Source organism: Bubalus kerabau, chromosome 4, assembly GCF_029407905.1.
Source record: "Bubalus kerabau isolate K-KA32 ecotype Philippines breed swamp buffalo chromosome 4, PCC_UOA_SB_1v2, whole genome shotgun sequence".
NCBI lineage: Eukaryota > Metazoa > Chordata > Mammalia > Artiodactyla > Bovidae > Bubalus > Bubalus kerabau.
This window is the reverse complement of record NC_073627.1, coordinates 161,627,667-161,699,755: the sequence shown is the minus strand read 5'-3', so window position 1 is coordinate 161,699,755 and position 72,089 is coordinate 161,627,667. Positions and strand designations below refer to the sequence as shown.

General features: G+C 38.2%; 2 protein-coding genes and 1 pseudogene across 2 annotated transcripts; 1 reads left to right on the top strand and 2 right to left on the bottom strand.

Annotated features, from left to right (window-relative positions):
* Positions 1–22,694: 22,694 nt before the first annotated feature.
* Positions 22,695–23,648, bottom strand: LOC129651717 (olfactory receptor 13D1-like). The gene has a single exon (XM_055580320.1). The coding sequence runs from the start codon at positions 23,646–23,648 to the stop codon at positions 22,695–22,697; it is 954 nt and encodes a 317-aa protein (XP_055436295.1).
* An 8,421-nt stretch (positions 23,649–32,069) lies between these two features.
* LOC129651022 (olfactory receptor 13F1-like) lies at positions 32,070–53,672 on the top strand (annotated as a pseudogene).
* Positions 53,673–68,455: 14,783 nt separating this feature from the next.
* On the bottom strand, positions 68,456–69,409 carry LOC129651716 (olfactory receptor 13D1-like). The gene has a single exon (XM_055580319.1). It carries the CDS (start codon positions 69,407–69,409, stop codon positions 68,456–68,458), a length of 954 nt encoding a protein of 317 aa, XP_055436294.1.
* Positions 69,410–72,089: the final 2,680 nt, after the last annotated feature.

Below are 72,089 nucleotides of genomic sequence, written 5' to 3'. Positions count from 1 at the left end.
TTGCAGACAGGAGTGATGGTCATCACCATAGTGTTTACTCTGGTGACAACCTGCCCTGGGCACCACATAAGACAGCAGACCTGATGCTCTTCCTCTGCCCCCACACCATTCACTCATGAAGGCAGCTCAGGCGCTATCGTGCCCTGCCTGCCTGTCTGGCTCGTCCATGAGCTGTGACCACCTCCAGGGAAGGACTCTGCCTTCTCTTCTCTCTGCACCATGAACCTGCACACAGGGGGCCTTCAGAACCTCAGGAGATTCACCACACCCCAAGTATAGCCAGAACCCTCCCCAGGCATTAAAACGGCTGTGGAGTCACTTTGGCCCAAGCCCTGGTTACGGATCCCTGGAACCTACTACAGCCTCTACAGTGTGAATAATCAGGTCCTTTATGCACAGATTCCCGGCTGTGAGATCTGAGCTTTGGATTCATTGTCAGCTCTGTCCCTCCTGTGGCAGCCAGGTGGGCCGTGATATAAACAAAGGAGCTCATGAGCTGAGTTTCAAGGGAGGCATTGAAAGGACAGCGATGGATGGAACCTGTTACAAACTGAGGGAGGGGCCCTACATGTCTCAGAAGAGGCCTCTGGTGTGCAGGTGTGGAGGAGGGCCCCCACACTGCAAAGGAAAGAGAGGTACTCAGGGGCAAAGGCTCGTGGCCTCTCCTGTAGCAGCTCCAGTTGGTAGCTCGTGCACAGTCGACAGCCAATGTGGTCACATGAGTGTGACTCTTATTCCCTCACAAAGCAAGAGAAAGGGGGCAGGGTGTGGGAGTACCTGGAGGGTGTGGTGGGGTGGATGAAGGGAGGTGTCCTTCCTCTCTTCAGTGCAAATTGCTTTTGTGAGTCTCAGAGCTGCCAGAAGGCAGTCAGCAAATCAGGTCCCCACAGTATCCAGGGTGGGCTGGGTGCCTTAGCCCCTGTCAAGCCACACCATATGGCTTCCCTGAGTTCTAACAGCAGGATCTGGGGATTTTGTCTAGGTACACACTTCCTTGCTGTAGCTGTGTTACCTGTTACCCCCTTCTTTGAGCCCCAGTTTTGTCCTCTAGAAAAAAGACATCGATTGCTACCTTAGCAGGTTGCTACCTTAATCCTGTGAAGACTAATTAGGGTAATCCTACAATTAATAGCTCGCCTTAAGAGATATCAGTGAATAGCTGGCCTTAAGAGATACTGGGCTTCCCTGATAGCTCAGCTGGTAAAGACTCCTCCTGCCATGCAGGAGTCCCCGGTCTGATTCCTGGGTTGGGAATCCTGATCCACTGCAGAAGGGACAGGCTACCCACTCCCGTATTCTGGCTTTTCTTGTGGCTCAGCTGGTAAAGAATCTGCCTGCAATGTGGGAGACCTGGGTTCAATCCCTGCACTGGGAAGATCCCCTGGAGAAGGGAAAGGCTACCCACGCCAGTATTCTGGCCTGGAGAATTCCATGAACTCTATAGCCTATGGGGTCACAAGAATCTTCCACGAATGAGGGACTTGCACTTCACTTTCAAGACATATGACCTGAATCCAATTAAACTGGAGTCTCCAAGTGTCATCTGGCATTTCTTCTCTGAAGCCAGCCAAAACCCACACAGTTGCATTTCCAGGGTCTCCACTTAGCCAGCTGGACAGAAAACCCAGCGTGGTTCAAACAAGCTGACAGACAAGCAGGAGAAGACTCACAGGCAGAAGGCTTCCCTCCGGTTTCAGGTGGAGCTCCGGGACCACAGCAGGAACCGGCGCTCTCAACCGCTGGGCTCAGCAGCGGCCTCATTCTCAGGCCAGCAGCTCTACCCTGAGGGGCTCAGGAAGGCCACCAACCGCCCCAGGCTGACCTCACGCCCCTCCCGCTGCTGTAGCCTGACCTCACCCAGCCCCACCCCTTCTGGCAGAAGGCCAGCTCCTCTTCCCTTGATTCCAGCGTGAGGCCCGGCCCTGGGCCCCGATTGGTCATCGCACCAGTCCTGAGCCAATCACGGTGGCCAGGGGGGAGAGAACACACCGATTGGCCAGGGCCAGGTCATGGGCCCATACTCTCCAGGACACGTGTGAGGTGCTGCCCCTGTGTCCGCGGTGGAGACAATGCGATACCCCCAGAGCAGAGCTGAGAGTCCAGTCACTGTGTCCATGTGCTCAGTGTCCTGGGACGTGCCTGCTCATCCTCTCTCCACACCACTTTGTCCTCTGCAGGCACAATATTCATGACACACCTCTAACCTTCCCAAGTGCTGTTTCACGCACCCACATTCAAGGGAGCAGGTTCTCCTGTTGGAAGATAGGTTTGGAGATCCTCTCTTAACCTCTGGCCTTGTTTCTTCTGTCATGGTAGAATAATTTATTCATTCTAAAAACCCCCACAAGCACCACCACAGGCTGCTTTGCGTATTCAGGATTCTTAGCTGTTGTGAGTGGAGGACATGGCCCACGGGCCTCCCAAAGGGAATGAATTTTGTCCAAGGAAGCACCTGAGAGGCTAAATCAGTGAATCACTTTGCTGTACACCTTAAACAAACAAATTATTGTAAATCAACAATATCTCAACTTAAAGAAAAGATATTCCTTCATCAAAAATTGTTCAAAATTTTGTAAAATTTTTCTTTCAATTGTTGGTTCTTCAGTTCAGTTCAGTCACCCAGTCGTGTCCGACTCTTTGCGACCCCATGAATCACAGCACGCCAGGCCTCCCTGTCCATCACCATCTCCCGGAGTTCACTCAAACTCACATCCATCGAGTCCATGATGCCATCCAGCCATCTCATCCTCTGTCATCCCATTCTCTTCCTGCCCCCAATCCCTCCCAGCATCAGGGTCTTTTCTAATGCGTCAACTCTTTGCATGAGGTGGCCAAAGTACTGGAGTTTCAGCTTTAGCATCATTCCTTCCAAAGAAATCCCAGGGCTGATCTCCTTTCGAATGGACTGGTTGGATCTCCTTGCAGTCCAAGGGACTCTCAAGAGTCTTCTCCAACACCACAGTTCAAAAGCATCAATTCTTCGGCGCTCAACTTTCTTTCCAGTCCAACTCTCACATCCATACATGACCACTAGAAAAACCATAGCCTTGACTAGACGAACTTTGTTGGCTAAGTAACGTCTCTGCTTTTCAATATGCTATCTGCTGCTGCTGCTGCTAAGTCGCTTCAGTCGTGTCCGACTCTGTGCAACCCCATAGATGGCAGCCCACCAGGCTCCCCAGTTCCTGGGATTCTCCAGGCAAGAACACTGGAGTGGGTTGCCATTTCTTTCTCCAATGCATGAACGTGAAAAGTGAAAGTGAATTCGCTCAGTCATGTCCAACTCTTAGCAACCCCAAGGACTGCAGCCTACCAGGCTCCTCCATCCATGGGATTTTCCAGGCAAGAGTACTGGAGTTGGGTGCCATTGCCTTCTCCAATATACTATCTAGGTTGGTCATAACTTTTCTTCCAAGGAGTAAGCGTCTTTTAATTTCATGGCTGCAATCACCATCTGCAGTGATTTTGGAGCCCCCAAAAATAAAGTCTGACAGTGTTTCCCCATCTATTTCCCATCAAGTAATGGGACCAGATGCCATGTTGGTTCTTAGTATGTGTCTAATTGGTTTGGTGGTGTTTTGTGAGGTAGGGATCCAACTTACTTTTCCATATGGATACCAAATTGTCCCAATGGGACGATTCCTTTGTCCTTTCTCCTGGAAATGTCCTTTCTGGGTTTACATATTAAGAAGCTTTTTTTTAAATGCCAAGTATCAAGAACTTCAGAATTTTTTTAATTTGTAGAGCACCCCAGAGGCATGTTTCCATTTCTGTGTCTTCTCTTTGCATTTCACCATTGCCAGTTTCTAGTATACACAAGTACCCTCAGAGGGTTCTCTGTAGTGAACCGTGTATGTTTCTGTGAGAACAGAGGATGTGAGCATGGAGGAGGGTCTGAGTCCATAGTGACCATGTAACTAGGCTCAGCAACCCCAATATTAAGTCTGGCTGAGACTTCCTAAGGCAAGGTCTGTGTTTCTTCCTCTCGGTGTCTGGATACGGAAAATGATGTTGGTGGATTGGGACTTGGGTCTCTGGGTCCAGCAGTGTAGAGATATACGCATAGCCTGCTTTTCCATTATATTTTCCTCCTGTGGGCTCTGCTGAGATGGTGTGGAGATATTTCTGCTAAAGGCTTGAGAGGTAGTCAATCCTTCTGCTTCTCATCCCCTGCCTCATCTGTACTTCTGTCATTTTTTTTTTATATAGCTAATTTTCAATGTTGTTAGTCCTTGTGTCATTCTGACACTCAGGCACCTGTAGTTTAATAGACCTCCAGCTCCTGAGAGCTTTTTGCCTGGTGGAGACATGGAGAACTCAGGGAGCAGCACCACATCACACTGGAGCCTGGACCAGAGAGAAGGTTCTTGCCAGGAAGGCTCCATCCCTGCTGTGGGGGGTTCGGAGTTATCACTTCTGATTGTGCATCCACCGGGCCCTCGGTGCAGGCCCCACTCTGAGATCTGGAAAGGAGGTGGCTTCCCTCATTGACACAGAACTAGTACTTTTTGTCCTCGTCCTTGTCCAGTCCCATTTGGTTCCCAGGCTCTACCCTTAACCCTCACCCACCGGATCAGGAGAGCCCCATTCTAGAGGAGTTTCATACAAGGAGAGACTCCTGGAGACACTCTAACCCCCAGGCCTAAATAAGCATCTCCTTGGAGTTTCACAGCCCTGGAAGGAGATACTGGGTTTGTGTCCATTTTACAGTTGAATATGTTGAGCCTCAGATCATGGTGCAGTTTGCCCTGGGTCACTCTGCAGGTCAGTAGGTGAGCTGGGATTTGAACCCAGACTCTATGTCTTGGAGCCCATAACTGTACAGGTGTTTCTGCCCCTCGGTTAAATTTATTTCAGGTTTTTTTTTTTTTTTTTTGGATGCATTTGTATATGGGACTGTTTTGTTCTCTCTCTGATGGTTCATATCTTGCTATATTGCTGAGTTTACTAGTTTTAATAGTTGTTACTGGTGGAGTTTTTAGGGTTTCATATAAATCCTGTCGTAATCGAATAGTGACAGTGTAACTTCATCTGCTCCAATGGGGATGCCTTTAATTTCCTTTTCTCGACTAGTTACTCTGGGTAGGACACTTCCACTACTATGTTGAACAAGACTGGGGAGGGTGGACATCCTTGTTCTTTCCTAATCTTTTAGGAAAATCCCTGTTGGCTCAGATGGTAAAGCGTCTGCCTACAATGTGGGAGACCCAGGTTCGATCCCTGGGTTGGGAAGATCCCCTGGAGAAGGAAGTGGCAACCCACTCCAGTACTCTTGCCTGGAAAATCCCTGGTAGGGGGGTCGCCAAGAGTCGGGCACAACCGACGGACTTCACTTTCACTTTTCACCTCTTTGCCACTGAGCTGGATGTTAGCTGTGGGCTTGTCTTATATACCCTTTAGTATGTTCCATGTATAACCACTGTATTGAGAGATTGTATCAAAATTGATGTTACCCTTTGTCGAAAGCTTTTTCTGCAATTATTGCGAAGATCATGTGATTTTATTCTTAATTTTGCTCATATTGTGTATCACAGTGATTGATGTACAGATAATAAATCATGCTTGAAGGCACGGAATGACTTACATTTGATCATAGTGTATGATTCTTTTAATATATTCATCAATTTGGTTTGCTAATATTCTTTTGAGGATTTTTACATCCATGTCCACCAGGGTCAGGGTTCTCTGGTGGTTCATATAGTAAAGAATCTGCCTGCAATCCAGGAGACCTGGATTTGACCCCTAGGCCAGGAAGATCCCCTCAAGAAAGGAATGGCTACCCACTCCAATATTCTTGCCTGGAAAATTCTCTGGACAGTGGACCTGGTGGGCTACAGTCCATGGGTCACAAATAACTGGACATGACTGAGTGATTCACACTTACAAGACTGCTTCTTGACATTCTTAATATCTAAATTTAAGATTTTATCTCAGTCAAAAATTACAGTCAAAGGCAAAATGTCAAAAGTCCAAGAGTCCTTAGAAATAAATGACAATAAGGCATAACAGATGAAAGCAAGAAGGACTCCACATAATTTACTTTTCATAAGAATTTTAGATCTTCAGAGGAATTCTCATTAAGCTGAATTAAAATGCAAGCTTTAGTTTACAATGGAAACCTTTTTTGGTATTACATTTCTGTGTGGAGACTGAAATTTCATTATTTATGTATGATATCTTAAACAATACTTTGTGGCTATTAAAATCATATTTTCAAAACCTTTAATGACATTTCTAAGCACTTATAGTGGAAAAATAACTAGGAATAGAAGATGATCCCATATAGCTTTAGATGACAGTACAGATGTGTTGAATGATAGTTTTCAGATTGTATTTATTTTTAATCAAAGAATAACTACTTTACAATGTTGGTTGGTTTTCCTCATACAACAACACAAATAAGCCATAAGGATATTATCCACTCTTTGGTGAGCCTGCCTCCCACTTCCCGCTATCCCACCCTCTAGATCGTCACAGAGCTCCATGCTGGGCTCCCTGTATTATATAGCAACTTCCCACTAGCTAGCTATTTTGCATATGGTAGTGCCTATGTTTCAATGCTACTCTCTCAATTCGTCCCACCCTCTCCTTCTCCAGCTGAGTTCACGAGTCCTTCCTCTACATCTGTGTATCTATTCAGTTCAGTTGAGTTCATTTCACTGGCTCAGTGGTGTCTGACTCTATGCAACCCCATGAACCACAGCACGCCAGACCTCCCTGTCCATCACTAACTCCGGGAGTTTACCCAAACTCATGTCCATTGAGTTGGTGATGCCATCTAACCATCTCATCCCCTGTCATCCCCTTCTCCTACCTTTAATCTTTCCCAACATCAGGGTCTTTTCAAATGAGTCATTTCTTCGAATCACATGGCCAAAATATTGGAGTTTCAGTTTCAACATCAGTCCTTCACACCCAGGACTGATTTCCTTTAGGATGGACTGGTTGGATCTCTTGCAGTTCAAGGGACTCTCAAGAGTCTTCTCCAACACCACAGTTCAAAAGCATCAATTCTGTGCTCAGCTTCTTTTTATAGTCCGACTCTTACATTCATACATGACTACTAGAAAAACCATAGCCTTGACTAGACAGACCTTTGTTGACAAAGGAATGTCTCTGCTTTTTTAATATGCTGTCTAGGTTGGTCATAACTTTCCTTCCAAGGAGTAAGCGTCTTTTAATTTCATTCCTGCAATCATCATCTGCAAGGAAAGATATAAGCATCTGAATGCAGAGTTCCAAAGAATAGCAAGGAGAGAATCACTGAACGTCTAAGTAATATCAATGTATCATACATAAGTTTATCTGATCTTAAACAAATAGTCTCATGATGACAAATTTTAATTTTTATTTGGGGTTATAGGGTTAAATATAATTATTTTGTTTGGCTTAGTGATATTTTTATTTCTTTCTAAAATTTTTAAAAATTGAAATATATTGATTAATATTTTTTCAAGTCTATAACAAAATAATTCAGTTATGTGTGTGTGTGTATTCTTTTTCAGATTCTTTTCCAAAGTAGGTTATGATAAGATATTGAATATATTTCCCCATGTTTATAGTAAGTCCTATTTATTTATCTGTTTTGTATGTAGTATTAGGTAATTGGGTATCTATTAACCTCAGGCTTCTCTGGTGGCTCAATGGTGAAGAATTTGCCTGACAATGCAGGAGGCACAGGTTCTATCACTGGGTTGAGAAGATCCCCTAGAAAAGGAAATGGCAACTCATTCCAGTATTATTGCCAGGGAAATCCTACAGACAGAGGAGTCTGGGGGGCTATATAGTCTATGGGGTTGCAAAAGAGTCAGACACAACTTAGTAACTAAACAACAAGGGCAATCAATTAGTCTCAAATTCTCAATTTATCCGTCATCCTCCTTTCTTTTTTGGTAATGAGAAGCTTGTTTTCTGTATCTGTGAGTCTATTTTGTAAATAAATTCATTTTTATCATTTTTTGTAGACTCCACAAATTGATAGTATCATCTATTTGTCTTTCTCTAATTTACTTCACCTAGTATAATTATTTCTAGGCCCAGCCTAGCAATAATTGCCTAGAAATAAATAAGCTGCAAATTACATTGTTTTATCCTTTTTATAGTTGAGTAACACTACAGTGTATATGTATTCCACATCTTCTTTATTCATTCATCTCTCAGTGGACACTTAGGCTGCTTCCATGTCTTGCCTGTTGTAAATATTGCTGTTATGAACGTTGGGGTGCATGTATTTTTTTGAATTAGCATTTTCTCTGTATATATGCCCAGGAGTAGATTTCAGTATTCTATGGCAACTCTATTATTAGTTTTTTAAAGAACGTCCATACTGTTTCCATTGTGGTTGTACCAATCTGCATCTTCACAATGTAGGAGAGTTCATTTTTCTCCACACCTTCTCCAGCATTTATTATTTGTAGACCTATTGATGATGGCCATTCTGATCAGTGTGAGGTGGTACTTCAGTGTAAATATAACTTAAACACTAAATTAGCATACTGGTGAGTATTCAAAATTATGTACTGCAATATACAAATGGATGTGAAGAGTCGGATATAAAGAAGGCTGAGCACTGAAGAGTTGATGCTTTTGAACTGTGGTGTTAGAGAAGACTCTTGAGAGTCCCTTGGACTGCAAGGAGATCAAACCAATCAATCCTAAAGGAAATTAATCATGAATATTCGTTGGAAGGACTGATGCTGAGGCTGAAACTCCAATACTTTGGCCACTCAATGCAAAGACCAACTCATTAGGAAAGACCCTGAGGCGGGGAAAGATTGACGGCAGAAGGAGAAGGGGATGACCATGGATGAGATGGTTGGATGGCAACACTGACTCAATGGATGGCATTACTCAATAGTGTGCTGCAGTCCATGGGGTCGCAAACAGTTGAACACGACTGAGCAACTGAATAACAACAACTGATATAACAACAACAACAATATGCAAATGTAATTACTTTACTAGATTTTTTAGCTAATTTATTATTAGCCTCTGTGTAACGCTGAGTTGTGTCCCTTCAAAACTCTCATGTTGAAGGGACCTAGCCTAGCCACCCATCCCCTACTCCCACACATACCTAGTACCTAAGAATGCATCTATATTTGAAGATATGACCTTTAAAAGATGGTTAAATTGAAATGAAGCTGTTATTGTAGGCCCTTATACAATCTGATTTGTGTCATTATAAGAAAAGAAAATTTGAATGCACATAGTGAGAAGGTGACGCTCTAGAAGCCAAGCAGAGGCCTCAGAGGACTTTAAACCTGCTAACATCCTAATCTTGGACTTCTAGCTTCCAAAATTATGACCTGATAAATTTATGTTGTTTAAGCCACCCAGTCCCTGATGTTTCATTATGGCAGAGTTAGCAAAGTAGTATGAACTTTTTTTTAGCATAACTAAATGGAATAGAAATAATTACATATTCTCTAAATGTGTGGCTGTGTTTTAAATGTGTGGATATGTTTCTGTATGCAGATATATGTGTGTGTGTAATGTGAACATTTATATACAGATATAAAATATCTGCAGATATATATCCTGACTAGAAGTAGAGTGGGTGAGTTCCAGTCAAGAAAAAAAATAGAGAGTTTAGTGGGCATGTTGTTAGTCTTCAGATGCTGACATCTTTTTTTTTTTTTTTTGGTAAATTCACAAGAAGATAAAAGGTGTTTCAGTGAAACTACTAGCTGTTGCTGTTGTTGTTCAGTTGCCCAGTAGTGTCTGACTCTTGTGACCCCATGGACTGCTGCACACCAGGCTCCCCTGTGCTTCAGTATCTCCTGAGCTTGTTCAAACTCATGTCCATCGAGTCAGTGATGCCATCCAACCATCTAATCCTCTGTCGTTCCCTTCTCCTCCTGCCTTCAATCTTTCCCAACATCAGGGTCTTTTCTAATGAGTCTACTCTTCGCATCAGGTGGCCAAAATATTGGAGCTTCAGCATCAGCCCTTCCAATGAATATTCAAAAACTATTAGTACTCTGTTTAATCCTGTTATTCCAGACACCTGGTATAAATACAATGGTATAAATGAACTCATTAGCACTTAGAGAGAAAAAAAAAGACATGAAATCTGTGCTATAAATGTTACAATAATGAAAGCCTATTAAATGGGTGTAAAGTATTGAAATATGTGAAATATCTTATTATATAAACCACAATATACAAAGAATTAAAATGTATACTTAGAAATTTTCATAGCATTTGTAATCCCTCTCTGGACCAGATAGCTAAATGTACAAAACTTATTTGTTTTTTGTCATGGAATCATTAATGATATCTGTAGGTTTTTTTAATGGCTTGGACTCAAGTTGAGGACTGCCCATTGGTAAAGAAGAAAGAGATAGAAGATGCACTGGGATTAATTTTAGGACATGTTAGCAAATTATAACAAAGATTTATCTAGTTTGTCCAAAGAGCAACAACCTCAGGTAGTTAGATTGGAGTCAATGGACTGATCAATAAGTATCTGATAATAATACTTGAAAGCAATGATTTATGACTATTGGAGCAATAATAGAAAGGTGAAAGAATGGAGGTATCAGAAGTATATATAAATAAAAGCTAACACAGTGATGAGGCTTAAGTTAATGACTAATTCCAACTTGTCATATTCACTCATCTGGCTTCCTTCAAAGACTAAACTTTCACTGTCTTCACAAGGTCAGAGAGAATCTGATCTATGGATGAGGAAGTAGAACTTAACCAAGCCCCTAAAACTCTATTTCTATATGGAGCCTTCCTAAAGTAAAGTTTGCATTCCTTTTAAAATTTTCTGTTATCTGGCCTTGGGTTTATTATCTCCAGTAAGTACTTTTCTGAAACTGACTTCACCAGACATCTTTAAGCCTATGATTATAACTTCACTTTGTGAAGACCTCTTAAGTCTTCTGATACCATTATAGGTATCCCTATAATGTATAGGTATCACTATAAAATCACCTGATTTTAATCAACTTCCATAGTACACATACTAGATAATGGTGGATTGCTCGTTATTTTATTGCCTATGACTTGTCATTCAGTTGCTAAGTCATATCCGACTCTTTGAGACCCCATGGGCTGCAGTACACCATGCTTCCCTGTCCTTCACCATATCCTGAAATTTGCTCAAACTCGTCCATTGAGTCAGTGATGCCATCCAACCATCTCATCCTCTGACGTCCCCTTCTCCTCCTGCCCCCAATCTTTCCCAGCATTAGGGTTTTCCAATGAGCTGGCTCTTCACATCTAGTGGTGAAAGTATTAGACCTTCAGCTTCAGCGTCAGTTCTTCCAATGAATATTCAGTATTAATTTCCTTTAGGATTGACTGGTTTGATCTCCTTGCTGTCCAAGGGACTCTCAAGAATCTTCTCCAGCATCACAATTGGACAGCATCAACTTTTTGATGCTTACCCTTCTTTATTGTCCAAGTCTTACATAATGACTACTAGGAAAAAAAAAACCCATAACTTTGACCATATAGACCATGGTCGGCAAAATAATTTCTCTGTTTTTAATATATTGTCTAGGTTTCATAACTTTTCTTCCAAGAAGTAAGAATCTTTTAATTTCATGGCTGCAGTCACTATCCATTGTGATTTTGGAGCCCAAGAAAATAAAATCTGTCAGTTTCCAGTTTTTCCTCATCTACTTGCCATGAATTGACGGGACCAAATGCCCGATCTTAGTTTTTTGGATATTGAGTTCTAAGCCAAATTTTTCCTATGACTAGTATTTCATAGCTGGTTATTTTAAACATTATTTTAATACATATTTAATACATTTAATATTAGGATGGTGTTACCATTATTTATTTCTCTTTAAATACAATAAAAAGAGGAAATTGGAAGTCAAGGCTAATGGTTTCTTCCATATAAGAACATGACCTCTCTGTGCTTTGGAAGATGGACACTAAATATCTACATTATGAAGCTGTGACAATCAGATGAGAAAATAAAAACCAGCAACCAATTGCTAGTAATTTTTATTATCAAAGGCAAGGGAAGAAAGAGAGCCTCTCAGGACTTTAATGAGCATTTGTTTAAGAGATGAAGGTAAAATGGTTTGATGAAGATTGTTTGTCAAAAATCTTATCATACTGGGCTTTTTTCTGAAGAAAGAGCAGGTCAGTGAATATTTTCTCATACTCTTGTGAGGTGATCAGGCTAAGATGTTAGGTTTAGAAAGACTGGTCTTTCGACAGTATAGAGGATCAATTGAGAATGGGGCAAATGAGTTAGAGGACCATGGGGACAGTGTACATAGAGGCAGTGAAAAGATAGGATGAATATGGGAATCTCATGGTTACAGTATTGGATTTGAGGATCTTTCAGGCAATGGCACCCCACTCCAGTACTCTTGCCTGGAAAATCCCATGGAAGGAGGAGCCTGGTAGGCTGCAGTCCATGGGGTCGCTAAGAGTCAGACAGGACTGAGTGACTTCACTTTCACTTTTCACTTTCCTGCATTGGAGATGGAAATGGCACCCCACTCCAGTGTTCTTGCCTGGAGAATCCCAGGGTCGGGGGAGCCTCGTGGGCTGCCGTCTCTGGCATCGCACAGAGTCGGACATGACTGAAACGACTTAGCAGCAGCAGCAGCAGCATGTATGGATAGTCATCAACAATGATTCTACTAGTATAAGTAAAGAACCCCATGAACCGCAGTACGCCAGGCCTTCCTATCCACCACCAACTCCCAGAGTCCACCCAAACCCATGTCTATTGTGTCTGTGATGCTATCCAACCATTTCATCCTCCGTTGTCCCCTTCTCCACCCACCTTCAATCTTTCCCAGCATGAGAGTCTTTTCAAATGAGTCAACTCTCTGCATCAGGTGGCCAAAGTATTGGAGTTTCAGCTTCAACATCAGTCCCTCCAATGATCACCCAGGACTGATATCCTTTATCATGGACTGGTTGGATCTCCTTGCAGTCCAAGGGACTCTCAACAGTCTTCTCCAACACCACAGTTCAAAAACATCAATTCTTCTAGATTCTGAATAAAACTGATATCATACAGTATTTGTCCTTCTCTGTCTGGCTTACTTTACTTAGTATAACAATCTATATGTCCATCCATGTTGCTGCACATGTAGTTATTCTATTCTTTTTAAGAGCTGAGTAATATTCCTTTCTGTATGTATATCACCTCTTTATCCACTCACCTGTCAATGAACACTTAGGTTGCTTCCATGTCTTGGCTACATAGTCAGTTTTTGATCTTTATTCTGGCTAGATTCTAAATTCAGCTCCTTTGAATTTACTTGTGATTTCAATTAGATTGAGCAGCACCTGTTACTTTATTTCATGTCTATGCCTTTCACTCTGGCAGCTCTAGGAATATTAGCATAAAATATCCCCAAATCTTTCCTCCTCTCTTTGCTGTCTGTCTCTCTCCACTCTATCTCTCTCCTCTTTGTCTCTCTCTATTTACCTTTCTTTCTCAGCTTTACTCCATTGCAACCCATTCTAGAATATACTGAAATATTTGTTTAATATTTCATTAATTAAGCCGGCATCACCAACTTGATGGACATGAGTTTGAGCAAGCTCTGGGAGTTGGTAGTGGACAGAGAAGCCCGGTGTGCTGCAGTCCATGGGGGTTGCAAAGAGTCAGACACGACTGAGTGACTGAACTGAAGTGATTTGTTTTCTGATGGGGAAAACAGAAAGGTGGGGAGGATTAGATTTCTGCTTCTGACCAAGAAGAAACAGGGACTGCATTTTGCCCTTCTACCTGAAGCAATAAAAATAAAACAGAAATAAGTGTGAAAAATAACTTTTAAGATATTGTACATCAAACAACATAGGACAGTGATCCCTGAGACATGAGGAACAAATGAAGTGAACCCTTTAATTTTCCCAACTTACTTCCCTGAATGATGAATTTCCAGGTAATAAGACAGGGAGAGGGAACCCATCGGGAAAGGATTTGAGGATGGAATTGAGAGGCCAGGGAGAACAAGGCAGCTAGTTTTCAAGTCCAAATCCAGAGAGGAGGAAGCTACAGAAAAAAGAGCTAGAGCTCTAAAGGGACACCGCTCTGCTTTCAGCTGAGTTCTGATCAGTGAAGGTGTATGAAGAAACTAAGCAGGACCTGGGAAAGGATCATCCAGGAGAACTGGAGGGAATGATTTTCAAGCTCACACAAGGCTGAGAATAAAATCAACACATTGCACACTGTAAAATTCACCTTGTATAACCTAAATGGACACACCTTTTAGTTGTTAATAATATTTTAATAAAACAACATGAAAGAAAGAAAGTAGGTTTTTAAAGCGGCAAACAGGACACTGATAGAATTACTAGACATGACATTAAGAAGTTATTCTGACTGTATTTAATATAGTCAAGAAGGCTGAGAAAAAATCATGTCATTTGAGATACAGAAAATTATATTTAGAGATATATATTTATAAATAAATATATGTATTTATAAGTATAAAATTATATTTAGAGATATTTTAAAAATACAAATTCTAAGACCTAGTAATGAAGTGTATCTAATATGAATCTATCTAGTATACTTTGGATGGAATTAAAAGTAATTGGACCCTGCAGAAGGAAAGATTAGTGAACAAGGAATCAGAGAAATAGTAACACTTTAAAATAAAACAAAGAGAAAAGGAATGAAAATGAGTGAACAGACCATTAACTGTGTGAGACAGCTTTAAGTGATATGGTATACATATAACTGGAGTCCAAGAAAGAAAAAGCAGTAGTAAATGCAAAATGCATTGAAATAAAATGTATTTTAAGTTAATACAAAATGCAAAATAAAAATAATATTTAAATAATGGATAGAAACTTTCTAAACTTGATGAAAACAATAAATACACAGACAAAAGAATCTCAGTAGCCAAAATAATGAGAAACAGAAAGAAAACCACACCGAGGTTCAGCAACAAACTGCTTAAAAATCAGAAAAGAGGTACCTTATTTTCATAAGAGAGAGGTTTGTTTTCACTGCAAGCCTGAGATAATAAAGAAACCACAACATTAAAGTACTGAAAGAAAAAGAGTCACTATAGTATTCTATAAACCAGTAGAAAGAGAAGCAATGCCAAGGAATGTTCGAATACCACAGAATTGCATTCATTTCACAAGCTAGCAAAGTAATACTCAAAATTCGCCAAGCTAGGCTTTAACAGTCCATGAACTGAGAACTTCCAGATGATCAAGTTGGATTTAGAAAAGGTAGAGGTACCAGAGATAAAATTGTCAACAATCCGTTGGCTCACAGAAAAAGCAAGAGAATTCCAGAAAAACAAAAAACAAAAAAGCCATCTACTTCTGCTTTATTGACTATGCCAAAGCCTTTGACTGTGTGGATCACAACAAACTATGGAAAATTCTTAACAAGTTGGGAATACCAGACCACCTAACGTGCCTCCTGAGAAATCTGTATGCAGGTTAAGAAGGAACAGGTAGAACTGGATTTGGAACTACAGACTTGTTCCAAATTGGGAAAGGAATACATCAAGGCTGTATATTGTCACCCTGCTTATTAAACTTAAATGAAGAGTACATCATGAGAAACGCTGGCTGGAGGAAGCACAAGCTGGAATCAAGATTGCCAGGAGAAATATCAATAACCTCAGATATGCAGGTGACACTACCCTTGTGGCATAAAATGAAGAGGAGCTAAAGAACCTCTTGATGAAAGTGAAAGAGGAGAGTGAAAGGCAGGCTTAAAACCCAACATTCCAAAAATTAAGATCATGGCAGGTAATCCCTTCACTTCATGACAAATAGATAGGGAAACAATAGAAACAGAGACAGACTTTACATTCTTGGGCTCCAAAATCACTGCAGATGGTGACTGTAGCCATGAAATTAAATACACTTGCTCCTTGGAAGAAAAGCAATGACCAATCTAGATAGCATATTAAAAAGCAGAGACATTACTTTCCCAACAATGGTCTGTCTAGTCAAAGCTTATGGATTTTCCGGTAGTTATGTATGGATGTGAAAGTTGGACCATAAGGAAAGCTGAGCGCTGAAGAATTGATGCTTTTGAACTGTGGTGTTGAAGACTCTTGAGACTTCCTTGGACAGCAGGGAGAACCAACCAGTCAATCCTAAATGAGATCAGTCCTGAATATTCACTGGATGGACTGATGCTGAAGCTGAAACTCCAATACATTGGTCACTTGATTTGGCACCTTTTTCTTTGGAAAAGACCATGATGCTGGGAAAGATTGAAGGCAAGAAGAGAAGGGGACAACAGAGGATGATACGGTTGGATGGCATCCCCGACTCAATGGACACCGGTTTGGGTGGACTCCGGGAGTTGGTAATGGACAGGGAAACCTGGTGTGCCACCGTCCATGGGCTTGCAAAGATCGGACATGCACTGACTGAACTGAACTGATAGTATTCTATACCCAATGTACATAGATTTCAAAGTTAACATTTTTTCATTTATCATTCTTAGAATCAGCACTGGTTCCATTTTAGTGGAAAACTGAATTTAGTAATCAAGGTCTGGCAATAGATTTACGATTACTATTAGCATATCACTGCTCCCAGGTGTTCTCAGTGGTCACAAGTGGGGAATAAATGTGCTTTTATATGCACCTATGTACATGTAAATATACACACTTTTACAAATATTTGCATCCGTATTTTGCTGTTGTTCAGTCGCTCAGTCATGTCTGACTCTTTGCAACCCAATGGACTGTGGCCCACCAGGCTTTCCTGTGTTTCACTAACTCCAGGAGTTTGCTCAAACTCAGGTCCATTGAGTTGAGGATGCCATCCAATCATCTCATCCTCTGCCACCCTCTTCTCCTCCTGCTCTAAATATTTCCCAGCATCAGGGTCTTTTCCAGTGAGTCGGTTCTTTGCATCAGGTGACCATAGTATTGGAGCTCCAGCTTCAGCATCAATTCTTCCAATGAATAGTCAGGGTTGGTTTCCTTTAGGATTGACTGATTTGATCTCCTTGCTGTCCAAGGAACTCTCAAGAGTCTTCTTCAGCACCACAATTTGAAAGCATCAGCTCTTTGGTGCTCAGCCTTTTTTATGGTCCAACTTTCACATCTGTATGTGACTACTGGAAAAACCACAGCTTTGACTATCTGGCCTTTCTTGGCAAAGTGATGTTTCTGCTTTTCAATATGCTGTCTAGGAGCTGACTGTGGCTTGGATCATGAACTCCTTATCGCCAAATTCATACTGAAATTGAAGAAAGTGGAGAAAACCACTAGACCATTCAGGTATGACCTAAATCAAATCCCATGACTATACAGTGGAAGTAAGAAATAAATTTAAGGGACTAGATCTGTTCAACAGAGTGCCTGATGAACTATGAATGGAGGTTTGTGACACTGTACAGGAGACAGGAATCAAGACTCTCCCCAAGAAAAAGAAATGCAAAAAAGCAAAATGGCTGTCTGGGGAGGCCTTACAAATAGCTGTGAAAGAAGAGAAGCCAAAAGCAAAGGAGAAAAGGAAAGATATACCCATTTGAATGCAGAGTTTCAATGAATAGCAATGAGAGATACGAAATCCTTCCCCAGTGATCAATGCAAAGAAATAGAGGAAAACAACAGAATGGGAAAGACTAGAGATCACTTTAAGAACATTAGAGATACCAAGGGAACATTTCATGCAAAGATGGGCTCAGTAAAGGACAGAAATGGTAGTGACCTAAGTGAAGAAGAAGATATTAAGAAAAGGTGGCAAGAATAAACAGAATAACTGTACAAAAAAACTTCATGACAATGATCACACAATGGTGTGATCACTCACCTAGAGCCAGACATCCTGGAATGTGAAGTGAAGTGGGCATTAGGAAGCATCACTACGAACAAAGCTAGTGGAGGGGATGGAATTCAGGCTAAGCTTTTTCAAATCCTGAAAGATGATGCTGTGAAAGTGCTGCACTCAATATGCCAGCAAATTTGGAAAACTCAGCAGTGGCCACAGGACTGGAAAAGGTTAGTTTTCATTCTAATCCCAAAGAAAGGCAATTCCAAAGAATGCTCAAACTACTACACACAATTGTACTCATCTCACATGCTATTGAAGTAATGCTTAAAATTCTCCAAGCCAGGCTTCAGCAGAACGTGAACCGTGAACTTTTAGATGTTCTAGCTGGTTTTAGAAAAGGCAGAGGAACCAGAGATCAAATGGCCAACATCCATTGGATCATGGAAAAAGCAAGAGAGTTCCAGAAAAACATCTATTTCTGCTTTATTGACTATGCCAAAGCCTTTGACTGTGTGGATCACAATAAACTGTGGAAAATTCTGAAAGAGATGGGAATACCAGACCACGTGACCTGCCTCTTGAGAAACCTATATGCAGGTCAGGAAGCAACAGTTAGAATTGGACAAGGAACAACAGACTGGTTCCATATAGGAAAAGGAGTATGTCAAGGTTGTATATTGTCACCCTGTTTATTTAACTTATATGCAGAGTACATCATGAGAAATGCTGGGCTGGAGGAAGCACAAGCTGGAATCAAGATTGCTGGGAGAAATATCAATAACCTTAGACATGCAGATGACAGGACCCTTATGTCAGAAAGTGAAGAACTAAAGAGCCTCTTGATGAAAGTGAAAGAGGAGAGTGAAAAAGTTGGCTTAAAGCTCAACATTCAGAAAACTAAGATCATGGCATCCAGTCCCATCACTTCATGGCAGATAGATGGAGAAACAGTGGAAACAGTGGCTGCCTTCATTTTTCTGGGCTCCAAAGTCACTGCAGATGGTGATTGCGGCCATGAAATTAAAAGACGCTTACTCCTTGGAAGGAAAGTTATGACCAACCTAGACAGCATATTAAAAATCAGAGACATTACTTTGCCAACACACGTCTGTCTAGTCAAGGCTATGTTTATTCCAGTGGTCATATATGGATGAGAGAGTTGAACTATAAAGAAAGTGGAGCACAAAAGAATTGATGCTTTTGCACTGTGGTGTTGGAGAAGACTCTTGAGAGTCCCTTGGACTGCAAGGAGATCCAACCAGTCCATCCTAAAGGAGATCAGTCCTGGGTGTTCATTGGAAGGACTGATATTGAAGCTGAAACTCCAGCACTTTGGCCACCTGATGCAAAGAGCTGACTCATTTGAAAAGACCCTAATAGTGGAAAGATTGAGGGCAGGAAGAGAAGGGAACGACAGAGGATGAGATGGTTGGATGGCATCACTGACTCGATGGACATGGGTTTGGGTGGACTCCGGGAGTTGCTGATGAACAGGGAGGCCTGGTGTGCTGTGATTCATGGGGTTGCAAAGAGTTGGATGACTGAGCAACTGAACTGAACCAAAGTACGTTTGTTATAGCTTTTCTTCCACGGAACAATCGTCATTTAATTTCATGGCTCCAGTCATCATCAACAGTGATTTTGGAGCCCAATAATATAAAGTGTCTCATTGTTTCCATTTCCACCCCCCATCTATTTGCCATGAAGTGATGGGGCTGAATGCCAGGATCTTAGTTTTTTGAATGTTGTGTTTTAAGCTAGCTTTTGCACTCTCCTGTTTCATCCTCATCAAGAGGATCTCTAGTTCCTCTTTGCTCTCATTAGGCTGGTGTCATTTGCTTATCGGAGGTTATTGATATCTTTCCCAGCAATCTTGATTCCAGCCTGTGCATCATGCAGCTCATAATTTCTCATGGTGTACTCTGCATAGTAATTCAATAAGCAAGGTGAAAGTATCCAACCTGATGTACATCTTTCCCAATTTGGAACCAGTTCGTTGTCCTATGTCCAGTTCTAACTGTTCCTTCTTGACCTGCATACAGGTTCTCAAGAGGCAGGTCAGGCAGTCTGGTATTCCCACCTCTTTTAAGAATTTTCTACCATTTGGTGTTATCCACAAGGTCAAAGGCTTTAGCATAGTCCATAAAACAGAAGTAGATATTTTTTCTGGAATTCCCTTGCTTTTTCTATGATCCAATAGATGTTGGCAAATTGATCTCTGGTTCCTCTGATGTTCTAAATCAAGCTTTTACATCTACAAGGTCTTGGTTCATGTACTGCTGAAGCCTAGCTTGAAGGATTTTGAGCATTATCTTGCTATTTGATATTATCTTGTTAACATGTGAAATGAGTGCAATTGTGCGGTAGTTTGAATATTTTGTGGTAGTTTGAACATTTGTGTAATCCATATTAATTTCTATATATATGCATCAGTTCAGTTCAGTTCAGTTGCTCAGTCTTTTCTGACTCTTTGCAACCCCATGAATTTCAGCACGCCAGGCCTCCATGTCCATCACCAACTCCCGGAGTTCACCCAGACTCACGTCCATCGAGTCGGTGATGCCATCCAGCCATCTCATCCTCTGTCATCCCCTTATCTCATCCTCTGTCATCCCCTTCTCCTCCTGGCCCGAATCCCTCCCAGCATCAGAGTCTTTTCCAATGAGTCAAATCTTCGCATGAGGTGGCCAAAGTACTGGAGTTTCAGCTTCAGTATCATTCCCTCCAAAGAAATCCCAGGGCTGATCTCCTTCAGAATGGACTGGTTGGATCTCCTTGCAGTCCAAGGGACCCTCAAGAGTCTTCTCCAACACCACAGTTCAAAAGCATCAATTCTTTGGCGCTCAGCTTTCTTCACAGTCCAGCTCTCACATCCATACATGACCACAGGAATAACCATAGCCTTGACTAGACGGTCCTTTGTTGGCAAAGTAATGTCTCTCCTTTTGAATATGCTATCTAGGTTAGTCATAACTTTCCTTCCAAAGAGTAAGCGTCTTTTAATTTCATGGCTGAAGTCACCATCTGCAGTGATTTTGGAGCCCAAAAAAATAAAGTCTGACACTGTTCCCATATTTATATCTCTATTTTTCTGTATGCATATTGCTATATATATATATATATACTGAAAGCAGTGAATTCACACTATCTTCTTAGCCTGTATCTCATGGTTTATTCTAGTTTTTCCTCTTTCTGTGTGTGTAACTCTTCTCTCAGTGGTAAGCAGGCTCTCACTATACCTCATATGTTTACTTATCTCTTGTGTCATGTCCTGTATATAATTGAGCTGCCATTTGTTTTGATTCACTTTACCTCTATCTCTCCACAGTTCCCACACTAACATCCTTTTCTTCTTATAATATGATAATGATCACAAGTGGAATTTTAATTTTAATACTTGTCCTCACAGCCAATAAATTTTAATATACAGAACTGCAAGCAAAATGTATGTGGTAAGTTTTCTGAAAATACATTTTGAAAAAAGTTATAGGTTATAAAAAGAGATTAATGGTAGAAACATTGTCCTTCATTATTCGCACCTTTCAGAATACATGCACCTGAAAATTCTTATGTTAAATAGATGAAGGATGCATCCTTATTTCCTTATGTTTAATTTTTACTTCTTTTCTATTGAAATAGAGTTGATTTACAATATTGTATTTGTTTCAGTTATACAGCATGGTGATTTACTATTTTTATAGATTGTACTCCATTTAAAGTATTAATAGACAATAATGGATATATTTCCTCTTCTGGAAAGGAAATCTTGTTGCTTCTTTATACATAATAGTTTGTGTCTCTTCATTCCATACCTTGGCTCATCCTCCCCATTTCCCTCTCCTCACTAATGACCACTAGCTTGTTCTCGATATCTGTGAGTCTGTTACTGTTTGTTAACATAAATTCATTTGTTTTATTTTTTAGATTTCACATAAAAGTAATAGCATAGAGTATTTGTCATTCTCTGACTCATTTCACTAAGTGTAATATATTCTAGGTATATCTATGTTGCTTTAGGTGGCAGAATTTCATTCTTTCTTTGTGGCTGAGTAATATTCTATTGGGGCTTCCCTGATGGTTCAATGGTAAAGATGCCCCTGCCAATTCAGGACACACAGATTCGATCTCTGGGTCAGGAAGATCCCCAGGAGAAGGAAATGGCAACCCACTCCAGTATTCTTGCCTGAGAAATCTCTTAGAGAAGCCGGCAGGGGACAGTCTATGGGTTCCCAAAAGTTTTGGACATAGCAAGTAAACAAGAACGATATTCACACACATATATATACACAGACACATTACATCTTCTTTATCCATTCATCAGCTGATGGACACTTAGGATGCTTCCATATCTTGGCAATTGTAAACAGTGTTATCACTGTGGGTAAATTTGGAAGGATTTTTCAGAAGATAAAACATTTAAATTTTCTTTAATTAGATGCCTGAGTTGTCACCATAGGAGAAATATGATAATGGGGATGAAGTGACATATACTATTGTCCCTAAGTGTGAAAGAACAGATTATATTTGGATAACTACATGGTGCATGCAATATAGTGTAGCAGACTGGGTAGAAGAAACTCAGCAAGGGAAAGAAGAAGGAATATATATATACTAGAAAAATGAGGTTGGGGCCGATCAAGTCCCTGAGTAAAACAAAAATGAGTAATAAAGAGAAAAAACATGAACTCAAGTAGTTCTCTCAAAAAGGGGAATGAGAAATACATATTTTTAATTGTGAAAAATTAAACCTGGATATTTCTGGAAAAGTTTAATTTCAATTTTTTTCTTGTTTCTGAAAGTTTGTTCTCACTTCATGGACTACATGTCCCTACATTTTAATGCTATTTTCATAAATAATGAAGTTAGATTATTACCCTGAAATTCCTTCCCAACTCTTAAACTCTGTGATTTTATGTATAGCCTTTATTTCCTTTGTTCTGCTTATACTGAAAACCTTGCATCCAATATATGAGCTTATTCTGTGCATAAATTCAAAGATGCAAATTTCTCCTTCTTTCCTCCAGAACCAGTCTAGCTGTCAATTTTCTCATAGCACCATGCACTTCTGTATTCCTCAGGCTATAGATGATAGGATTGAGCATCGGTGTGACGACTCCATAGGACAGGGCAATCAATTTGTCAAAAGCAGCGTCTTTGGACTTTGGCTTCATATACATGAAGAGGATTGTCCCATAAAACACAGTCACCACCATTATGTGGGCTGAGCAGGTGGAAAAAGCATTTTTTCTTCCTTCAGCTGAATTGATTCTTAGGACAGTGGAAAGGATGAAAATGTAGGAGATACAAATCAACAGTAATGGAACAAATAAAAATAGTACATTGCCCAACATGATAGTAATCTCATTCAAGGATATATCTGTGCAAGCTAGCTTGACAAAAGCCAATATTTCACAAACAAAATGATTGACGACATTTTTTCCACAGAAGGGCAACTGCACTGCAAGAATTGTTTCTGTCAATGAGTTGAGAAAGCCCAGTCCCCAGGAGAGAGCTGCCATCTGAATACAAAGCGCCTTGCTCATGATGATGGGGTATCTCAGAGGGTTGCAGATGGCTATGGAACGGTCATATGCCATCACTGCTAGAAGCACACACTCTGTCGACCCCATAGTGTAAGAGACAGACATCTGAACAACACACCTAGTGAAGGAGATAGTTTTTTTCTCGGATAGAAAGTGTATCAGCACTGAGGGGATAAAGGAGGATGTGTACCAAATGTCAAGGAAGGAAAGATTACAGAGGAAGAAGTACATAAGGGTGTGAAGGTGGGAATCCAGGAGAGTGAGGATGATCAAAGTGCTGTTCCCCAGGAGAATCACCAGGTACATCAACAAACACATCGCAAAAAGGAGTTTTTCTGCTCTTGGATACTCAGAAAGTCCCTGTAGAATGAACTCAATGTCTGTCCAATTGGTCCTTTCCATTTCACATTTTCATACCTGGAGTAATCCAGAAGAGATACGGGTTTAGGACTCTATACAGTATTATAATACAAAGTAAGAGAATATTGGAGAAAGGGCAACAGGTCAGTATTAGCTGGCTGGGTTTACAGTTGTGAGTTTAGATTTTCAAATTTTTCTTTTACCTCATGTGTCAGGGAATAGATGAAAGACAATAATTATGTTGGTAGTTTATTAAAAATACAAACTTAATATTCCATTTCTGACATTATGATGCACAAATTCTGAGTCAGGGAAGACCTATTTAATAAATACTTGTTAACCTGATTCAGACTTACTTTGAATATCATCATTTTGGAAATAACATGCTTAATTTCTTTAAAATATTGATTTATGATTTTATATCATGCCAGTCATTAACAATAACACTGGTTTAGGGTTTTACAATTTATGAAAATTTTCATCATACTTATTTTATCATCACTTTAATACTCTGAGGGAGATAAAGTTCATAACGGTAAGAAGTATTTTAAAACACAGTAGGTAAACAAACTACTATTCAGTTCTACATTTTCTGACTTTACATCCCCCTTTTTAAATTACTTGGTTATTGCTCTCAAAATTATACAAGTTGTCTGAGTGGGAGTGTCTAAGGCATCTTTTAGAATAATGCTCTCCAGATGATTCTATTGTGTAGCTGAGGAAGAAAACACCCATCCAGATCTTAGTATACAGATGAATTACTTGGGAAATTTTTGTAAAAGACTCTCAATCAGTGGATCTGAAGTAGGTTTTAAGATCTAAGTTCTGTCTAGACAAAGCTATTGTTTTTCCAGTAGTCATGTATGGATATGAGAGTTGGACTATAAAGAAAGCTGAGTGCTGAAGAATTGATGCTTTTGAACTGTGGTGTTGGAAAGATTCTTGCTCCTTCCCTTGGACAGGAAGGAGACCAAACCAGTCCATCCTAAAGGAAATCAGTTCTGAATATTCATTGGAAGGACTGATGCTGAAGCTGAAACTCCAATAGTTTGGCCACCTGATGCAAAGAACTGACTCAATTGAAAAGACCCTGATTCTGGGAAAGATTGAATGCAGGAGCAGAATGGGATGAGATAGTTGGATGGCATCATGAATTCAATAGGCATGAGTTTGAGCAAGCTCTGGGAGATGGTGAAGGACAGGAAAGCCTGGTGTGTTACCATCCATGGTGCTCCAAAGAGTCGGACATGACTGAGAGACTGAACTGAACTGAAGAAGATCAGAGTTGTGTGCTATAGAACGTAGAGAAAATGACTTTAATTTGAAAAAATCTAAAGAGCAGGTATTAGTATATGATATTCTTCCCTAAAACAACTAAGTAAAACTGAGTATAATTTTGAAAACACTTCTTCATTCTCAAGATATTCTACCTAGATTAAAAAATATTCCCAAAGAAAAAAAGTTGATCAAATAGATGGGTTTTTACTTAGGGTTTTCAAAAAGTACTTATGTTTCTAGTATAGGACTAGCTATTTCTGTGATAGTCATTTGCCAATGAGTTACACTGCTTTCTAGGAAAACTCTATTTCACAATGGTGAGACAATTCATTCAAAATAATAGAATATTTATATATTTATTGATTATAGAAAGGAGATTGTTGTTGTTTAGTCTCCAAGTCTTATCTGACTCTTTCGTGGCCTCAAGGACTATGGCCCAGCCAGCTCCTCTGTCCATAGAAAGGAGGACACTCACTTAATTCAGGCTGCACCCTACTTTGTAGGCATACATTTCAAAAAGGGTAGCAAGTGTTGGGTAGGCCAGGATATACCTTTACTTGGTATTAAGATTGGCACTTGATTGACTATAGGTACACATATCAAATGACTTTGAGAATAAAATTCTGATAGCAGAACTTCAGTCATCTGAGATCTGAATGTACTGCAGTTTCGGGAGGACAGATGTGAGTCAGGTCAAAAACCTTCTCTTTTGAGGAACATCTTATAAACCTGATTTGTATTTCGAAATTACTTATAGTAAATAAATGTAGTGTACATGAGGTATCCTAACAGCCCTTTGATAATTTCTGCAAAAAAAATTTTTACTTGCAGATTTTTTAAAGAGAGACCACCAATCTGCTTTAAGGTTTTCAAATGGAGGTGGAGAGGAAGGATAACAGATAATATAAAGGAGACGATTCTCATTACTCTTGCAATGCTAGAGTACCTTTTAAGAAACAGTTAACAAATACTCTGTTGAATTGCATTGTGCCTGAAATGCTTTCCCCATTTAACTTTACTTCTCTATCTAAAATGAATTTATAGAATCTGGGAACAAGGAAATGAAGATTTTAAAAGATTCTTGGTAATTTATAATACAATCACTTTCCATGGTATCTATATATTGGAAGTGATCTTTTAAAACAGGTTTTCATTCTTGTCTAATGTGAGGAGAATTGTTAAATAATCATAGCACACTCATATTGGGTCATTATTCACCTTTTAATATGACATTTGTGATAAATTTGCACTAACCCCAAAATTACATTTAAAGTATTTTAGAATGACTAAGTGATAACAAGACAATTATAAGATTATTTGAAAGATCGAAATCTAAACCAAGATAACCTAGACAGAATTGAAAGACTGAAAAGAAATATCAAAACATTAATGGATATCTTAGATACTTTTTTCCTACTTTTCTGAATTACCCATTTTCTCAAATAAATGTGCAAAAGGAAAAGTATAATGAAAAAGAGAAAGACATTGAAGTAGGTGTCAAATTATATTAGGAAGATTAACTCAGAGTAAAATATGCTAAAACAATTTAAACATTACAGTGGTTGTCTCATGTGTCTAGATACTAAACATTAAGACTGAGGTGTACTGGTGCATCTTGTCTAGTTATCCATGGGAAGCTACTATTTCTGGTAGACATGGAGCATTTATGATCCCTACTCTCTAAATCTTGCAGGTTAACAGTGTTATTTTTGGAGTGAACCAAGATAAAGAATTTGAGTTCTTAGTCATATTAATATAATCTCAAAAGAGATTTCCGATCCATGGTCCCTAGAATAGAATTGTCACTAGACGATGATATTCTTATTTGTTGAGGCTTTGAACTGACCTAAATCCTGGCTGTCCTCTAATCCTTCTCAACCAACTCCTGGTCTTTTAGAGTAATCACTCTGTGGTTCCATGCTGTGAGGTTTCATTCAGGTACTCTTTTACTGTTGTAACAGACCTAAAGAAAAGTCTGTGACTTTTTTTATTCAAGACAGAAGTTAAGCTCTCTAATTTTCTAGAAAGATCCCTAACTTTCTAGAATGTTTTTTCACTTTTATTGACTTGCTTACTTGAAGGTCTAATATTTAAAGTTCTAAGATTTTTCATTGAAAAGCAAATGCCATCTATACTCTAAATTCTCACTAGAGGATATAATTCTGTTATCCTCTCCAGTTCTTCTAAATATATCAATTAAGACAATTGATATTGTGAAAAAATAAGTAGAGTTACCAACTTTTATGCTGTAGATTTTATAAACTCTGATCTTCAATTAACATACCACATGGAAAGGTGTATTATTTTAGCTCACCAAGAGAAGAGTAATTGACAACATGTGAGGTCCTAGTCTGTATTTGGCACTTCAAATAATTTTTAACATTTATCTTTCAGAATAATTCAAAATTATTATCGATATTTTAACAGTGAAGAAATTAATTTGATATTTCAAAATTCAAGTACAATTTCAATGTCTTATAGTTGGTAAATACCAGAATTATTATTTGAACCCTTATCTTTATTTTTTAAATAGGTATTTCATTTACTTTATATGAAAAAATTTTCAGACTACTATTTTTGTGCTGTTTTTCAAGGTAGAAAGTGTTCCAGTTATGCAGTTTTTTCCATACAAAATGAACCAGGAACCCAACATCAAAATGCAGTTTTAATTAATTTTAAATCGATACCTTTATGGTCCCCAAACCCCTATTTTTATTGCTATGTCAAAATGCTTACATAAGTATGAATTTTTAAATAAAAGCACAATTTAAAATGATGCACTCAAGTTTTTTCAAGGACCCATATGATAAATACACACATAAAATGTATATTTGCCTCTGAAAACATTGAAGACATTCATCATCTTCCACTTATGAAGACATTATTCTAATAATGAATTCATATGAAAAAATATTGAAAATTTCTCTCAGGTTTTGTGTAGAGAATTAAGGTCTCAGTAGTGGAATTTGATTAATTATATAAATGAAAACTCAAAAACTTTTAATACTTTTTGTTTTGCTTTGGCCTTCTGAGGATCAGACTAACCCTCATGTTTATTTCTTCCCTTTGTTACTTTTTTTTTTGGTTTCTAATCCTGTTTTTCTTACAAACATCTTTAATTACATGTATCCTCAAGCTTTTATCGAACATAGTTTATGTGTGAATAATATATAAATCATGAGGCGTTCTTTCTCCAGATACTTTTTACTTAAAATTTTAGTGAGCTCAATACTTCTCAATACTCAAATGATATAGCCACTGAAAGCAAAAGTGTTAGTTGCTCAGTCCTATTTGATTTTGCAGCCCCACAAACTAGCCCACCAAGCTCCTCTGTCCATGGGATTCTCCAAGCAAGAATACTGCAGGAATCATTTCCTTCTCTAAGAGATCTTCCCAACGTAGGGATTGAACCTGGGTCTCCTGCATTGCAGGCAGATTCTTTACCACCTGAGCCATCAGGGAAGCCTAAGTCTATGATTTATGAGGCTCTTTTGCATTGCAAACTACTTTCTTTTCCTCACAGTCTCTCCCATGGAAAAATTTGAGATAAAAAAATTTAGTTGTATCGGTCTTGGAGATGATGCCTGGTGGGTTTTTATATATTTTTCCTTTCACATAAATAAATATATACATATTTTCAAAACCTCTGAGCAATGGTCACCTCAGCTCAATATTTGTATATTTATTGATGGGATGTTTTTCTTTTGAAAAATTTAAATAAAATTTCTCTCTTTATCTTACCTTCTGACTGGGTTTTAGTCATACATACCATTCCATTGTATTACCTGAAAGAATTCTCATTTTTGAATTTCATTTGCATTTTATTAATAAGGCCAGAAGATGCTAAACTTCAGTTGCTCTTTCCTAAAAAGAAATGGGAGAAAGAGCGCCATGATTAGGCAATCTGTCTGTGCATGAATAATCTTAAGAGGCATGAAGGAAATGAAACATGTTAAAAAGAAGATGTGATGCAACTCTAGTGTCCCATGATTTGTCTTAAAGTTGACACTTACTCAAGAGACTCAGCTTCTTTTGGAAGCTAATTTAGCACTCATTTTCATAAACTTCTTTAGTCCCTAAGGTTGTGAGTCAGAAACGTAGAATTCTCTAGAGAAGTCCCCACTTCTGTTCATTCCAAAAACCCAATTAACCTGACTTAACAAAAACCTTCCCTAGCCATATATTTCTTGGAATTTTCTTTGAACACATCTATTTGATGACCGCAGCAAAGTTCTCAAAACACTTAAACTTTCCCTAAGAATTTGTTTTTCTTTGGCTTCCACAGATCATGCTAGATCAGTGCTAATGAAATCCTAGTAAAAGAGGAAGTCATTCTACTTCTTTAAATTATTTTTATCATCCATATCCTTGTTAACTCAAAACTACATGGAAATAATTTTTCTTTATACCAGTATGGATAAAATTTAATTAGCATATTGCATTTTAAATCAATAATTTTCTGTGACTTTGCAGTCTTTATAACCTTTCTCTCTAATATTTGAAGAATAATCTAGCCTTAATTTTAATACTGTTGGATATTGTAATTTTAATATTTTGAGTTTTTGATATAATGATCATTGATATCTTTGTCATCTGCTTTCCTTCTACTAGAAATAACATAAGGTTAACCTCTAGTGATGTGATTATAGAATGGAAAGATATGAATTGAGAGAATTCTTGATTCATTTGCAAAATTATTTTTCCAAAGCTTAACATTTCACTGTGCTACTGCAGTATTTGCACAGACTATTTTTTTGCATATTTTCTAGAACCAAAAATGGTATCTACTTATATAAACCATTACTTTGTTTTACTTTTTATTCCTATGATTGCACATGAAATTGAATATTACATCTATGTTTATTTATTACTTTTCTTTACCTTTTTATTATTCTTGTCTCTTGGTATTTTGATAGTTTTCCTCTTAAATTGTATGAACTCTTAATTAACACTTTTGTCTCTGTAAATACCTTTCCAGTTTGTAGTTTTCCTTCTTATTTTTGACATGCAGTTTAAATTTTCATTAAGATTTTCATTTTATCCCTGAAAATTATGAATGAAATTTCACCTATGGTTTTATTTAGTTTTGTTTCATCCATATGAAAACTATGTTGTTTTCTCTAAAGTTGGGTTGATGTTCATTTTACTTCTGTTCCCAGCCCAGTGATGGTTAGAGCACTGTATGAGGCCATTCAGGTTATTTTGGGAGAATTCTTCTTATTAGAAAGCTCTTTACATTTAACTTTACATATATGCAACCCTCATTTTTCCTTGTGTAACAACAAATATATATGCTCGTTTTTTCATGACAGCTTTTCAGGTACTTCCAGATTGCTGTTTCGGTTTCTTTCTTGTACCAGGCTACACTTTTGTTGTTCCTTCAGCCATTCCCCATGTGTTTTGTTAAAACATTTAAGAACATACATTGCCAAAGAAAATATTTTAGGATTGTGAGATTCTCTGTGATACAAAAGGACTTTGGCTCTGCAATATATTTCTGGTATTGATTTTGCTAATTCTACAGGAACAAACTGTTTTCTGTCATTTTGGAGGCAGAAGAGTGAGATGATTGAGAACATTGGACTCTGAAGTTAGTCCAGTTTTGTCAAGCACTACCTCTATGACCTCAGTGAGGTCACTGAAACTCTCTAAGCCTTGATTTCCGTGTCTGTAACATGAGGAACTTAAAAATACCTAATATTGTTTTGAGAATTAATGAGGCAATACATATGAAGAATGTAATGTGGTTATGAATGCATAGTAGTTATCAATAATGGTGCTTACTAATCTAATTACACTGATGATTTAAGATACACACCTTACCTTGCAGTTATAAAAAGAGATGGCTTTAGAATTGGATACTCTGAATTCCAATTTCCTGACTTGTCGTTTGGTGATCTTGGGGAAGATATTTAAGTTGCAATTGAGTATTATATCTACCTTGTAGTGTTGGTATATGATATAGTGCCGGGGTCCAGCCCCGGCTGATCCAGGGTATTCGAAGGAGAGACAGCGTAGGCTAGGATCAGGATACAATAGCTTCAATTAGATATTAATTAGAGATATAATGAGTAATAGAATGAGGATAGCTCAGTAGGAAAATTCAGTGAAGAAAAGAGGCTGAAATAAGGATAGCTCAGTGAGGAAATTCAGTGGAGAAAAGAGGCTGAATAATTCAGCCAGAAGGTGAGAGAAAGAACGACATGGGGAGACCAAGTTTTGGTGAACAAGGCCCACACTTTATTTTCCAAAGTAGTTTTTATACCTTAAGTTATGCATAGAGGATAATGGGGGAAGGGATAGAGTCATGCAGTAAGCCAGGCTTTCTTCCTGCAAACTTATCATATGCAAAAGTTTAGGTGATTTGCATCATCTTCTGGCCCAGAGGCCTGTTAACATTTTAAGATCCTTTCTTCAGAAAACTTATTTTTCTCTAAAGGTGATTAGGCAGGCGCCACCCTCCAAAAGCATTAAAGTTGCATTCCTATAGGGCAAAGGTGTGGTGGACTACAACAAAAAAAGAATTAACTCAAGGGTCCAAGGTTACAAACATTAAAGCTACTACTTACACCAATTATATTAATCAATACACTGCCAGGGACACAGCAGGTAAGGGATATGGAGACTTAGCAGCAAACATTGGCCCAACAAGTGAAAAACCCTTCACCAATACAATTTCTAATCAATCTTTTAACTACTCAAAGGAATCTGTATTTAGACAGTTTAGAACATCTCATGCCTCTCACAGTTGGGAGGCTCTGAGCAATCACATGTGGCCGGAAAAACCTATTCAGGCAGGCTAGAGGACTTCCAAAGGAGTTTGTAGGTTGAAACACGGTCACACCCAGGAATTATTAACTGGGGCTGTAAGTTAACTCTTTTTTCAGAGAGAGGTAGTGGGGGACAGCCCCCCCAACCCCCCGTAAAGTCAGAGGTGTAGGTGAAAGCACAAAGCAGAAAGTAGGCAGACTCTGGTTTTGGGGGTAGATGCTTGAGAATTTCCAGGGGGATTCCTGAGGCTCGATCCTGCCTTTGCGTATGCCGAGCCTCCTTCCTTCTGACCTTTGCCATGGGCGGAGTTCCTCACCCTGGCTCCTGGCAGTGATAGACTTCCAGTTGAGCTATTCCAGATCCTGAAAGATTATGCTGTGAAAGTGCTGCACTCAATATGCAATATGCCAGGAGATGGCTCCCCGCAATATAGCACTTAGGTTTCTCGGTATTTAATAGGCACTCCATAAAAGACAGTTAACGTTGTTATACTTGATTACTGGTTAGTTAGTTTGAGCGGAGAAGGCGATGGCACCCCACTCCAGTATTCTTGCCTGGGAAATCCCATGGACGGAGGAGCCTGGTAGGCTGCAGTCCATGGGGTCATGAAGAGTCAGACAGGACTGAGCGACTTCACTTTCACTTTTCACTTTCATGAATTGGAGAAGGAAATGGCAACCCACTCCAGTGGTCTTGCCTGGAGAATCCCAAGGACGGGGGAGTCTGGTGGGCTGCTGTCTATGGGGTCGCACAGAGTCAGACACGACTGAAGCGACTTAGCAGCAGCAGCAGCAGCAGCAACAGCATATCTCAATAGCACACCAAGTCATCATTTTTTGTTGCAGCATTAGGTAAGTGTAAGCTTCCTAATGGGAGGGACTGGCAATGGGAAAAACTGGGTCTTGCCCTGATGAGCAGGGCCTTACTCAATAAAACTTTAATCCAGTTATTTGCTGATGAGTGGCACTGCATTCCCTCCCTGGTAGTTATTAGGCCTAGGGCCAACTTCAAGGCCAGATTCCCTGGAGATTCCTGAGATGGGAACCTGAGTTCTTATTTCTGGAGCTGAACTTCACGAACAGAACATGCAAACACTCACAGTTGCATGCAAGTGAATAGGATTTATTTTAAAAGAGAAAAAAGTACAAAGCTCTCAGCACAGACACTCAGTCAGTTCAGTTCAGTTGCTCAGTCATGTCCAACTCTTTGCAACCCCATAGAATGCAGCATGTTGGGCTTCCCTGTCCATCACCAACTCTTGGAGCTTGTTCAAACTCATGTCCTTTGAGTCAGTGATGCCATCCAACCATCTCATTCTCTGCCATCCCCTTCTCCTCCTGCCCTCAATCTTTCCCAGCATCAGGGTCTTTTCCAAGGAATCAGTTCTTTACATCAGGTGGTCAAAGTGTTGGCGTTTCATCTTCAGCGTCAGTCCTTCCAATGAATATTCATGAGTGATTTGCTTTAGGATTGACTGTGGCTTGATCTCCTTGCATAGACAGCATAAACACTGAGAGGGGGTAAATAGTCCCCCAGAAAGACAGGACTTACTGGCACTGATCTGTGCATTTTTGGTTGGCTCCTGTCCTTAAAATCTGTCATTTTTAACCAATCAGTTTAAAGATCACACTTTAACTTAACATCTTTATGGCCCTTGGATAGCAAGAAGATCAAACCAATCTATCTTAAAGGAAATCAGTCCTGAATATTCATTGGAAGGATGGATGCTGAAACTGAAGCTCCAATACTTTGGCCACCTGATGTGAAGAACTGACTCATTAGAAAATACTCTGATGCTAGGAAAGATTGAAAGCAGTAGAAGGGGATGACAGAGAATGAGATGGTTGGATGGCATCACCATCTCAATGGAGTTTGAGCAAGCTCCAGGAGTTGGTGATGGACAGGGAAGCCTGGCATACTGCAGTCCATGGTGTGGCAAAGAGTCACTACTGAGCAACTGAACTGAATGGTTTATATTGATCCTTAGATTACATTGCCACCCTTTATCGTGCCCCCTAGCCATTTAAAAGTAGACCAGATGTAAGGGCTAAAGATGAATGGATCACCAGTTGTTTTTCCCTCAAGCTTATGGAACAGATGTTAATTACTGACCTTTCCTGGATCTGAGTGCTGATAATTTATCAAACAAAGGACACATTTTAGGAATTCGGGACAAAATGTATAGTTTTAGGTTAATGGGGCGAGATGTTTATTGAAAACAGGACCGAGGTCTCAGAGTCCTACCCTGACTACCTAGCAATTTCTACCTCATTCCCAGTCCCTTTGTTGGATCCTCAGGAGGGGAAGCCTGACGTGGGTTTCAGAACTTTCACAACAGTGGGAGAACTTATTGGGTATTTTTGTTCACCAGTTTGTGGGGCACCCACCTGGCAGTATGGGATTTGATTTTATCACGCTGCTACTATCTCGCTGCAGCTTTGTCTTTGTGCAGCTTCTTCTTGTCTTTGGATATGGTGTATCTTTTTTGGTGGGTTCCAGAGTCCTCCTCTGACGGTTATTGAACAACTAGTTTAATTTTGGTGTTCTCTCAGGTGGAGATAAGTACATGTCCTTCTATTCTGCCATCTTAAACCAGAAGTCTCAATTTATTTTCATTTTGTTCTTTACATCTCTGTGTGTGTATTGCCTAATACTTTCTTTCCTTGCCTAACTTTCTCTTCCTTCTTTTCTTTCTTTAATTTTTTTAAATTTTTATTTTACACTATGTCTCAGCTTTAGAAATTTATATTATGTTTATTCAAAAAGTCAGCATTTATATAAGCTAAATATATAAAGTGAATGCCTATAAAATCTATAGTTTCCAAAAAAAATCTATAAAGAAATTGTGTACTGTAAATAACCATTTATACTACAAAAATGGTTTAAATGTATTAGTGTGTTAATATGAGTATATGTGTAAGAGAGAGCCAGGGGAGAGATAGACAGAGATACAGAGAGACAGAAAGACAGAGAGAGAATTTAACTGAGGAAACTTTGATAACATTGTACAAGACTCCTCCTGATTCTGTGTGAAGCAGAGTAATAGGCTTCCTATAATTAGGTCTTCAGGGCTTTATTTCTAGAGTCTCATAAGTTTTTACATATTTCATCTATGAAGCAATTTAAAATTTTGCACATAGGTTTAGAAACATCCTTTAGAACATTTAAATTGTGCCCCAAAGCCTGAAGCATGTTCTTCAGGTATTTGTGGATCTCCAAAATGGGGTCGTATTTCAGCCTGGGCTTCAGGGGCAAGTTGTCCTAATCCTAAAATTTATTACTAAATATTAATTTTCTTTCTATTTTGAAACTAGAGGAATCTAACAATTCTTTATTTGAACTAGAGGAATTTATCCTAGTTATCATACCTGCAACCTGCATATTTCTATAGATGTCGACAAATCAGTGAATTTCCATGGCAAAATGATTACTCATCAGTAGCTGCCTCTTTAGAGGTTCATGAAATGAGGAGTCATGAAAATTGGCTACATGTAAAAAATAAAGATAAAAATATTTATTGTTGCTCCAAACTAGAAAGAGAGTCAGAACCTGGTTTGAAGGTAAGTTATTGTAAAGACAAGAACCCAATCTTATCAACTACAAGCAAGAGTTAGACTGATGGGTTAAATGTGTCAAGTTTGAAATTAAGATGTTTTTCTCACTGAAGAGAGACTAAATATTGGAAATGGAATTTAAAGGTCTAGTCACTGAGAAGTAGTAGGGAAAAATAAAGACTTTTGAGATCACAAGAGCAGTTTAATATGCAAAGGCATTGAGCAAGGAACAGAATGGAATTTGCCCAGTAGTTATGAATTCCTTTGTGTCAGTGTGTAGCTTTTTAGAGTAGCACACAGTATTTGAATACTCTGTTATCATTTTTAGCTCATTAAGGCTCACTGCACAGTAGAGATGGAGAAGGAAATGGCAACTCACTCCAGTATTCTTGCCTGGAGCATCCCATGGACAGAGGAGCCTGGCGGGCTACAGTCCATGGGGTCACAAAGAGTCGGACATGACTGAGCAACTTCACTCACTCACTCACACAGTAGAGAGGGAACTCTGTGTTTTGTAGCATGAAATTCATAACAAAGAAGTCTTTCCTGGTCCCCTAGCAGCAACTCTGATACCTTTGGCTCAATCAACTGAGAACAAGATGAACTACATGCCAGATACTGTGCTAGGGACTCTTTGTGCAGAGAAAACATGTGAGGAGGAAAACTATGACCAATTTGCTTAAGGAAACCTCATATGTGATGATTTACCAAAGCAGTGAATAGCCAGAAAGAGACCTGACTGAGCATTATCCTGGTGTGTTTGCATGCACTCTTGGTGACTATTTTTAATATTTGTTTTTCTCTTATTAGGTTATAATTGTAAAAATGAGTGAATTTTCTATTTATTTTTTATGTTATAGGCTTGCTAAAAATTTTAACACAGTCTCAGTTAAAAAAAAAAAATCAGCCATCTTTTTAAGAGAAGGAAGATACTAATGCCTTCCTAAAATCCTATTTTTTTATGGAGTGAATTGAACCTTATGAATGATTTTTCCTATTTGCCACTCAATTTGCTGACATCCAAAGGTTCAGAGTGTGATAAAGGACTGGAGTGTTATATACTGTGATGAAGTGTATTAGAATTTTATGGTAAGATGAACATAATACCCTTTGCCAGAACACTGTGTGTGACATGATTAAACTTTTCAGCTGTATATACCTGGCCATGGAAAAGACGATGACTGGTTCCAAGATATAAAAAGACTCTAACAAAAGGACGAACCATGAAAGAGTGGCATAAAGGAAACTAACAGTGGAAACCATTATTGTGGTAATTGTATAATATATACTATCTCATTTAATCTTATCAACAAATATATGGTTCAGGTGCTATCTTTATTTTCATGCTATAGCTGGGGAAGGTGATGATCAGAAATATGCCCAGGCCACCCTGCTTAGTAAGGGGCAGAGATACCATTTAAACTAAGCCTACCTGCAAGGCCTGTGTTCCTAAGAATATCATGGAATATGTTTGGTAGAATATCATGTAGCATGGAGGCAGCTCATGGAACAAGGGTTTTTGTAGAGATGATTTTTACAGGTGTAGGTATAACCTCCATTATTCAATGAACTTCACGTGTATCTAATGCTCTTTGGGGTCTCAAGTAGTTTACACAGTAACCCAGAAAATCTGAAAAATTCTAACAAAATGTAAATTTTATAAAAAGCTACAAAATGTTAAGAGCTGGGGATAGGAGATGAGTTTATAATGGAGAAATGAAGTTGAGTTTGGAGTGATTCTGAGGTGATTAATTATGTCCAGAAATTGGGAAGGTAGACCTGAGATTCAGAGCAAAGTACCTTTTAAAGATAGATGGACAAAGAATTCTGAAGAGGGACAGCTCTTTGGACTTGTGAATGAAACAAGAATAATAGCTAACATTTATTGAGCTGTAATTTTGTTCCAGGAGTCTTACTAGCTCCTAAAGGTAGTAGCCCATTTAATGGAAAGGAAATGACTGGGGTAGAAGTATAGATTCTAAACCAGATCAGAGGATAGCTTGCAGTTTGATGGAGGGACAGGAGATCCATATGGGCCTGAAAATCCTAATGATACTACTGAAAGTATCTTGAATATTAAATTATGACCATATTTAAAGGACTTGTTAGTCTTTATTAATTCCCATTTAAGGTGTGATACTGAATAAGAAGAGTTTTTAACTGTATGTAGTTGTATCCCATGGCAGTGGATGGTTTGATGTAGTGTGCCATCAGAAAAGTGAAAGGAGAAAGGTTATACATCTCAAAGACAAGAACTCTTTAGTTTAAATGTAATTTATTTTATGGTAGGTATTATAGTCACAAGATTCAAAATGTTTAAAAGGTACTGAATAGCATACAGTAAACAGCCTCCCTTCCATTTCTGTTAATGAACTATTCATTTCCTTTCCTAGGGATAACAAGCTATTCCTGTTTATTTTTCTATAGGTATTCTACATAGGGGCAAAAAAATGTTGGTATGTGTGTGTGTGCACGTTTGTGTGTGTGTGTGTGTGTACAGACACATATAGTGACTCAGACGGTAAAGAGTCTGCCTGCAGTGCAAGGAGACCCAGGTTCAATCTCTGGGTCAAGAAGGTCCCCTGGAGAAGGGAATGGCAACCCACTCCAATATTCTTTTCTGGAAAACCCCATGGACAGAGGAGTCTGGCAGGCTTCAATCCATGGGGTCACAAAGAGTCAGACACATGAGCTACTAACACACATATATTTAAAATATTTATACACAAATGTTACTGTGCCTTATATACTGTTCTGAACATTTGTATGGCTGTCTAGTAATTAAACCATGTCCTGCTGCTGCTGCTGCTTCTGCTGCTGCTAGTCGCTTCAGTCGTGTCCGACTCTGTGCGACCCCATAGAAGGCAGCCCACCAGGCTCCCCCATCCCTGGGATTCTCCAGGCAAGAACACTGGAGTGGGTTGCCATTTCCTTCTCCAATGCATGAAAGTGAAAAGTGAAAGTGAAGTCGCTGAGTCTTGTCCGACTCTGCGACCCCGTGGACCGCAGCCTACCAGACTCCTTCGTCCATGGGATTTTCCAGGCAAGAGTACTGGAGTGGGTTACCATTGCCTCCTCCGAACCATGTTCTGCTGCTATTGTTGCTAAGTCGCTTCGGTCGTGTCCGACTCTGTGCGACCCCATAGACGGCAGCCCACCAGGCTCCCCCGTCTCTGGGATTCTCCAGGCAATAATACGTGACTCTTCGGCAACTCCGTGGACCATAGCCCAGCAGGCTCCTCTGTCCTTGGGATTTCCCAGGGAAGAATATTGAAGTGGGTTGCCATTTATTTCTCCAGGGGTTCTTGTCGACGACCACTGAGCCACCAGGGAAGTCAGTTCTGAATATTACTTTTCCACTTAATAGTTCCTGACAATCTTTCCATATCAATGCACAAAAAGTCTCTTAAACTTTTTAACAGCAGACCGGTATTTCATTATTTCTATGTCCCCTTCTCATAGCAATTTAATTTGCTTCCACATCTGCTATTACAAATGGTACTTTAATGAATCAGTTTTTAAATAAATTACTTTACATATGCACAGGCATAATTGTGTGGTAATTACCTAGCGGTAAATTCTGTAGTCAAAGGTTATATGCATGCCTTTATGATTCTGTTTAACACTGCCAATTTGTCCTCCACAGAGGATGCACCAATTTATGTGTTCACTGAGAATGTATAAGAGTGCCTGTCTCCTTACCTTTAGAAGGCAAGGTCATTAGAAATGAAACCATGGCTCGTCCCTGTAAGACATCAGTGCAGTGCTACCTAGAGGATAAGTCACAGTGAGCAATATTATTTCTCTGAGCAGAAGTTCTTTAGGAATTTGGTCACTAAGTTTCTTAAACATTCCTTTCAACATATATGGGACTTCCCTGGTGGCTCAGACAATAAAGCGCCTGCCTACAATGCGGGAAACCTGGGTTCAATCCCTGGGTCGGGAAGATCTCCTGGAGAAGGAAATGGCAACCCACTCCAGTATTCTTGCCTGGAAAATCCCATGGATGGAGAAGCCTGGTGGGCTACAGTCCACAGGGTTGCAGAGAGTTGGACAATTTTCTATACATATACATATATATATATATATATATATATAATATATCTCACCCGAAGAGAATTCATATTTTTTGTTGACATTTGCGACATGGATCAAGTAAATAGAACCAAAAATATATAACTTTAGAATTACAGGTCACATTTTTTTATCATAAAAAATGAATTAGATATAATAAAATGGAATAAAAATATCTGATCACTAGGTATACATATCTAGATAACATTTGGATTAAAGACAGAAGGAGAAAAAAATTATCTGGAAACCAGTAACAAGAACCTTTCATAGCAAAATCCAAGTCTATAGTAAAACAAAGTGTTTTAAATGACTCAGAGCTAGAAAGAGGATAAAGATAAAATATTAAGAAATATTTTTTCTTATTTCATGCAATTATAAAATGCCAAATAAGCCTAAAGAAATTTACAAACACAAAAACATACATTAATGAAACAAAATGGAAAGGACAGATCTCTCCAAAAACATTAAAATTTTTTTTTTGGAGAAAACTTATAATATGGGAAAACCTCTTGTGAAACTCATGAAAAGAAAAATCAATTAAAAATCACAATTAAAAAGTAGATAGAACTACTCATAAGGGGAGACTACAGAATTATGAAGAATTGTAAACTAATAGATATACTTTTGTCACAGAAATGAATAATTTCCCTTCAAAATATAAAGAATTAAAGTGCTCTCAAATCACCATATTAAACCTATTTTGGTCTGATGTTTCTTTTGAAATATGAGTGTTGTCTATTAAATTACAAGATACTCTAGACTGTGAGTCAAGTTCTCTGCAAATAAACAATTAAGTTTGAACTCCACAGCCATACGGCTTGGATTCAAGTTCTGGCTCAACCACTTATTTAGCTATGACCTTGACCTTGACCTTAAGCAAATTACTTATTTTCTTCCTTTTTTATAATGAAAATGACTATGCTAATAATAGGAATAATTGCCTAATAGGGTTGCTTCTCAGACTAAATGAGGTAATGTACAAATAAAATAATTAGTAGAGTAAGAAATATTAGTCATTTGGTCCTTGGCTGTATTCATTTATTCAACAAATATTTCTGAACCTCTTATCTCTTTTTGTCTGTTATATTGTAGGTACTGGTATTGTAGAATTAAATAAGAAAAAGTCCCTGCCTTAATGAATTTTTCATGCTAATGGACAAGTCAGATAATAAGCATAGCAGTATAACATGGAACAGTGACAAGATCATTAATCTATTGTGTGGGGGTTTGTTGTTGTTTAGTCACTAAGTTATGTCCAACTCTTTGTGACTCCATGGACTGTAGCCCACCAGGCTCTTCTGTCCATGAGATTTTCCAGGCAAGAAGATTGGAGTGAGTTGCCCTTTCCTTCTCCAGTGGTGGTTTGTAGCCAATAAAAATAGTTTATTTTTCATTTACACATAATGCAATAATCGAATTTACTTTAAACTCTAGTTAACTTGTGGTAACAAACATGACCAAAAGCTCAGGCTTCAGCAAGGAAGACTTGGGTTTGAATCTTACCTCTGCTCTAAATTTACCTTTAATTAAGTTTACTTAATATTTTTGCTTTGATTTATTTATTGTAAAATGTGGATGATGATACCTCTCTCTCAGAACCTTGATGAGATTCAATAAATTACATGGCATATTGCTTGTAGCTTGAAATACGTTCTTTTCTCTTCCCTTCCCCCTCTCTATTCTATTTGGCCCACTTTATTTCTTTTCTTCTTTCTTTGGTCTATTCCTTTTTATATGTTCTTTTCTTCCTATGAGTATATGGTACTTCTACATTGGTTCATAGTTGAATATAACCATAGTAGAATACATATTTTATCTTAACACATTCTAATGTATTACAGGTGAAAAAGAAACCATACAATGGAATGGGAAAACCAAACCATTCTGGTGGAATTTTTTCTGAAGGGGCTTTCTGGTTATCCAAGGCTTGAGCTACTCTTTTTTGTGGTAGTCTTAATAATGTATGTGGTCATCCTTCTGGGAAATGGTACCCTTATTCTCATCAGCATCTTAGACTCCCACCTTCACACCCCTATGTACTTCTTCCTGGGGAACCTCTCCTTCCTGGACATCTGCTACACCACTGTCTCCATTCCCCCCATGCTGGTGAGCTTCCTCTCAGAAAAAAAGACCATCTCCTTCCCTGGCTGTGCTGTGCAGATGTTCCTTGGCTTGGCTCCTCTGTTTGTAACCTTCAATCTGTAAAAAAATCACCTTTGTCATTTTATTTCTTCCTTTTATTTAAAATATTGATTTATTTGGGTCTGTTGGATCTTAGTTGCAGCATGTGGGATATTGCAGCACATGAACTTTCTAGTTATGGCATGTGGACTCCAGAGCTCACAGTCTCAATAGTTGTAGCACTCAGGCTTACTGGGCTTGGTTGTCCCAGGTATGTGGGATTTTAGTTCCCCAACCAGAGATTGAACCCATGTCCCTTTCACTGCAAGTCAGATTACCAACCATAAAGGAAGTCCCTCTTTCTTCTTGATCTGAGTTGCACACTTCAGATTTTCATCTTAGACTTTAATGTTTATTTTAATATTACATCTCTTTTCTCTGTAACTGCTATCATATTAGCCTCTGAATTTTAAATTTTATTTAGTTTTGATTATGTTTATTTTAGAATTAAAAAACTTTGACATACTAAGTTACTTGGTTTTATTTCTCTTTGATTGCTTTAGCTTTCTAATGCTAACAAAAATCCCATAATAGTTAATTGTTCATTTTTATTTAGATTTTAAAATATTCTTGTTTTTCTATCTTTCCTTTAATTTTTTTTAATCTTGTATTTATTTTCACTATAAGGAAGGCATAAATTTCTCCCCTTATATTTCACAAATGAGGCAGTGAGGACCATTATACAGACTGCTGCTGCTGTTGCTGCTAAGTCGCTTCAGTCTTGTCCGACTCTGTCCAACCACATAGAAGGCAGCCCACCAGGCTCCTCTGTCCATGGGATTCTCCAGGCAAGAACACTGGAGTGGGTTGCCATTTCCTCCTCCAATGCATGAAAGTGAAAAGTCAAAGTGAAGTCGCTCAATCGTGTCCAACTCTTAGTGACCCCTTGGACTGCAGCCTACCAGGCTCCTCTGTCCTTGGGATTTTCCAGGCAAGAGTACTGGAGTGGGGTGCCATTGACTTCTCCAATTATACAGACTACCATAACACAAAGAGAGAAATTGACTCTATTTCTCTTGAGTCCTTTCTATTTCTATCTCTATCTCCTTGAAATGTTGTTTTAACTCTATTAGTAATTTTTTGAGAATGTTCTTTAAGAAATGTGAGTTAACCATTAGTTAATCACTCCCAGATCCTACATATAACTAAAAAAAGGAAAAAAAAAAAGACCTAACTGACTTCCTCTTGGAATGGTATGCTTTCTGAAACTGTACAGGGAATAAAATGAGCTCCTGGGAGTTTCTTTTCTGAAAAGTTTATATATATATATATATTATTTTTTGTGTTATTCTTTTACATTTACTTTCTTCATCATGATGGTCAATGAGAAGCTGCCCCCAAAGATTTTTTTTTGAAAAATGAGATCATGGTTTTTTCACTGGTTTTCAGGTTTTTCAATAGTTGGATTGAATGTTGGTCATTATGCACCCTCCCAGAAAGTGGAAACACCATATGGAAGATTGGTCTTTCTTTGGGAACAGAGACTAGCAATTTTTAAATTTTATTTGACTTTATTAGGACAGAAAAATGTGCCATTCAGAGGGAGATAGAATACAGAAGTATGAGGGAATAGTTGTTTTTAGAAACTTCTGGTTGTGGCTAATCATTTCTTATTCCTGATCACTATTTAGGCTTCATTGCTAGTCATTTGTGCCTGTTCTTCAGTGTCATCAATGTTGATGTGGTTCTTTTTTCCAGTTTGTTTTATGCCATGTGTGGATTATTTTCCCTTTGTTCCCTGAGCTATAGCTGGCTCTGGACTTCTTTTTACTAAGTGAAAATTTGAGGAAAAGTTGACTCATTGGAAAAGACTCTGATGCTGTGAGGGATTGGGGGCAGGAGGAAAAGGGGACGACAGAGGATGAGACGGCTGGATGGCATCACTGACTCGATGGATGTGAGTTTGAGTGAACTCCGGGAGTTGGTGTTGGACAGGGAGACCTGGCGTGCTGCAATTCATGGGGTCGCAAAGAATCAGACACGACTGAGCGACTGAACTGAACTCATAAGGAAATATCAATGCAGAAAAGGAAACAAGAAAACCTTAATTAGACATCTCTTTCTTCCTAACCTCAACCATAAGGAAGACTTTTTATCATCTAACTCTCTTCTTATCCCTGGTCTCCTATTATATTAATAGAGTTCACTGTGCCTCAGATTAGAATATCTTAAGTGTATTATCACCCTGAGTTCCAAGGGTATAAGATATTGTCAGAGATTGATTGTTTTCCTAGCTTGACTACATGGACTTAGATCTGGTCATTGGAAGTGATCAGGTGTAACCCAAAGTAGTTTCCATCAGCCATGGCCAAACAGTACTGTTTTAGGGTGCTGGTAGCGAAATATGATGCCAATATTTTGTGTGTGAAACATCCTGTGGTCTTGGAACGTGATGACCCTAATGGAAACAACCTTGGAATGGTGGCCATATCTTATGATTTGCTCAGAACTAGTCTAATTAATACCAGCTGCTACAGTGTAATTAGTAATTACTCATTTCATGTCAAAAGTGTCCTAGTTTCGATCATCTAATTTATGGGCACATTAAACAGTAGGGCCTATTTGAGACAATGTAAGAATCAGTGTCAGACTTTATTTTTTTGGGCTCCAAAATCACTGCAGATGGTGACTGCAGGCATGATATTAAAGGATGCTTACTTCTTGGAAGAAAAGTTATGACCAACCTAGATAGCATATTCAAAAGCAGAGACATTACTTTGCCAACAAAGGTCTGGCTAGTAAAGGCTATGGTTTTTTCAGTGGTCATGTATGGATGTGAGACTTGGACTATGAAGAAAGCTGAGCACTGAAGAATTGATGCTTTTGAACTTGGTGTTGGAGAAGACTCTTGAGAGTCCCTTGGACTGCAAGGAGATCCAACCAGTCCATTCTGAAGGAGATCAGCCCTGGGATTTCTTTGGAAGGAATGATGCTGCAGCTAAAACTCCAGTACTTTGCCTACCTCATGCGAAGAGTTGACTCATTGGAAAAGACTCTGATGCTGGGAGGGATTGGGGGCAGGAGGAGAAGGGGACGATAGAGGATGAGATGGCTGGATGGCATCACTGACTCGATGGACATGAGTCTGAGTGAACTCCAGGAGTTGGTGATGGACAGGGAGGCCTGGCATGCTGCGATTCATGGGGTCACAAACAATCGGACACACTGAGCGACTGAACTGAACTGAACTGAAGAATCAGATTCCAGGGGAGTGATAGGCATAGCAGATCATAATACTGTGATAGCAGTATCCTGAGGGGAAGGAGGTGGACATATATTCAGCACATGTGAGATACTCCCAGGGACTCTTCAAGTTAATTGGGAAAGTCATTCATCACATTTGGAGATAGTCCACTAGAAAACATGCTACAAAATAGATTTTGAGTTGTCACTGAAAATTATGTAATGCCTATCCATAATAATAACTTTATGGATCTATGAACATTCAGGCAGTAATTCACTAGAATAGACATTATTTCTTGCAGCTACTCATTAGGATACTAATACTGTGTCATCTGTTTGTTTAAAAAGTGTTATTTTCTTCATTATAGAGGGACTGATAACCAACTCATCTAAAATGATATGTAAGCATTAAATAACAAGTAAAAAATATGAGTCCAAAACAAAGAAACTTTGTTTTCCCACTGAAAATGTTAGTTTTTCATCAGAAAATCACTTTAAAAAATAATTAAAATATTTAAAAATACAATTTAAAAGGTTATATAATATTTAGTTATTACTAAATATTGGCTATATTTTCCATGTTGTAAATACATATTTCTAGCCTATGTTATACTCAGTAGTTTCTATCTCCCACTTCCGTGCCCATATATCCTGCCCCACTCACTACCACTGGTAAGCCCTCATTTGTTCTGTTTGTTGTTGTTCAGCTGAGAAGTCACATCCAACTCTTTGTGACCCCATGAACTGCAGCACGTCAGGCTTCCTTGTCCTTCACTATCTCCTAGAGTTTGATCAAACTCATGTCCACTGAGCTGGTGATTCCATCCAACCATCTCATCATCTGTTGCCCCATTTTCCTTCCATCCTCAATCTTTCCCAACATCAGGGTAGAGGGGAGATCTAGATCTGTGAGTCTGCTTCTTTTCTGTTACATTTACTACTTTGCTGTATTTTTTAGGTTCGATGTATAAGTGATATCATGTCACTTTTCTTTCTTTTTCTGACTTGTTTCACTTAGCATAATGCCCTCTGAGTCCATCCATATTGCTGCAAAAGGCAAATCTTTTATCTAAGTGTAAGGCCAGATACTACACAAATCCTAGAGGAAAACATAGGCAGAACACTCTTTGACATAAATTGCAGCAATAATTTTTTTGGATGTGTATCTTAAAGTAAAGGAAATAAAAGCAGAAATAAAAAAATGGGGCCTACTTAAACATAAAGGCTTTTGCACAGTGAAGGAAACCATCAGCAAAATGAAAAGACTGCTTAGTGAATAGGGGAAGATATTTGTAAATCATATGACTGATAAAGGATTAATATCCAAAATATATAAATGAATCATACAGCTCAACCTCAAAAAAGAAAACAACCTAATTTAAAAATGAGCAGAAGAACTGAATAGATATTCTTCAAGAGAGGAAATGCAGATGGCCAACAGGTACATGAAGAGATACTCAACCTAGCTAATTATCAGGGAAATTCAAATCAAAATCATAATGAGATATCACCTCCCACATGTCAGAATGGCTACCATCAAAAAGAACATAAATAACAAATGTTGATGAGAATGTAGAGAAAAGGGAACCCTTGTACACTGTTAGTGGCAATATAAATTTGTGCAGCCACCATGGAAGACAATATGGAAATTTCTCAAAAAACTAAAAATAGAACTACCATATGAGCTAGCAATTCTACTCCTGGATATACATCCAGAAAACACAAAAACTCTAATTCAAAAAAGATATGTGCACCCCAATGTACATAGTGGCACTATTTGCCAAAGCCAAGACTGTATATTGTCATCCTGCTTATTTAACTTATATGCAGAGTACATCACGTTAAATGCTGGGCTGGATGAATCAAAAGCTGGAACAAAGATGCTGGTAGAAATATCAACAACCTTAGATATGCAGATGTTACCACTTTAATGGCAGAAAGCAAAGAGAAACTAAAGAGCTTCCTGATGAAGGTGAAAGACGAGAGTGAAAAAGCTGGCTTAAAACTCAGTATTCAAAAATGAAGATCATGGCATCTGGTCCCATCACTTCATGGCAAAGAGATGGGGAAAAGTGGAAATAGTGATAGATTTTATTTTCTTGGGCTCCAAAATCATTGCAGATGGTGACTGCAGCCATGAAATTAAAAGGTGCTTGCTCCTTTGAAGAAAAGTTATGACAAACCTAGACAAGTATAATTATTTTTTAACAAATTAGATTGCTTCTGAATGAGTCAGGATATGAGGAGCTAAGGTTCTAGAGAGAGTTAAACCTACCAAGACATTCTATTTTGAACTGATGGGATGCCAAGTTTCTGAATTAAGGAAGTTAAATGATCTCAACAGGTATAATTCATTTGCCACATGAAGCACTTGCTAATTTTTAGTCTTCCCAGAGTGAGAGTGCTGGCAATTGTGCAAAAGGAGGTTAAATGTGTTCGGATAGGTTTTACTGAGAAGCCTGGTAGGCTACAGTCCATGGGGTCGCAGAGTCAGACACGACTGAGCAACTTTGCTTTCACTTAGGTTTTATCAGTCCCACAGTGGGTATGAGATAAAAATTGAAGTCCATTGACTCTTGAAAGGGAAATCTCCCTTGTACAAACTCCAAGTTCTCAGTTTGGAACCTAGAGGGATAAATCTAAAGTAGGAGGTGAAACAGATTTTTGGCCAACTTCTACAAAACCTGAAATCCATCTCTACCTTGTCTCAGTGACTCTTTGGATTAAAGCAGTCTTTCTCAATCTAGGCTTGTATCAAAGGATAAAGGAAATTCTCTTTGTATAAATTAAACATCATCCAGGGATTATATGTTTTTTATGTATGAAAACTGGTAAGATATACGATCAAAAGATGAAAACAGATGATTGAAAGTCTCTCAGGATGATCCAAATATAGAAGTTACCAGACCTATTTGAAAATAACCAGTGTTAACATGTACCTTTACATACATTACAAGATGACGAGTTCACTAGAGCATTTGATATTATATTAAAACATCAAGTAGATATTATGGAGCTGAAAAAATACAGCCAGAATGAGGAACTAGAGATGGATTTACCACACTTAGACACAATTGAAGAAAGGCTTAGCAAATTGAAAGGTTAATCAGTAGAAATATCCAGACTGATGTATGGAGAAAAAAAGAATGGAAAATACAGAAAGGACTGTAAGAGCTTGTATGGGTCATGTTGGAAAAGACTAGTATGTATAGCTGAACACTGAGGGGGAGAGGAAAAAGGGGAAATGGGGTAGAAAAGAAATTGGCTAATGAATTTCTCATGATTTTCTCAAACTTATGGAAGACATCAAGCCTTAAACTCAAGAAGATCTATAATGTTAAGAAGGGTAAATAAAAAGAAAGCCACATTTAAGAATCTCTTTGTAAAATTTTAGAAAACCAATAATACAAATGAATATAAAATTCATTCAAAGTAAATAATAGACATTTTTCCTCAAAGAAGTAGAGCCCAAGAAAACAATCTAGAGCCAAAATCTCACCTTGTGGCCATTTAAAAGTGGAATAAGAATGTTTTATCTTCTATTACTCTGATAACTGAGATAATTGTAGAGATTGCTGAAAATGAATGGGTCACATTACAAGCTCAGAGGCTATTTGGGATGGCATCTCTACAGTTCTATTAATTGGAATGTTTGCTATATAGTTCAAGGGCCATCGGCAGAGGAATGGAATAGGCAAATAGTGCCCTCTAGTTCTGCTTGCACAGATATTTCTCAAGAATCAGGCCTTTTACTTAGCCAAGTGCCTTGAAATAATCACAAAAATTTTACTATTGTTTTTTTTTAGCCTGAATTTCTTAATTGAACTTGGAGAATTATACCCAGGAGAAATGGAAACTTTCTTAACTTCTTTAGGTTTCAGAATGACAAAGTTAAATTGTTAAGGGAGTTGGAAGGTCCCTAAAAGCAGTAGGAGACTTCAGTAGTGAAGTTCTAGGGATTGCCCTTTGGAAGATTTTTGGAGAAAATCATAGGGTATGATTTCGGCAGAACAAATCTTCATATCATTATTTATCTTAAGAAATTATTAAACAGTTTTTAATTAACATGAGCTATGTATGTGACACAGTGAGTCAGGCAAGATTTGGGTTGATTTTTTTTGCAAACTAGGAACATCCATGTCCTTTTCTAGTGCAATCTTCTGAGTAAAAATACCTCTGCACAACCTGCTTTAATACAGTTTTCATAGAATACTATCAAAATTGCAAGTTTTAGAATCTTTTACTCTTTTGAGCACTACACTAGATCTCAAGAAAGACTTTGCTGAAGATCACCTTTAAATATTGAAGCACACTAACCAAAAGTGAAGATGTGCATTCTGTGTGCTGAGGTAAATGGGAACAGGCATTTGCCATCTCCTTCTGTAATCTCAGATTTTCAAAATTTATTAATAGGTCTTATCTATGGCAGGAAACCAGAATAAAGATATTTACTTTTAAAAGAAACACTAGTTGGTAGGAAAAATATTGAGATGAAGAAATGAGTTTTGAAGGTGGGATAAAACTTTTGACTATGTGTGTTCCAGAGTTTCTCATTTGCCTAGACAAGTCCATTGAACTCCCTCAAGTATATGTCAACTATTTTTTTGCATTTAAAATTTTTTATTGATGTATAGTTGATTTACAATATGTGTCAGTGTCTAGTGTATGGCAAAGTGATTCAGTCAAATATATCCACATATTCTTTTTCATTATGGTTTATTATAGGATTTACATATATTATAGTTCCCTGAATTATCTGTCAATTTTAAAATGAGAAGGTTGGGTTAGGAGTTTAGAGTCTATTCTGGCTCTGACATTTAGAAAGAAAGAGAGGGATTTGTTGAAAAAAAGTTTAATTATCTTAGCATTGTAATCAGAAATCATTTTAGAGAAAGAGAAAATATGAAGTGACTTGGAGTAGGTGAGACCCTGACAAAGATCTCAGATAAGAATGAGGGAATGAGTGGGACTCCATCTGGATGAGAAAAGGAGAAGACTTCATTGTTTTGTTTCTAAAAGTAGACAGAAGAGCAGGTGAAGGGAGAGGGAACACGAGGGCCCAGAGCCAGAAAAAGAAAACTGAGTGCTGGGTGGGGAAAACCCAATGGAGAAACCCTCAGTGGAGTGGAGGTATATTCCGACCAAAGTGGATGTTAGAGACCAGACGTGTCTAACTTTTGCCTTTCTGGAAATGATTGGTAAAGTGTTTCATTTTCATACATGGATTGGAGGTTGAAATGTTAATAAATTTTGAAAAATGTGCTATGTTTTACAAATCTGAGCCAATGGGCCAGCACTGCAGCAGCATAGAGGCAATTATGCTTCAGGAGAGCAGGGAGAACATGAAATCATAAACCACTATTGTGATTCTGAGAAACATTAAAGCGATCATGGAATTGGGGTTATGGAGGGAGAAGTCAAAGCAAGTTAATCTAGATCTTGCAAATCTGCACAAGATAGAAGCTATTACCCTTCAGTTGTGTCCAATTCTTTGTGACCCCATGGATCGTAGCCCATGAGACTCCTCTGTTCATGGCATTTTCTTGACAAGCATACTGGTGGGGTTTGCCATACACTCCTCCAGGCTTTCTTCTTTTCCCATGAATCAAACTTGTGTCTCTTGGATCTCTTGCATCACTAGCAGATTCTTTACTGCTGAGCCACCAGAGAGCCAGTAAAATCATGTTTCAAAGAAGTCAAGGGATTTGCTAAATTTTGCATGCCAGTAAATAGCATGGTTGGTTTCAGAGCTTAAAATCTCACACTCTGAGGACAGTGCTTTAATTCCTTACAGAAGATGACTTTTTGGAAAGTATTTCTTCCTCTTCTAAGAGCACAAGTGATCATTGTCCTTTTCACATCTCACTGTATATCAAATACTTAAAACTAAGAGCTAATCATTTTGTTTCTTAATTCAACTGGTTTCTTTAAGATCAGAGAAATGATCAGAGAAATGTGCAGATGTATATAACAAGTTCAGAGGTCTTCAGGCTTTTATGTTGACACAGAGAACCAAAGTGGAAATGCATTTATCTTAACACATATCAAAAACTTGCCATGTTCAAAGCTGCCATGTGTAATTAAAAATCTTAAACATGACTTACTGCTTTGCTAGTATTGTGAGGAACAATCTTCACAAGCTCAGCATCCACTGCAGCAGCAATAGGGATGTGCATATCTGGGTATAGTCAGTGTGATATACTTGAATAACGTAACTGTGTACAAAGAATCAAGCTGTACTTATGATTTATGGCATACAGTTTTGATAACTAATTGAAATATTCAAGAAAGTTAAGATTAGAGCCGGGAAGGAGAGGTACTTCAGATAGATAATTGCATATTAACATATATAAAAAATAAATTTACATGCTAAAAATGTGGACCCACAGAGTGATTGTTTTAGACCAGAAGGTAGAAGTAGAGTGTTGGAAGATGAGATCAGAGAAGTAGGCAATGATGAGAATGTGAGGCTTGTGTAATTTGTGACTGAATTTGTTTGAACTCTATTTTGAAAGACAGTGGTTTTCAAACATACTTCCATATGTGATCAGTTGTGAGATATATTGTAAATAATTTGCTTTACATTATAAATTACTTACCTTTGTAATAAAGGATGGGTTCAAGATTATTCCATAGTCACAAATGCCTTCTTGAAGACAGATATCACATAGTGTTAGAGTGAGTGGACTCTTGCTGATCTCCTGTTTATATTCCTTAGTGTGTGGCATTTCCATCTGTTGTTGTTGTTGTTGTTGTTTTTTCCCATATAATGTGAAACTTTTTGGAGTGCAACCAAAACCTTTCCTGTTTCAACTTTTACAACCACAAAAAAATGTTTCTTTGCCCAGAAACTTCTTCTGATCTTTAACTTAACCTAGGCCAGTTCATATTTTGATTAAAACAAATCTCAAAATATCTTACAAAGCAATGCCCCTGACATAGGTTAGCATTTGTCTCTGTGTTTGCCTAGTATCTTGGGGCATATGTATATCATGTTATTGTAACTTTTAATTTACTTTAGTGTGTCCTTTATTTGATTTTGATTTGCCTGAGAGAAGAACTTGTATAACCTCACTCTAGATTCTCAGTGCCTTAGAGTGTATTCAGTACACTCTAAGTGTACACTCTAAATGATTAAATATTGCTAGTAATATTGGAAGGCAACGCTCCCTTTAAAGTTCCTCCAACAAAAACTCCTTGAAAAGTTGGTAGAGTGTAACTTTTAAACATAGGCCATGTGTACTTTTATTCACTAATACAGATGAACAAAGAAGAATAAAATGGACAAGACAAATGCAACAGTCATTTCTAATTTTATTTTTCTGGGATTTACTCTCTATCCCAAAGTTGAAATCACCATATTTGTGCTGTGCTTACTGATGTAGTTGATCACCTTACTGGGTAATATTATTCTGATCTCGGTTAGTGTCCTGGATTCTGACCTACACACACCCATGTATTTCTTCCTCAGCAACCTGTCATGTCTGGACATCTGGTATACTTCTTCTGCCCGGACTCCAAAGCTGGCAAATTTCATTTCAGGGAAGAACACCATCTCATTCTCAGGGTGTGCTGCTCAGATGTACTTCTCTCTGGCCATGGGCTCCACTGAGTGTGTGCTCCTGTCTGTGATGGCGTATGACCGATATGTAGCCATCTGCAAGCCCCTGAGATACCCCGTCATCATGAACAAGAAGATTTGTGTTCGGATTGCAGCTGGCTCGTGGGTGACAGGCTCCTTCACTGCCCTGGTGGGAACTGTGTCTGTTGCAGCCGTCACTGTGTGGAAGTGGTGTCATCGATCATTTCACTTGTGAGATTCTGGCCGTCCTGAAACTGGCTTGTGTAGACACCTCCAAGGTGACGTTAATCATTCTGGTGATCAGTGTACTTCTTCTTCCTATGCCAGTGCTCCTCATTTGTATTTCTTATGCATTCATCCTCTCTAGCATCCTAAGAATCAGTTCATTGGAAGGTCGAAGCAAAGCTTTTCCAACATGTGCAGCCCACCTGAGTGTAGTGGTTTTATTCTATGGGACAGCTCTCTTCATGTACCTGAAGCCATCAACTATGGATTCACAGAAAATAGATAAATTAATAGCCTTGGTATATGCTGGCTTAACCCCATGTTGAATCCTATCATTTATAGTTTATGGAACAGAGAATTGAAAGTGGCTGTGAAAAAATTGCTGGTTAGGAACTCTCTTTGTGCTCTTTCAGTCTCTAGTAGCACATAATATCTGTAAATATTAAGGGTATTTAGTGCTTTCTATATATATCAGGAGATAATTGGGGTAGACACTCATTTTTAAATGTGATGTTTAATTTTCTAAGTCTCTTTTTTGACTAAGCACTGAGAGTCTAAGTGATATCAATGTATCATACATAATTTTATATGATCTTAAACAAATAGTCTCATGATGACAAATTCTAATTTTTATTTGGGGTTATAGGGTTAAATATAATTATTTTTGTTGGCTTAGTGATATTTTTATTTCTTTCTAAAATTTTTAAAACTTGAAATACATGGATTAATATTGTTTCAAGTCTGTAACAAAATAATTCAGTTATGTGTATGTGTGTGTATTCTTTTTCAGATTCTTTTCCAAAGTAGGTTATGATAAGATATTGAATATATTTCCCCATGTTTATAGTAGGTCCTTGTTACTTATCTGTTTTGTATGTAGTATCAGCTAACTGGGTATCTATTAACCTCAGGCTTCTCTGGTTACTCAGTGGTGAAGAATTTTCCTGACAATGCAAGAGGCACAGTTTCTATCACTGGGTCGAGAAGATCCCCTAGAAAAGGAAATGGCAACTCACTCCAGTATTACTGCCAGGGAAATCCTACAGACAGAGGAGCCTGGGGGGCTATAAAGTCTATGGGGTTGCAAAAGAGTGAGACACAACTTAGTAACTAAACAAAAACAACAGTCAATTAGTCTCAAATTCTCAATTTATCCATCATCCTCCTTTCTTTTTTGGTAATGATAAGCCTGTTTTCTGTATCTGTGAGTCTATTTTGTAAATAAATTCATTTTTATCATTTTTTGTAGACTCCACAAATTGATGGTATCATCTATTTGTCTTTCTCTAATTTATTTCACTTAGTATAATTATTTCTAGGTCCAACCATGTTACTGCAAATGACATTGTTTTATCCTTTTTATAGTTGAGTAACACTACAGTGTATATGTATTCCACATCTTCTTTATTCATTCATCTGTCAGTGGACACTTAGGTTGCTTCCCTGTCTTGCCTATTGCAAATATTGCTGTTATGAACATTGGGGTGCATGTATCTTTTTGAATTAGCATTTTCTCTGTATATATGCCCAGGAGGAGATTTCAGTATTCTAGGGCAACTCCATTATTAGTTTTTTAAAGAACTTCCATACTGGTTTCCATTGTGGTTGTACCAATCTGCATCTTCACAAACAATGTAGGAGAGTTCACTTTTCTCCACACCTTCTCCAGCATTTATTATTTGTAGACATATTGATGATGGCCATTCTGATCAGTGTGAGGTGGTACTTCATTGTAAATATAACTTAAAAATTAAATTTGTATATTGATGAGTATTCAAAATTATGTACATGTAATATACAAATGGATGTGAAGATTTGGATATAAAGAAGGCTGAGCACTGAAGACTTGATGCTTTTGAACTGTGGTATTAGAGAAGACTCTTGAGAGTCTCTTGGACTGCAAGGAGATCAAACCAGTCAATCCTAAAGGCAATTAATCCTGAATATTCATTGGAAGGACTGATGCTGAAGCTGAAGCTCCAATACTTTGGCACCTGATGAGAAGAGCCAGCTCATTAGGAAAGGCCCTGATGCGGGGAAAGATTGACGGCAGAAGGAGAAGGGGATGACCATGGATGAGATGGTTGGATGGCAACACTGACTCAATGGATGGCATTACTCAATAGTGTGCTGCAGTCCATGGGGTCACAAAGAGTTGAACACGACTGAGCAACTGAACAACAACAACTGATATAACAACAACAACAATATGCAAATGTAATTACTTTACTAGATTTTTAGCTAATTTATTATTAGCCTCTGTGTAATGCTGAATTGTGTCCCTTCAAAACTCTAATGCTGAAGGCCTAGCCCCCCATCCCCTACTCCCACACATACCTCAGAATGCATCTATATTTGAAGATATGACCTTTAAAAGGTGGTTAAATTGAAACAAGGCTGTTATTGTAGGCCCTTATACAATCTGATTTGTGTCATTATAAGAACAGAAAACTTGAATGCACATAATGAGAAGGTGACACTCTAGAAGCCAAGCAGAGGCCTCAGAAGACTTTAAACCTGCTAACATCCTAATGTTGGACTTCTAGCTTCCAAAACTATGACCTGATACATTTCTGTTGTTTAAGCCACCCAGTCCCTGATGTTTTGTTATGGCAGCATTAGCAAAGTAGTATGAACTCTTTTTTAACATAACTAAATGGAATAGAAATAATTACATATTCTCTAAATGTGTGGCTGTGTTTTAAATGTATGGATATGTTTCTGTATGCAGATATGTGTGTGTGTGTAATGTGAACATCTATATACAGATATAAAATATCTGCAGAAATATATCCTGACTAGAAGTAGAGTGGATGAGTTCCAGTCAAGAAAAAAAATATCAGAGTTTAGTGGCATGTTGTTAGTCTTCAGATGCTGACATCTTTTTTTTTTTTTTTTTTGGTAAATTCACAAGAAGAGAAAAGGTGTTTCAGTGAAACTACTAGTTGTTGCTGTTTTTGTTCAGTTGCCCAGTAGTGTCTGACTCTTGTGACCCCATGGACTGCTGCACACCAGGCTCCCCTGTGCTTCAGTATCTCCTGAGCTTGCTCAAACTCATGTCCATTGAGTCAGTGATGCCATCCAACCATCTCATCCTCTGTCGTTCCCTTCTCCTCCTGCCTTCAATCTTTCCCAGCATCAGGGTCTTTTCTAATGAGTCTACTCTTTGCATTAGGTGGCCAAAGTATTAGAGCTTCAGCTTCAGCATCAGCCCTTCCAATGAATATTCAAATACTATTAGTACTCTGTTTAATCCTGTTATTCCAGACACCTGGTATAAATCCAATGGTATAAATGAACTCATTAGCACTTAGAGAAAATAAAAAGACATGAAATCTGTGCTATAGATGTTACAATAATGAAAGCCTATTAAATGGGTGTAAAATATTGAAATACATGAAATATTTTATTATATAAACCACAATATACAAAGAATTAAAATGTATACTTAGAAATTTTCATAGCATTTGTAATCCCTCTCTGGACCAGATAGCTAAATGTACAAAACTTATCTGTTTTTTGTCATGGAATCATTGATATCTGTAGATTTTTTTAATGGCTTGGACTCAAGTTGAGGACTGCCCATTGGTAAAGAAGAAAGAGATAGAAGATGTACTGGGATTAATTTTAGGACATGTTAGCAAATTATAACAAAGATTTATCTAGTTTGTCCAAAGAGCAACAACCTCAGGTAGTTAGATTGGAGTCAATGGACTGATCAATAAGTATCTGATAATAATACTTGAAAGCAATGATTTATGACTATTGGATCAATAATAGAAAGGTGAAAGAATGGAGGTATCAGAAGTATATATAAATAAAAGCTAACACAGTGATGAGGCTTAAGGTAGTTATTACTTCCAACTTGTCATATTCACTCATCTTTCTTCCTTCAAAGATTAGACTTTCACTGTCTTCACAAGGTCAGAGAGAATCTGATCTATGGATGAGGAAGTAGAACTTAACTAAGCCCCTAAAACTCTATTTCTATATGGAGCCTTCCTAAAGTAAAGTTTGCATTCCTTTTAAAATTTTCTATTATCTGGCCTTGGATTTATTATCCCCAGTAAGTACTTTTCTGAAACTGACTTCACCAGATATCTTTAAGCCTATGATTATAACTTCACTTTGTGAAGACCTCTTAAGTCTTCTGATACCATTATAGGTATCCCTATAATGTATAGGTATCACTATAAAATCACCTGATTTTAATCAACTTCCATAGTACACATACTAGATAATGGTGGATTGCTCATTATTTTATTGCCTATGACTTGTCGTTCACTTGCTAAGTCATATCCGATTCTTTGAGACCCCATGGGCTGCAGTACACCATGCTTTCCTGTCCTTCACTATATCCTGAAATTTGCTCAAACTCGTCCATTGAGTCGGTGATGCCATCCAACCATCTCATCCTCTGACGTCCCCTTCTCCTCCTGCCCCCAATCTTTCCCAGCATATGGGTTTTTCCAATGAGCTAGCTCTTCACATCTAGTGGTGAAAGTATTAGACCTTCAGCTTCAGCGTCAGTTCTTCCAATGAATATCAGTATTAATTTCCTTTAGGATTGACTGTTTTGATCTCCTTGCTGTCCAAGGGACTCTCAAGAATCTTCTCCAGCATCACAATTTGAAAGCATCAACTTTTTGATGCTTACCCTTCTTTATTGTCCAAGTCTTACATCTGTACATGACTCTGGGGGAAAAAAACCCATAACTTTGACCATATAGACCATGGTCGGCAAAATAATTTCTCTGTTTTTAATATACTGTCTAGGTTTGTCATAACTTTTCTTCCAAGAAGCAATAATCTGTTAATTTCATGGCTGCAGTCACTATCCATTGTGATTTTGGAGCCCAAGAAAATAAAATCTGTCAGTTTCCAGTTTTTCCTCATCTACTTGCCATGAATTGACGGGACCAAATGCCCGATCTTAGTTTTTTGGATACTGAGTTTTAAGCCAAATTTTTCCTATGACTAGTATTTCATAGTTGGTTATTTTAAACATTATTTTAATACATATTTAATACATTTAATATTAGGATGGTGTTACCATTATTTATTTCTCTTTAAATACAATAAAAAGAGGAAATTGGAAGTCAAGGCTAATGGTTTCTTCCATATAAGAACGTGACCACTCTGTGCTTTGGAAGATGGACACTAAATATCTACATTATGAAGCTGTGACAATCAGATGAGAAAATAAAAACCAGCAACCAATTGCTAGTAATTTTTATTATCAAAGGCAAGGGAAGAAAGAGATCCTCTCAGGACTTTAATGAGCATTTGTTTAAGAGATGAAGGTAAAATGGTTTGATGAAGCTTGTTTGTCAAAAATCTTATTATACTGGGCTTTTTTCTGTAGAAAGAGCAGGTCAGTGAATATTTTCTCATACTCTTGTGATGTGATGAGGCTAAGATGTTAGGTTTAGAAAGACTGGTCTTTCGACAGTATAGAGGATCAATTGAGAATGGGACAAATGAGTTAGAGGACCATGGAGACAGTGTACATAGAGGCAGTGAAAAGATAGGATGAATATGGGAATTTCATGGTTACAGTATTGGATTTGAGGATCTTTCAGGCAATGGCACCCCACTCCAGGACTCTTGCCTGGAAAGTCCCATGGAAGGAGGAGCCTGGTAGGCTGCAGTCCATGGGGTTGCTAAGAGTCAGACACGACTGAGCAACTTCACTTTCACTTTTCACTTTCCTGCATTGGAGAAGGAAATGGCACCCCACTCCAGTGTTCTTGCCTGGAGAACCCCAGGGATGGGGGAGCCTTGTGGGCTGCTGTCTCTGGGGTCTCACAGAGTTGGACATGACTGAAGCAACTTAGCAGCAGCAGCAGCATGTATGGATAGTCATCAACAATGATTCTACTAGTATAAGTAAAGAACTCTGATGCAACCATTGATTGAATAAAAGGAGAAGCTTAAGGATGATGACTTCATAAAGGTAATGATGTAAGTTGGATGACTGGTTGACTGTGTTCATGATTAGACTTCCAGGTGAAGATAGATTGGTGAAGTCCAGGAGAGAAATCAGGAGTCAAGCTGTATATTAAAAAGACTTTGCTCAGAGATGGCAATTGAGCCCTAGGTGTGGATGATATGGTCTATGCAGAAGTTTGGGACAGATATCTATAAAATGATTGGCTTCATTTTTCTATAATTGGTCAGAGTTAAAGTAAAGGGAAAAGAACAGAACACTTGTGATTTGGAGTACAGAATTACAATTTGATTTTTGTCTGCACAAGCTGAGTGAACTTAGGCTATTTTTTAAACATACTAGTTTGATTTTCTCTTCTATGAAATACAGATAACTTATTTACTATACTTACAATAAAATTCTTTCTTGCTACTTCTGAAAGACCACCTGTCAGTCAACTTATTTTATTTTAGAGTGTAATTGATAAAAAATGTTGTGTTTTAACTTTACAGCAAAGTGATTCAGTAATATGTTTATGTATCTATTAATCTTCAAATTCTTCTCCCATATAAGTTGTTAGTAATACTGAGCAGAGTTCCCTTGCTATAGAGTATATCTTTGCTAGTGATTCATTTAATATACAGCAGTGTGTACATGTCCACCACAAACCCCCTATCTATTCCTCCCCCTCCCTCCTTCTCCCTTGGTAATAGTAAGTTCATTCTCTAAGCCGGTAAGTCTGCTTCTGTTTTATAAGTTCATGTCTACTTTTCAGTTCAGTTCAGTTGCTCAGTCGTGTCCGACTCTTTGCAACCCCATGAACTGCAGATGGGAATACCAGAACACCTGATCTGCCTCTTGAGAAATTTGTATGCAGGTCAGGAAGCAACAGTTAGAACTGGACATGGAACAACAGACTGGTTCCAAATAGGAAAAGGAGTCCGTCAAGGCTGTATATTGTCACCCTGTTTATTTAACTTATATGCAGAGTACATCATGAGAAACACTGGATTGGAAGAAACACAAGCTGGAATCAAGATTGCCAGGAGAAATATCAATAACCTCAGATATGCAGATGACACCACCCTTATGGCAGAAAATGAAGAGGAACTCAAAAGCCTCTTGATGAAGGTGAAAGTGGAGAGTGAAAAAGTTGGCTTAAAGCTCAACATTCGAAAACGAAGATCATGGCATCCGGTCCCACCACTTTATGGGAAATAGATGAGGAAACAGTGGAAACAGTGTCAGACTTTATTTTTTTGGGCTCCAGAATCACTACAGATGGTGACTGCAGCCATGAAATTAAAAGATGCTTACTCCTTGGAAGGAAAGTTATGACCAACCTAGATAGCATATTCAAAAGCAGAGACATTACTTTGCCAACAAAGTTTCATCTAGTTAAGGCTATGGTTTTTCCTGTGGTCATGTATGGATGTGAGAGTTGGACTGTGAAGAAGGATGAGCACCAAAGAATTGATGCTTTTGAACTCTGGTATTGGAGAAGACTCTTGAGAGTCCCTTGGACTGCAAGGAGATCCAACCAGTCCATTCTGAAGGAGATCAGCCCTGGGATTTCTTTGGAAGGAATGATGCTAAAGCTGAAACTCCAGTACTTTGGCCACCTCATGCGAAGAGTTGACTCATTGGAAAAGACTCTGATGCTGGGAGGGATTGGGGGCAGGAGGAGAAGGGGATAACAGAGGATGAGATGGCTGGATGGCATCACTGACTCGATGGACATGAGTCTGAGTGAACTCCGGGAGTTGGTGATGGACAGGGAGGCCTGGCGTGCTGCGATTCATGGGGTCACAAAGAGTCAGACACGACTGAGCGATTGATCTGATCTGATCTGATCTGAACTGCAGCACACCAGGCCTTCCTGTCCATCAGCAACTCCCAGAACCCACCCAAACCCATGCCCATTGTGTCTGTGATGCCATCCAACCATCACATCCTCTGTCATCCCCTTCTCCACCCACCTTCAATCTTTCCCAGCATGAGAGTTTTTTCAAATGAGTCAGCTTTCTGCATCAGGTGGCCAAAATATTAGAGTTTGAGCTTCAACATCAGTCCCTCCAATGAACACCCAGGGCTGATCTCCTTTAGGATGGACTGGTTGGATCTCTTTGCAGTCCAAGGGACTCTCAAGAGTCTTCTCCAACACCACAGTTCAAAAGCATCAATTCTTCTAGATTCTGCATAAAAGTGATATCATACAGTATTTGTCTTTCTCTGTCTGACTTTACTCAGTATGACAATCTATATGTCCATCCATGTTGCTGCACACGGCATTATTCCATTCTTTTCAATAGCTGAGTAATATTCCTTTCTGTATGTATATCACCTCTTTATCCACTCAGCTTTCAGTGAACACTTAGGTTGCTTCCATGTCTTGACTACATAGTCAGTTTTGATATTTATTCTGGCTAGATTCTAAATTCAGCTTGTTTGAATTTACTTGTGATTTCAATTAGATTGAGCAGCATCTGTTAATTTATTTCATGTCTAATCCTTTCACTCTGGCAGCTCTTAGGAATATTAGCATAAAATACCCCCAAATCTTTCCTCCTCTCTTTGCTGTCTGTCTCTCTCCACTCTATCTCTGTCCTCTTTGTCTCTCTCTATTTACCTCTCTTTCTCAGCTTTACTCCATTGCCACCCATTCTAGAATATACTGAAATATTTGTTTAATATTTCATTAATTAAGTCAGCATCACCAACTTGATGGACATGAGTTTGAGCAAGCTCTGGGAGTTGGTACTGGACAGGGAAGCCCGGTGTGCTGCAGTCCATGGGGTTGCAAAGAGTCGGACACGACTAAGTGACTGAACTGAACTGATTTGTTTTCTGATGGGGAAAAGAGAAAGGAGGGGAGGATTAGATTTCTGCTTCTGACCAAGAAGAAACAGGGACTGTGTTTTGCCCTTCTACCTGAAGCAATAAAAATACAACAGAAATAAGTGTGAAAAATACATTTTAAGATATTGTACATCAAACAACATAGGACAGTGATCCCTGAGAGATGAGGAACAAATGAAGTGAACACTTTAATTTTCCCAACTTACTTCCCTGAGTGATGAATTTCCAGGTAATAAGATAGGGAGAGGGAACCCATCGGGAAAGGATTTGAGGATGGAATTGAGAGGCCAGGGAGAACAAGGCAGCTAGCTTTCAAGTCCAAATCCAGTGAGGAGGAAGCTACAGAAAAAAGAGCTAGAGCTCTAAAGGGACACCACTCTGCTTTCAGCTGAGTTCTGATCAGTGAAGGTGTATGAAGAAACTAAGCAGGACCTGGGAAAGGATCATCCAGGAGAACTGGAGGGAATGATTTTCAGAGCTCACACAAGGCTGAGAATAAAATCAACACATTGCACACTATAAAATTCACCTTGTATAACCTAAATGGACACACCTTTTAGTTGTTAAAAATATTTTAATAAAAAAAAAAAAAGAAAGTAGATTTTTAAAGCAGCAAACAGGACAGTGATAGAATTACTAGACATGACATTAAGAAGTTTCTGACTGTATTTAATGTAGTCAAGACGGCTGAGAAAAAATCATGTCATTTGAGACACAGAAAATTATATTTAGAGATATATATTTATAAATAAATATATTTATATTTATAAGTATAAATTATATATTTAGAGATATTTTAAAAATACAAATTCTAAGATCTAGTAATGAAGTGTATCTAATATGAATCTATCCAGTATACTTTGGATGGAATTAAAGTAATTGGACCCTGCAGAAGGAAAGATTAGTGAACAAGGAATCAGAGAAATAGTAACACTTTAAAATAAAACAAAGAGAAAAGGAATGAAAACAAGTGAACAGACCATTAACTGTGTGAGACAGCTTTAAGTGATATGGTATACATATAACTGGAGTCCAAAAAAGAAAAAGCAGTAGTAAATACAAAATGCATTGAAATAAAATGTATTTTAAGTAAATACAAAATGCAAAACAAAAATAACATTTAAATAATGGATAGAAACTTTCTAAACTTGATGAAAACAATAAATACATAGACAAAAGAATCTCAGTATCCAAAATAATGAGAAATGGAAAGAAAACCACACCAAGGTGCATCTTAAACAAAATGCTTAAAAATCAGAAAAGAGATACCTTATACTCATAAGAGAGAGGTTTCTTCTCACTGCAAGCCTGAGATAATGAAGAAACCACAACATTAAAGTACCGAAAGAAAAAGGGTCACTATAGTATTCTATAATCTTGTAGAAAGAAAAGCAATGCCAAAGAATGTTCAAATACCACAAACTGCACACATTACCCAAGCTAGCAAAGTAATACTCAAAATTAGCCAAGCTAGGCTTCAACAGTCCATGAACTGAGAACTTCCAGATGATCAAGTTGGATTTAGAAAAGGTAGAGGAACCAGAGATCAAATTGCCAACAATCCAATGGATCATAGAAAAAGCAAGAGAATTCCAGAAAAAAACAAACAAACAAACATCTACTTCTGCTTTACTGACTATGCCAAAGCCTTTGACTGTGTGAATCACAACAAACTATGGAAAATTCTTAACAAGTTGGGAATACCAGACCACCTTACCTGCCTCCTGAGAAATCTGTATGCAGGTCAAGAAGGAACAGTTAGAACCAGATATGGAACTAAGACTGGTTCCAAATTGGGAAAGGAATACATCAAGGCTGTATATTCTCACCCTGCTTATTAAACTTAAATGAAGAGTACATCATGAGAAATGCTGGCTGGAGGAAGCACAAGCTGGAATCAAGATTGCCAGGAGAAATATCAATAACCTCAGATATGCAGGTGACACCACCCTTATGGCATAAAATGAAGAGGAGCTAAAGAACCTCTTGATGAAAGTGAAAGAAGAGAGTGAAAGGCAGGCTTAAAACTCAACATTCAAAAAACTAAGACCATGGCAGGTAATCCCTTCACTTCATGACAAATAGATGGGGAAACAATGAGAATAGTGACAGACTTTACATTCTTGGGTTCCAAAATCACTGCAGATGGTGACTGTAGCCATGAAATTAAATACACTTGCTCCTTGGAAGAAAAGCAATGATCAATCTAGATAGCATATTAAAAAGCAGAGACATTACTTTCCCAACAATGGTCTGTCTAGTCAAAGCTTATGGATTTTCCTGTAGTCATGTATGGATGTGAAAGTTGGACCATAAGGAAAGCTGAGTGCTGAAGAATTGATGCTTTTGAAATGTGGTGTTGGAGAAGACTCTTGAGAGTTCCTTGGACAGCAGAGAGAACCAACCAGTCAATCCTAAATGAGATCAGTCCTGAATATTCACTGGATGGACTGATGCTGAAGCTGAAAGTCCAATACACTGGCCAACTGACTTGGCACTTTTTCTTTGGAAAAGACCATGATGCCTGGAAAGACTGAAGGCAGGAGGAGAAGGGGACAACAGAGGATGAGATGACTGGATGGCATCTCCAACTCAATGGACATGGGTTTGGGTGGACTCCGGGAGTTGGTAATGGTCAGGGAAACCTGGCGTGCTGCAGTCCATTGGCTTGCAAAGAGTCGGACATGCACTGACTGAACTGAACTGATAGTATTCTATACCCAATGTACATAGATTTCAAAGTTAACATTTTTTCATTTATCATTCTTAGGCGTTCTCAGTGGTCACAAGTGGGGAATAAATGTGCTTTTATATGCACCTATGTACATGTAAATATACACACTTTTACAAATATTTGCATCCATATTTTGCTGTTGTTCAGTTGCTCTCTTTGCAACCCAATGGACTGTGGCCCACCAGGCTTTCCTGTGTTTCACTAACTCCAAGAGTTTGCTCAAATTCATGTCCATTGAGTTGAGGATGCCATCCAATCATCTCATCCTCTGCCACCCTCTTCTCCTCCTGCTCTGAATATTTCCCAGCATTAAGGTCTTTTCCAGTGAGTCGGTTCTTTGAATCAGGTGACCATAGTATTGGAGCTTCAGCTTCAGCATCAGTCCTTCCAATGAATAGTCAGAGTTGCTTTCCTTTAGGATTGACTGATTTGATCTCCTTGCTGTCCAAGGAACTCTCAAGAGTCTTCTTCAGCACCATAACTTAAAAGCATCAGTTCTTTGGTGCTCAGCCTTTTTTATGGTCCAACTTTCACATCTGTATGTGACTACTGGAAAAACCATAGCTTTGACTATATGGCCTTCCTTGTCAAAGTGATGTCTCTGCTTTTTACTATGCGGTCTAGGAACTGACTGTGGCTTCGATCATGAGCTCCTTATTGCCAAATTCAGACTGAAATTGAAGAAAATGGAGAAAACTACTAGACCATTCAGGTATGACCTAAATCAAATCCCTTATGACCCTACAGTGGAAGTGAGAAATAAATTTAAGGGCCTTGATCTGATAGACAGAGTGTCTAATGAACTATGGATGGAGGTTTGTGACATTGTACAGGAGACAGGAATCAAGACCATCCCCAAGAAAAAGAAATGCAAAAAAGCAAAATGGCTGTCTAGGGAGGCCTTACAAATATCTGTGAAAAAAGGGAAGCAAAAAGCAAAGGAGAAAAGGAAAGACATACCCATTTGAATGCAGAGTTCCAAAGACTAGCAAGGAGAGGTAAGAAAGCCTTCCCCAGTGATCAATGCAAAGAAATAGAGGAAAACAACAGAATGGGAAAGACTAGAGATCTCTTCAAGAAAATTAGAGATACCAAGGGAACATTTCATGCAAAGATGAGGTCAAAAGGACAGAAATGGTAGGGACCTAACAGAAGCAGAAGATATTAAGAAGAGGTGGCAAGAATACACAGAACTGTACAAAAAAGATCTTCACGACCCAGATAATCATGATGGTGTGATCGTTCACCTAGAGCCAGACATCCTGGAATGTCAAGTGAAGTGGGCCTTAGGAAGCATCACTATGAACAAAGCTAGTGGAGGTGATGGAATTCAGGTTCAGCTATTTCAAATCCTGAAAGATGATGCTGTGAAAGTGCTGCACTCAATATGCCAGCAAATTTGGAAAACTCAGCAGTGGCCACAGGACTGGAAAATGTCGGTTTTCATTCCAATCCCAAAGAAAGGCAATGCCGAAGAATGCTCAAACTACCGCACAATTGCACTCATCTCACACGCTAGTGAAGTAATGCTTAAAATTCTCCAAGCCAGGCTTCAGCAATACGTGATTCGTGAACTTCCTGATGTTCAAGCTGGTTTTAGAATGCTGATAAACAGGGAGGCCTGGTGTGCTGTGATTCATGTGGTCGCAAAGAGTCGGATGACTGAGCAACTGAACTGAACTGAACTGAACAAACTGAACGTTTGTCATAGCTTTTCTTCCAAGGAACAATCGCCATTCAATTTCATGGCTCCAGTCATCATCGACAGTGATTTTGGAGCCCAAGAAATAAAGTTTCTCATTGTTTCCATTTCCCCCCCGTCTATTTGCCATGAAGTGATGGGGCTGAATGCCATGATCTTAGTTTTTCGAATGTTGTGTTTTAAGCTAGTTTTGCACTCTCCTGTTTCATCCTCATCAAGAGGATCTCTAGTTCCTCTTTGCTTTCTGTCATTAGGCTGGTGTCATTTGCTTATCTGAGGTTATTCATATTTTTCCTGGCAATCTTGATTTCAGCTTGTGCTTCATCAAGCTCAGCATTTCTCATGATGTACTCTGCATAGTAATTCAATAAGCAAGGTGAAAGTATCCAACCTGATGTACATCTTTCCCAATTTGGAGCCAGTTGATTGTTCCATGTCCACTTCTAACTGTTCCTTCCTGACCTGCATACAGCTTCTCAAGAGGCAGGTAAGGCAGTCTGGTATTCCCACCTCTTTTAAGAATTTTCTACCATTTGGTGTTATCCACAAGGTCAAAGGCTTTAGCATAGTCCATAAAGCAGAAGTAGATGTTTTTTCTGGAATTCCCTTGCTTTATCTATGATCCAATAGATGTTGGCAAATTGATCTCTGGTTCCTATGATGTTTCTAAATCAAGCTTTTACATCTACAAGGTTTTGGTTCATGTACTGTTGAAGCCTAGCTTGAAGGATTTTGAGCATTATCTTGCTATTTAATATTATCTTGTTAACATGTGAAATGAGTGCAATTGTGTGGTAGTTTGAACATTTTGTGGTAGTTTGAACATTTGTGTAATCCATATTAATTTCTATATATATGCTTAGCCATATCTATATCTCTATTTTTCTGTATGTATATTGCTCTATGTATATACTGAAAGCAGTGAGTTCACACTATCTTCTTACCCAGTATCTCATGGTTTATTCTTGTTTTTCCTCTTTCTGTGTGTGTAACTCTCTGTCAGTGGTAAGCAGGCTCTCACTATACCTCTTATGTTTACTTATCTCTTGTGTCATGTCCTATATATAATTGAGCTCCCATTTCTTTTGATTCACTTTACCTCAATCTCTCCACAGTTCCCACATCTTTTTCTTCTTATAATATGATAATGATTACAAGTGGAATTTTAATTTTAATACTTGTCCTCATAGCCAATAAATTTTAATATACAGAACTGCAAACAAAATGTATGTGGTAAGTTTTCAGAAAATACATTTTAAAAAAAGTTATAGGTTATAAAAAAGAGATTAATTGTAGAAACATTGTCCTTAATTACTCCCACCTTTCAAATAACATGTACCTGAAAATTATAATGTTATATGGATGAAGGATGCATCCTTATTGCCTTATTTTTAATTTTTACTTCTTTTCTATTGAAATAGAGTTGATTTACAATATTGTATTTGTTTCAGTTATACAGCATGGTGATTTACTATTTTTACAGATTATACTCCATTTAAAGTATTAATAGACAATAATGGATATATTTCCTCTTCTGGAAAGGAAATCTTGTTGCTTATTTATACATAATAGTTTGTCTCTTCATTCCATACCTTGGCTCATCCTCCCCATTTCCCTCTCCTCACTGATGACCACTAGCTTGTTCTCTATATCTGTGACTCTGTTACTGTTTGTTAACATAAATTCATTAGTTCTATTTTTTAGATTTCACATAAAAGTAATAGCATAGAGTATTTGTCATTCTCTGACTCATTTCACTAAGTGTAATATATTCTAGGTATATCTATGTTGCTTTAGGTGGCAGAATTTCATTCTTTCTTTGTGGCTGAGTAATATTCTATTGGGGCTTCCCTGATGGTTCAATGGTAAAGATGCCCCTGCCAATTCAGGACACACAGATTCGATCTCTGGGTCAGGAAGATCCCCCGGAGAAGGAAATGGCAACCCACTCCAGTATTCTTGTCTGAGAAATCTTTTAGACAGAGAAGCTGGCCGGGGACAGTTTATGGGTTCCCCAAAATTTTGGACATAGCAAGTAAACAACAACGATATTCACACACATATATATACACAGACACATTACATCTTCTTTATCCATTCATCAGCTGATGGACACTTAGGTTGCTTCCATATCTCTGCAATTGTAAACAGTGCTTTCACTGTGGGTAACTTTGGAAGGATTTTTCAGAAGATAAAACATTTAAATTTTCTTTAATTAGATGCCTGTGTTGTCACCATAGGAGAAATATGATAATGGGGATGAAGTGACATATACTATTGTCCTTAAGTGTGGAAGAACAGGATATATTTGGATAACTACATAGTGCATGCAGCATAGTGTTGCAGACTGAGTAGAAGAAACACAGCAAGGGAAAGAAGAAGGAATATATATATATACTAGAAAAATGAGGTTGGGGCCGATCAAGTCCCTGAGTAAAGCAACAATGAGTAATAAAGAGAAAAAACATGAACTCAAGTAGTTCTCTCAAAAAGGGGAATGAAAAATACATATTTTTAATTGTGAAAAATTAAACCTGGATATTTCTGGAAAAGTTTAATTTCAATTTTTTTCTGGTTTCTAAAAGTTTGCTCTCACTTCATGGACTAGTTGTCTCTACATTTTTATGCTATTTTCATAAATGATGAAGTTAGATTATTACCGTGAAATTTCTTCCCAACTCTTAAATTCTGTGATTTTACGTATAGCCTTTATTTCCTTTGTTCTGCTTATACTGAAAACCTTGCCTCCAATATATGAGCTTATTTTGTGCGTAAATTCAAAGATGCAAATTTCTCATTCTTTCCTCCAGAACCAGTCTAGCTGTCAATTTTCTCATAGCGCCATGCACTTCTGTATTTCTCAGGCTATAGATGATAGGATTGAGCATCGGTGTGACGACTCCATAGGACAGGGCAATCAATTTATCAAAAGCAGCGTCTTTGGACTTTGGCTTCATATACATGAAGAGGATTGTCCCATAAAACACAGTCACCACCATTATGTGGGCTGAGCAGGTGGAAAAAGCCTTTTTTCTTCCTTCGGCTGAATTGATTCTTAGGACAGTGGAAAGGATGAAAATGTAGGAGATACAAATCAACAGTAATGGAACAAATAAAAATATTACATTGCCCAACATGATAGCAATCTCATTCAAGGATATATCTGTGCAAGCTAGCTTGACAAAAGCCAATATTTCACAAACAAAATGATTGATGACATTTTTTCCACAGAAGGGCAACTGCACTGCAAGAATTGTTTCTGTCAATGAGTTGAGAAAGCCCAGTCCCCAGGAGAGAGCTGCCATCTGAATACAAAGCGCCTTGCTCATGATGCTAGGGTATCTCAGAGGGCTGCAGATGGCTATGGAACGGTCATATGCCATCACTGCTAGAAGCACACACTCTGTCGACCCCATAGTGTAAGAGACAGACATCTGAACAACACACCTAGTGAAGGAGATAGTTTTTTTCTCGGATAGAAAGTGTATCAGCACTGAGGGGATAAAGGAGGATGTGTACCAAATGTCAAGGAAGGAAAGATTACAGAGGAAGAAGTACATAGGGGTGTGAAGGTGGGAATCCAGGAGAGTGAGGATGATCAAAGTGCTGTTCCCCAGGAGAATCACCAGGTACATCAACAAACACATCGCAAAAAGGAGTTTTTCTGCTCTTGGATACTCAGAAAGTCCCTGTAGAATGAACTCAATGTCTGTCCAATTGGTCCTTTCCATTTCACATTTTCATACCTGGAGTAATCCAGAAGAGATGCGGGTTTAAGGACTCTATACAGTATTATAATACAAAGTAAGAGAATATTGGAGGAAGGGCAACAGGTCAGTATTAGCTGGCTGGGTTTACAGTTGTGAGTTTAGATTTTCAAATTTTTCTTTTACCTCATGTGTCAGGGAATAGACGAAAGACAATAGTTATGTTGGTAGTTTATTAAAAATACAAACTTAATATTCCATTTCTGACATTATGATGCACAAATTCTGAGTCAGGGAAGAACTATTTACTTTTTACTTTCTTTTTTTTAAATTTTATTTTATTTTTAAACTTTACAATATTGTATTGATTCTGCCATATATCGAAATGAATCCGCCACAGGCATACACATGTTCCCCATCCTGAACCCTCCTCCCTCCTCCCTCCCCATACCATCCCTCTGGGTCGTCCCAGTGTACCAGCCCCAAGCATTCAGTATCATGCATCGAACCTGGACTGGCGACTCGTTTCATATATGATATTATATATATTTCAATGCCATGATATTCTTATTTGTTGAAGCTTTGAACTGACCTAAATCTTAGCTGTCCTCTAATCCTTCTCAACCAACTCCTGGTCTTTTAGAGTAATCACTCTGTGATTCCATGCTATGAGGTTTCATTCAGGCACTCTTTTACTGTTGTTAACAGACCTAAAGAAAAGTCTGTGACTTTTTTATTCAAGATAGAAGTTAAGCTCTCTAATTTTCTAGAAAGATCCCTAACTTCCTAGAATTTTTTTCACTTTTATTGACTTGCTTACATGAAGATCTAATATTTAAAGTTCTAAGATTTTTCATTGAAAAGCAGATGCCATCTATACTCTAAATTCTCACTAGAGGATATAATTCTGTTATCCTCTCCAGTTCTTCTAAATATATCAATTAAGACAATTGATATTGTGAAAAAATAAGTATAGTTACCAACTTTTATTCTGTAGGTTTTATAAACTCTGATCTTCAATTAACATACGATATGGAAAGGTATATTATTTTAGCTCACAAAGAGAAGAGTAATTGACAACATGTGAGGTCCTAGTCTGTATTTGGCACTTCAAATAATTTTTAACATTTATTTTTCAGAATAATTCAAAGTTATTATCCATATTTTAACAGTGAAGAAATTCATTTGATATTTCAAAATTCAAGTACAATTTCAATGTCTTATAGTTGGTAAATACCAGAATTATTATTTGAACCCTTATCTTTATTTTTTAAATAGGTATTTAATTTACTTTATATGAAAAAAATTTTCAGACTACTATTTTTGTGCTGTTTTTCAAGGTAGAAAGTGTTCCAGTTATGCAGTTTTTTCCATACAAAATGAACCAGGAACCCAACATCAAAATGCAGTTTTAATTAATTTTAAATCGATACCTTTATGGTCCCCAAACCCCTATTTTTATTGCTATGTCAAAATGCTTACATAAGTATGAATTTTTAAATAAAACCACAATTTAAAATGATGCACTCAAGTTTTTTCAAGGACCCATATGATAAATACACACATAAAATGTATATTTGCCTCTGAAAACATTGAAGACATTCATCATCTTCCACTTATGAAGACATTATTCTAATAATGAATTCATATGAGAAAATATTGAAAATTTCTCTCAGGTTTAGTGTAGAGAATTAAGGTCTCAGTAGTGGAATTTGATTAATTATATAAATGAAAATTTAAAAACTTTTGTATTTTTTTTTTTTTTCTGCTTTGGCCTTCTGAGGATCAGACTAACCCTCATGATTATTTCTTCCCTTTGTTACTTTTTTTTTTTTTTTTGGTTTCTAATCCTGTTTTTATTACAAACATCTTTAATTACATGTATCCTCAAGCTCTTATTGAACATAGTTTATGTGTGAATAATATATATATCACCAGGCGTTCTTTCTCCAGATACTTTTTTTTCCTCCAGATACTTTTTACTTAAAATTTTAGTGAACTCAATACTTCTCAATACTCAAATGCATAGCCACTGAAAGCTAAAGTGTTAGTTGCTCAGTCCTATCTGACTTTGCAGCCCCATGAACTGTAGCCCACCAAGCTCCTCTGTCCATGGGATTCTCCAAGCAAGAATACTGCAGGAATCATTTCCTTCTCTAAGAGATCTTCCCAACCTAGGGATCGAACCTGGGTCTCCTGCATTGCAGGCAGATTCTTTACCACCTGAGCCATCAGGGAAGCCGAAGTCTATGATTTATGAGGCTCTTTTGCATTGCAAACTACTTTCTTTTCCTCACAGTCTCTCCCATGGAAAAATTTGAGATAAAAAAATTTAGTTGTATCCCGGTCTTGGAGATGATGCCTGGTGGGTTTTTATATATTTTTCCTTTCACATAAATAAATATATACATATTTTCAAAACCTCTGAGCAATGGTCACCTCAGCTCAATATTTGTATATTTATTGATGGGATGTTTTTCTTTTGAAAAATTTAAATAAAACTTCTCTATCTTACCTTCTATCTGGGTTTTAGTCATTCATACCATTCCATTGTATTACCTGAAAGAATTCTCAGTTTTGAATTTCATTTGCATTTTATTAATAAGGCCAGAAGATGCTAAACTTCAGTTGCTCCTTCCTAAAAAGAAATGGGAGAAAGAGCAGCCATGATTAGGCAATCTGTCTGTGCATGAATATTCTTAAG

Bases quoted from the DNA above. Each gene is read 5' to 3' on its own strand.
- LOC129651717 (XM_055580320.1), bottom strand. From the start codon at position 23,648: ATGGAAAGGACCAATTGGACAGACATTGAGTTCATTCTACAGGGACTT.
- LOC129651716 (XM_055580319.1), bottom strand. From the start codon at position 69,409: ATGGAAAGGACCAATTGGACAGACATTGAGTTCATTCTACAGGGACTT.